Source organism: Triticum aestivum, chromosome 5B (assembly GCF_018294505.1).
Source record: "Triticum aestivum cultivar Chinese Spring chromosome 5B, IWGSC CS RefSeq v2.1, whole genome shotgun sequence".
Taxonomy (NCBI): Eukaryota; Viridiplantae; Streptophyta; class Magnoliopsida; order Poales; family Poaceae; genus Triticum; species Triticum aestivum.
Window position 1 is genome coordinate 96,749,700 of NC_057807.1, and position 72,089 is coordinate 96,821,788.

Genomic DNA, 72,089 nt, shown 5'->3' on the forward strand with positions numbered 1-72,089 from the left:
ACACACACATGCACACATGCACAAGTGGGACCCGTTGAATTATTTCTTTGCTCGTGACAGCTTTTAATTAGGTTCCACTGTAAGCTAACTTTTTTCTTAAGTTATTAACTGAGCTCAGTGACTTCAAAAAGTTGTACAGAAGCCTTGTTTGGGCCTTTCCGGGGTCGCTGAATGTGGGCTGAGTAGCCATGTTAGATTGTATTGTACTACACAGCCCTTTTTTCAACATCAGCAATGCAAGTGGGCCGACAATTGTACACAATATCCGGGTCAACTTGTTATTCTCCGCCCCGCTGGGCTGCAAACTTTCCTAGGAGGTATGCATTAGGTTTAACAAGAAAATGGACTTTAAGAAATAATAAATGGGATGTAATTATAATAACTGGGCAGTAACTATAACAAAATGCACCAAACAGGTAATTCGTTTAAAAAATATATTATTTTTGGAATTTGAAAATTTTATTTCATTACTTGTTGGGCGCGCAATATTTTGTTGGATTTTAACGTAATACAACTTTATTTTGAAATTATATTTTATCTGACTAGAAATTTCGATGTGGGAAAAAAATTTGAATTCTGTTTTGAGCAGTTGGTCAAAATTATTAATCGTTGTCCTAGCTAGAAAATGGGTTGTACTTTTAACAAACTGTAAATGGGCTGTAGTAAATTCCATTAGAATTAAAAAATGGGTTGTGCGTTCTTACAAATCACAAATGGGCTATATGTTCTCTGCCACACGATTGTGGGCCTTCTAACTTGATGCGTCCCCTAAAAAAACTATGTTGACGCATATGCAAGGCTTTGTCAACAATACACGGTTCTAGCAGCTGTGGTCGTTGGATGTCCATCAAACGGATGTCATGCTTCTTCTTCAATCTCGGATATTCTTGCTTCAGCCGCCCAAAAAGTAATTCCTGCCCCTAACATCTGGGGCACGCCTTTTCGGAGGCTGGCCTGTGGGCCTACTAAGTTGACGCATACCAAGGGCTTTGTCAACTTAGTCAATATAAACGATTCTAGCTGCAGTGACCATACGATGTGCATCCAACGACCGTAGTGCTTCTTCAACCTCTGGTCTTCTTGCACCAGCCGCCCAAAGCAGCGCCGATCGTGTCACGTGCTCCTGCCTCCCGTGGCCGGCTGTGATGCCGCGGAGGCCTCACCGCCCCCTACTACTCCCACCGCTGGCCAGGCCATCCCTCTACTCACCCACACCCCCAGTTATTCTACGGCGATGATAGCCTCACACCGTAGCCGAACCAGTGAACCCTTGTACTCCTCTCTGTGCGGGCTTCCACTACCACGTCTTCCCCGGCTCCGTGTCATCCCCTTCCTAGGCCTCGCCGTCGTCCACCGCCCTGGTGCTCTTGGCACAGCGTGGTCAACATGGTCAAGGAACGACTTCCATCGAAAGAGTATTGTACGTGGAGAGGCTGACAGCTCGGTCCACGACAGCCGCAATGAAGTGCCTCCTTATTACACGCAAAATAACTATTCCTCCACCTGACAGCGGGGATCCACCGGACGGGCCACCGTATTTCACGAAAAAAGTTTCACCCCTAACTGCTGGGACCCACCAGCTACATCTTCGCATGCAAGGAAGTGCGTCCATATTACGGGCAAAAAAATCACTTCGTCCCCCTGACTGTTGGGACACATGAGCTACACCTTCGCACGCAAGGAAGTGCCTGACAGTTGGGACCCACCTGGTCGAAGAGTACATAGCGTTGTCATTCTGGTCACGAACGTGTACGTACATACTGGTCGATGTAGAGGCATGCACGTGTTGTAGCATAGGCGTGCACGTAGAATTTACACGTACGTACAGCGGCCAGGGTGCAAGAAAGTAAATACGGCCACGTACATACATATGGGCGGAGTCTCGAATGCCTACTTGTGCATACGTATGGCCAGGGCTCATGTACATGGCTGGGTTAGAAGAGAGAAACTGTGTCGTCATCGTGTTCATGGGGAGGCAACGGAATGTGTTTTGTTCATCGGGAGCCAACGGAACGAGTGGGAGCCAATCGGCTTGGACGGAACAGCCGATGGAAACAAGGCCTGGCGTACCACAAAACGGAGGAAACGGCCTTATGTTCGACCGGCCACGGTCGAAACGGGATCATGTTCATCAGGAGGGGTCTGGCGTATCGCAAAACGGAGGAAACGAACTTCTGTTGGACCTCCTACGGTCGAAACGGGGTCCTGTTGATCGAGAGGGGTGTGGCGTAAGGCAAAATGGAGGAAACAGACTTATGTTGGAGCACTACGGTCGAAACGGGGGTCATGTTCATCGGGAGGGATGTGGCGTACCGCAAAAGAGGACTCCATGTGATATTGTTCATCTCCACCGTCGACCTCCTCTAGCCTCCACGGGCTAGTGTTCATCCACCATCGACCTCCTCTAGCCTCCACCTGCGACTATTCATCCACGGGCTCCTGTTCATCCAGCCTCCACCGTGCACTCCTCCACCGGCGACTGTTCAACCAGCCCTCTCCACGGGGTCCTGTTCAACCACCCCTCCACGGGCTACTGTTCATCCAGCCCTCCATGGGGTCGTCTTGTTCATCCAGCCCTCCACGGGGTCCTGTTCATCCAGCCCCAACCGGCTCGATCGGGGTCCTGTTCATCCAGAGGCAACACCATGGGGTCCTATTCATCCACCCCCACCAGGAACTGTTCATCCAACCCCCCCCCTCCCAGCAACGCTCACTATTCATCCAGAGGCAGCATCGATCGACTTCAGTTAGCAGCAGTAGCAAAGGAATCGCTCGGGTTCAGTAACGTGTAGCCTGCAGTGCAATCACTCGGGTTCAGTTAGGCGAACACCTCGCTCGGGTTCAGTTAGAGCCCAATGCCTCGCACCCACGCGCGTACGTGCATGAGAGAAACGTGCATCGCTCGGCCCCCGACCACCCACCGTAACCGGAAACTCCCTGAAATTTTCCTCGCCCTTGCTTCTACCATGGTTTTTTCCATCATGGATGGCCCAAAGAATGTCATGCAGCTGCGTCTCCGGCCCGCCCAGGACGAAAAGCCCATTTTATGTCATGATTTTTTGTCATAGAAGTAGGAGCTCACCACATCTATGATGATACCGGGTTTTGTCACAATTATCCTCATAGAAGTGTCATAAGTACGACAAAAAAAATTCGTTCAGCCCAAAATGTCATGGATGTGTCTCTTTTTTTGTAGTGTGAGCCACATTTTGCTCAGTCGGAGGCATGGAAGCCAAGGGTTGAGTTAACTTGGGAGCAAATTTTGCAGCCTGTTCTTTTACAGCCGCATGTCTTGGAGCATTTTGCTTGGCAGAAGGAGCTTTGATTTGCTTCGCCTTTTTCTTCTGGAGCTTTTTCTCCAGGCTTAGTTGTGCCTACAGGGGCATCAACTACCAAATCATGCAGATCAATAGCATCAGGATGAGGAGCTGTGATAACTTTATAAACCATAGTGACAGTAGTTGGAGGAGTCTTTCTTTTCAAAGGATTCTTCTTCGGAGTGCAGTTGGGACATCACTTTCTCAAACATAAGGCAGAATAATGGAAGTTGTGACATTCACTTGTTCGGAGAGAGTTGTGTCAATTTCTTCTCCAGTGAGCGGAGGATCATCTTGATCAGAAGAAACACTTTCAGGTTCAACTGGCTTAGTAGGTCTCTTCCTTGGTGCACTCTTTTTCTTCAGAGCAACAGATCTTGCATCATGTTTGTTCTTTGAACGGTGTTCAGCTTTTCCTTCAGCCTTTTTCTTCTCAACATCTGATTTGATGAAACGACGGTTTTCTTCTTCTTTTGCCCCTTCTTTTGCAGCCTTCTTGGCTTGCTTTGCAGCATTCTTGAGGCGCTTGGCCTTTTCTTCAGGATTGGAGTCAGGTGTCTTAAGAGACGAATCACCAGCGTCAGGAGTAGGTGGAGCCCTTTGTTGGGGTTCACCTGCCCCGATGAGTCCAATTTCACGATAGTCACTGAGGGAGTCCTAGACTAAGGGGTCCTTAGGCGTCCGGGCTATGTGATATGGGTCAGACTGATGGGCCATGTAGATACGAGATAGAAGAACCTTCCCCATGTCCGGATGGGACTCTCCTTGGCGTGGATGGCAAGTTTTGGCGTTCGGATCATGTACCTTCCTTTCTCTATAAACGACTCTGTACAACCCTAGATCCCTCTGGTATCTATATAAACCGAAGGGTTTAGTCCATAGAGGCGATCACAATCATATAGGCCAGACATCTAGGGTTTAGCCATTATGATCTCGAGGTAGATCAACTCTTGTAACCCCTATACTCATCATAGTCAACCAAGCAGGAAGTAGGGTATTACCTCCATTAAGAGGGCCCGAACCTGGGTAAACACCGTGTCCCCTGCCTCCCTGTTACCTTCGATCCTTAAACACATAGTTCGGGACCCCCTACCCGTGATTTGCCAGTTTTGACACCGACATTGGTGCTTTCATTGAGAGTTCTACTGTGTTGTCACCAGAAGGCTCGATGGCTTCATCAACCATCCACAACAGCACTGCCCTGAGGGAGACTTTTCTCCCCGGCAAAATCTTCGTATTCAGTGGCTTCGCACTGCGTGCCAATTCGATTGGTCATTTGGAGCAGATTGACAGCTACGCCCCTGGTCATCAGATTAGGTTTGGAAACTTAAAATATGTCGCTGATATCCGGGGATACTTGATCTTCCAAGGGTTCATGGCCTCAACCACGGCTCCGGCCTATCAAGTCCGAAGACGGGAGTTTAGAACCCGCCGGACTCTCCGCAACGATAGAGCTCAACACTGAAGATACGGAGGGGACCGTTTCACCGGCCAGCCCAGAGTCACTCCAGGCTCCCTCTATCCTTATCAAGACAGACTCACCTTCCTACACCAACTCCGAACTCTCGAGGTCTGTATTATACGAGCTCGGCCATGGAACTCATGTCCCACCCCGTCCATGGATTCTCGCTTCCCTGTCCATACCTCACTCTTAAACGAGTCTCTGGATTTAATGCGATCTCTCACCATTACAGAAGGATCGCTGCCGAACTATGCCCAGCCTACACTAGGGGCTGAGAGCGGAGAATTTTACGTCCCACCCACCACCCACTTCATAGCCACTGTCGAGGACTTAACCGACATGCTCGATTACGCTTCCAAAGACATCCACGATGGACGATGATGCCAGAGAAGAGCAAAGCCAGAACCCGCCGCTTACCGGACACTGGACGGCTACTTCCACATATTACATGTATATGGTGGACACACCCAAAGAGGATAACGGCGAAGGTGAGAAGGACCCAGTCGAGAATAATTCTCCTGTGGCGCCACCAAAGCGTTGTCGTCAGCGGGGCTGCTCTAAAACGCACCGAGAAAAAGACAACAATACTGGCACCAGAGACAATAATACTCCAGATAACGCCGAAGACCAAGAAGCCCCTGTCGAGCCAACATCCGAGCAAGATGATTGGGAAGAGGGTCAAGTCAGCCCCGATGATCCTATCGGGGATGATGGCTCGGAGGACAGTAACTACTTACCGACCTCCAAAGATGATGAGAGCCTGGGCGACGAAGACTTCATCGTACCAGAGGACGCCCTCGAACAAGAGCGCTTCAAGCGCCGGCTAATTGCCATAGCAAGAAGCCTGAAAAAGAAGAGGAAGCAACTTCGAGCCAATCAGGATTTACTCAATGACAGGTGGACTAATGTCCTGGCAGCCGAGGAATACGGCCTCGAGTGCCTAACTAAGATCTACCCAAAGCGCAGGTTTCTCTCCCAATTCGACATGGAGGTCCCAGTGCCTATACCGACAGCGTGTAACGCGGCTGACGGACCTGACCGACCACCTCGTGGTCGGGACAGAGCGACAGCCCAAGCAGAACACCAACCCGCGCCACCTCGCCCTAGAGGCAGAGAAACAGCGGCCGCAGGATGCATGCAAGACCTGCGACAAGACCTGGACAATAGGGCCGGTCGTACCAGATCAATTTATGGATCACGAGGGCTTGCACCAGCGCGAGAAGATGGCCATCAAGCCTGGCGCCATAAACACAACCTCACACGGGCCGAAAACCGCATACGGACTCCATCCGAACTGCGTCGTGACGTCGCCCGATACAAAGGAGCCGCACACCCTTTATGCTTCACTGATGAAGTAATGGAGCACCAGTTCCCAGAAGGGTTTAAACCCGTGAACATTGAATCATATGATGGCACCACAGATCCTGCAGTAAGGATCAAAGATTTCCTTCTCCATATCCACATGACCCATGGTGATGATCTACATGCCATCAAGTACCTCCCCCTAAAACTTAAGGGACCAACACGACATTGGTTGAATAGCCTCCCTGAAAACTCTATTGGAAGCTGGGAGGACTTGGAGGACGCCTTCAGAGACAACTTCCAAGGTACCTATGTTCGGCCCCCAGATGCTGATGACCTTAGTCACATAATCCAGCAACCCAGCGAATCAGCCTGGAAGCTCTGGACCAGGTTCTTAATTAAAAAGAACCAGATCATGGATTGTCTAGACGTCAAAGCCCTCACGGCCTTCAAACATAGCATCCGAGATGAGTGGCTCGCCCAACACCTCGGCCAAGAGAAACCGAAGTCCATGGCAGCCCTTACCGCGCTTATGACCCGCTTTTGCGCGGGAGAAGATAGTTGGCTGACTCGTAGAAGCAATGGCACCAGCGACCCAGGCACCTCCGAAGCCAGAGACGGCAATGGCAAGCCACGACGCAACAAACACAAGCGTCGAAACAATACCGAAGACACGGCTGTCAACGCCGGATTCAGTGGCTCAAAATTCGGTCAGTGGAAGAAGCCATTCAAAGGAAACAAAGATGGTCCATCTAGTTTGGACAGAATACTTGATCGACCTTGCCAGATTCATGGCACCCCCGATAAACCTGCCAATCACACCAATAGAAACTGTTGGGTCTTTAAACAGGCCGGCAAGCTCAACACCGAACACAAGGGGAAAAGGCCGCCCAGCGAGGACGACGATGAATAGCCTCGCCCACCAAACACAGGGGGCGGAAGCAATTTCCGCCCGAGGTCAAAACAGTGAATATGATATATTGATGTAATCATGCCTAGTTATGTACCCAATATTATTGCATCATCGAAAAAGGTCACTCCTAAGAAGGAGGTGTGGGAGTCCAGTTCTAGAAAATATGTCATACCAGCACAACATGGAGAAGCAGCTGGCAAGTGGAGAAGAGGTGCAGGTATACTTGGACCTGTGCCGCGTGCAAATCGACAGAAGATACAATGTTCAGTTAAATATCAATCAACAGTGACACCACCAAAGCAAGATATCATGCCAAACTTTTGGACTCCCCCGGGCTGGAATTAATCATCTTCGCGGTGGTAGTAGGAAACCATGCACGTGAAGGTCTCCTAGTTACATGGAAAGTCTACTAGTTTGAATCTAGCCGAGTCCTAGTTTATTTAGTTTTGTCAAGTTCGATTTGTGTTCTCGTGAGTTTTGGTCTTAGTCCAGGTTGCCTGCGTGCGACTATAAATAAAGGCCATATGGCCATGTAAAAGCTAGGTTTTAGTTTGGTCAACAAAATTACTCAGAAAGGCATCTGATGATGAGCGCCCCTTTGTGCTCCTGCGTTCCATGAATTGGATCGGTGATAGCATGTGTTTTGGCGACTTGATCTCCAGGGCATAGCTTTGTTCGGTTCTTGTTCTTCAAGGAGCGATCCAGTCTTTTCTTTTTTTCATCTACTACTACTAGTTCGTGAACTCCATCTGGCTAATTACGCCGCCGCCGCCGCTGATCATCATTAGCATGATCCATCCATCTAATCTAGCTGCAGTACTACTACGCCCTAGCCTAGTACTTCCGCCCGTACACATCTTATCTGGTTTGTTTTAATTCATCTGCTTCCTATCAATTCTAATCTGCTAGCTCTTTGCGCCGGTGAAAGATCAGGGACACCCCATAAAATCGACTCAAAGCTATTTGAGCCGTATCATATATGTCACACACACATCCCCAAACAGGAGTGCAAGCTCACATTAAGGGACGTTTACGCCGTAGAGCTAGTCGCCCCAAAATTCAACCCATGGTCAGCTTGCCCGATCACCTTCGATCGATAAGACCACCCAACCAGTATATGTCATGGAGGATCGGTAGCTTTGGTCCTCGACCCAATCATCGACGGATTCCATATCACGTGAGTCCTCATGGACGGCGGCAACAGCCTTAACCTGCTCTATCAGGACACCGTCCACAATATGGGTATCGATCCGTCAAGAATCAAACCCACTAAAACTACCTTTAAAGTACTAATACTTGGCGTAGAGGCCCGCTGCTCGGGCTCAATAATGTTGGAAGTTGTCTTCGGCTCGCCCGATAACTTCCGCAGTGAAGATTTGATCTTTGATATTGTACCCTTCCGAAGTGGCTATCACGCACTGATCGGACGGACCATTTTTGCTAGATTCAATGCGGTGCCACAGTATGCTTATTTATAGCTAAAAATGCCCGGTCCACGCGGTGTTATAATAGTCAATGGAAACACAAAACGCTCCCTCCGCACAGAGGATCACACCGTAGCTCTCACAGCCGAGGTATAGAAGGGTCCTCTCAAGCCACACACCTCGTCGGCCATCAAGCCACCAGACTTTGTTAAAAGAGTCCGGTCAGTCCCGCAAGCCAGCAGCTCGGTACATCCAAAGCTAGACTAGCAGTTTCGCCTCCGCCGATCGCTGCGCAAACCCGTGGAATTTGTACCACGCATGCATCATTACGCACTCAAAATACCTTGGGCATCGGAGGAGGCACAATACGGGAAGGTCTATAGTACGGCTCGACCCTATATGATCTTCCACCTTTTTTTAGCTTACTTTTTTTACCAGAGGTGCATTCGAGCCCATGTATCCTACGGACTAACAAGGGCTCACTCATGGCCCGGTTCCGTAAGGAAAACAGAAGACTGTTTCCTTCAAGGAACCCCTTCTACAGGACGAAAGCAACGCAGACATGCGGCTGGACATCCAAAGGATTCTTCAGACCAAATCGTATTTAAAAGGATCTGTACTGAGCTTTTCTCCTTGTTATTAGACCCCCGGCATGTAAAATGATTTTGGTGCTTATGGTACCCTCTATAAGATCATGTCTTGACGTATCAATCAGATCTAGTAGTGACAATTTTTTTCGGTATCTACTTTATTTATAAAACTGTAGTCCGTCTCTCCAGTTGTCACACATACGTCGACACACATTGCCAGGGGCTCTATACGGCCACTTATGAGCCACTAAACTAAAGCCCAAACAACTTTGTAGCACACTTCGGCGTCCCGAGCTTGGCATTATATGCATCGGCTCCGAATCATGTCTTTGGTCAATAGTTGGGTTGTCCGGCTCCTGTGTTTGCTACCTTACGTTTCGTTTGTTCGGCTAGGGTAGTAAAGGGAGAACTACTGCGATTGTGTTTCTGGTTCATCCGATCAAGCACCTCAGTAGAGAAAGCCGAAAACTGACTGTCATGATGCGGCGAGAGCTGGTCAGCCATTCAGTGACTTACTAAATCTTTAACAATATTTCCGTTTTAAAATGAAGGACTACTTTTCCAGTCATACACGTAACGCATCCGCATTCGGATAGTCACATACGTACCAGGGGCTATTTTGTAGCCCCATTGTCAAACTCCTATGGCTAAGTGAGAGCGGTAAAGCCGTATAGTCCGATTGCCTGGTTCGACGCACTGACAGCTCCGTCACGGACCAAGACGTTGGGTCAAGAGTGTTAATGCGCCATTCCTAACACCCTGATACGTCTCCAACGTATCTACTTTTCCAAACACTTTTGCCCTTGTTTTGGACTCTAACTTGCATGATTTGAATGAAACTAACCCGGACTGACGTTGTTTTTAGCAGAACTGCCATGGTGTTGTTTATTGTGCAGAAAACAAAAGTTCTTGGAATGACCTGAAAATCCACAGAGATAACTTTTGGAAAATATAAAAAATACTGGCGAAAGAATCAAGGCCAGGGGCCCACACCCTGTCCACGAGGGAGGGAGCGTGCCCCCTCCCCCTGGGCGTGCCCCTGTCTCGTGGGCCCCCTGATGCTCCACTGACCTCAACTCCAACTCTATATATTCCGTTTCACGGAGAAAAAATTAGAGAGAAAGTTTCATCGCGTTTTACGATACGGAGCCGCCGCCAAGCCCTAATATCTCTCGGGAGGGCTGATCTGGAGTCCGTTCCGGGCTCCGAAGAGGGGGATTCGTCGCCGTCGTCATCATAAACCATCCTCCATCACTAATTTCATGATGCTCACCGCCGTGCGTGAGTAATTCCATCATAGGCCTGCTGGACGGTGATGGGTTGGATGAGATTTACCATGTATCAAGTTAGTTTTGTTAGGGTTTGATCCCTAGTATCCACTGTGTTTTGAGATTGATGTTGCTATGAGTTTGCTATGCTTAATGCTTGTCACTTGGGCCCGAGTGTCGTGATTTCAGATCTGAACCTATTATGTTTTCATGAATATATGTGAGTTCTTGATCCTATCTTGCAAGTCTATAGTCACCAATTATGTGTTATGATCCGACAACCCCGAAGTGACAATAATCGGGATACTTCTCGGTGATGACCGTAGTTTGAGGAGTTAATGTATGCACTATGTGTTAATGCTTTGGTCGGGTACTCTATTAGAAGGAGGCCTTAATATCCCCTAGTTTCCACTAGGACCCCGCTGCCACGGGAGGGTAGGACAAAAGATGTCATGCAAGTTCTTTTCCATAAGCAGGTATGACTATATTCAGAATACATGCCTACATTACATTGATGAACTAGAGCTAGTTCTATGTCACCCTATGTTATAGCTATTACATGAGGAATCGCATCCGACATAATTATCCATCACTGATCCAATGCCTATGAGATTTTCACATATTGTGCTTCGCTTATTTACTTTTCCTTTGCTACTGTTACAATCACTACAAAACTGCTATCTTTACTTTTGCCACTGTTACCAATACTATCATACTACTTTGCTACTAAATACCTTGCTGCAGATACTAAGTTATCCAGGTGTGGTTGAATTGACAACTCAACTATTAATACTTAAGAATATTCTTTGGCTCCCCTTGTGTCGAATCAATCAATTTGGGTTGAATACTCTACCCTCGAAAGCTATTGCGATCCCCTATACTTGTGGGTCATCACACCCCCGTAGCATCTATGTGGCGGTTGAAGCCGATGACTGGAAAACTCTCAGGCATTCAAAAAATGGCCGCACAGGAGGAAAGCAATTTTAGATAATGGTGCAAATATATTACAAAGCCTTAATATCTATAATACACACGATCGGGTCATTCGAATACATTCATTCGAATATGATGTCTTTTGAGCATTGACCCTATATCAAACGAGCACCCTCTAGGACGTCGTTTAAATAATGCCCCGGTGTGCGGTGGTCCTTGCCTTCGGGAGGACCCTGCACCGCGTCAACAGCGGCTTTCATCTTGGCCCAGTGCACCTTGACATGGGCGAAGGCCCTTTGTGCACCTTCTATGCACACCGATCATTTGATGGCATCAATACGGGGCATGACATCGATGAGTCGCCGCACTAGGCCAAAATAACTACTAGGAACGGATTCAGCCGGCCACAGCCGGAGTATAACTTCCTTCATGGCCGCTCCGGACATCTTGTGTAGCTTGGCCCACTGCGCCATCTGGTCGTTTAGCAGCGTTGAACACTCCTGCATCGCATATTGCGACCAGAATAGCTTCTCTGTCGCATGCCCCTCCTGGGCCCGGTAGAATTGCGTTGCATCAGTGGCGCTCTTTGGTAGAACCACAAAGGAGTCTGGAGAACTACATAGTTGATTCAGTAAGGCATACCTCTGATCGCCAAACGTAGACTATAAAAGAAAGGGCTTACCAGCTGCTATCTGGTTGGCTGATGACTGATACGTCTCCAACGTATCTATAATTTTTGATTGCTCCATGCTACTTTATCTACTGTGTTAGGCAATATTGGGCTTTATTATCCACTTTTATATTATTTTTGGGACTAACCTATTAACCGGAGGCCCAGCCCAGATTTGCTGTTTTATGCCTATTTCAATGTTTCGAGGAAAAGGAATATCAGACGGAGTCAAAACGGAACGAAATCAACTAGAGAAGTTATTTTTGGAAGGAAAGCCACCCGATGGACTTGGAGTGCACGTCAGGAGATACGGGAGGTGCTCACAAGGGTGGGGGCGCGCCCTCCCCCCTGGGCGCGCCCCCTGCCTCGTGGGACCCCCGTAGCTCCACCGACGTACTTCCTGCACCCATATATACCTACGTACCCAAAAACTTCCAGAACAGAACCTAGATCGGGAGTTCTGCCGCCGCAAGCCTCTGTAGCCACCAAAAACCAGTCAGGACCCTGTTCCGGCACCCTGCCGGAGGGGGGTCCCGTCACCGGAGGCCATCTTCATCATCCCGGCGCTATCCATGACGAGGAGGGAGTAGTTCACCCTCGGGGCTGAGGGTATGTACCAGTAGCTATGTGTTTGATCTCTCTCTCTCTCGTGTTCTCTCTCGTGTTCCCTCTATGGCACGATCTTGATGTATCCCGAGCTTCGCTATTGTAGTTGGATCTTATGATGTTTCTCCCCCTCTACTCTCTTGTGATGAATTGAGTTTCCCCTTTGAAGTTATCTTATTGGATTGAGTCTTTATGAGAACACTTGATGTATGTCTTGCCGTGATTATCTGTGGTGACAATGGGATATCATGTGCCACTTGATGTATGTTTTGGTGATCAACTTGCGGGTTCCACCCATGAACCTATGCATAGGGGTTGGCACACGTTCTTGACTCTCCGGTAGTAGCTTTGGGGTACTCTTTGAAGTACTTTTATGTTGGTTGGATGAATCTGAGATTGTGTGACGCATATCGTATAATAATGCCTATGGATACTTGAGGTGACAATGGATTATCTAGGTGACATTAGGGTTTTTGTTGATTTGTGTCTTAAGGTGTTATTCTAGTACGAACTCTTTTATAGATCGATCCAAAAGAATAACTTTGAGGTGGTTTCGTACCCTACCATAATCTCTACGTTTGTTCTCCGCCATTAGTGTCTTTGGAGTGACTCTTTGTTGCATGTTGAGGGCTTGTCATATGTTCTATCTATGTTATTATTGTTGAGAGAACTTGCACTAGTGAAAGTATGAACCCTAGGCCTTGTTTCCTATCATTGCAATACCGTTTACGCTCACTTTTACCACTTGTTACCTTGCTGTTTTTATTATTTCAGATTACAAATACCTATATCTACTATCTATTTTGAACTTGTATCTTCATCTCTTCGCCAAACTAGTGCACCTATACAATTTACCATTGTATTGGGTGTGTTGGGGACACAAGAGACTCTTTCTTATTTGGTTGCAGGGTTGTTTGAGAGAGACCATCTTCATCCTATGCCTCCTACGTATTGATAAACCTTAGGTCATCCACTTGAGGGAAATTTGCTACTGTCCTACAAACTTGTGCACTTGCAGGCCCAACAACGTCTACAAGAAGAAGGTTGTGTAGTAGACATCAATCTCTTTTCTGGCACCGTTGCCGGGGAGGCTAGGTAAAGGGTACTCACACTCCGTCACTAAGCTCTTTTTTGGCACGGTGAGTGCTTGAAGGTATATCTTTAGATCTTGCAATTGAATCTTTTTGTTTCTTGTTTTAGCACTAGTTTAGTTTATAAAAGAAAACTACAAAAAAATGGAGTTGAGTTTGTCTCATACCCTTCACCTTTTTAATATCTTTCGTGAGTATGATGGAAAGGATAATTGTGTTCAAGTGCTAGAAGAAGAAATCTCTAAAATGTTTGGCACTAAATCTTTGAATGATGACCATGATTGCAATGTTGTTAGTACGAATTCTTTGAATATCCATGATACTAATGATGATTGCACTATTTATGATGAAAATGTCTCCTATAAACATGTCAATTTTTGTGGAGTGCATTGGGTTTGTAAGTACACACCAAATAGGGAATATAGATATTGCAAGAGGCATAAGTACTTAGAAACCAAATTGTTGCAAGAAGAGCTAGATGCGTGTGCTGAAAATTTAAACTTTCTTAAACATACTTGTGAACTTTGCAATGAACGTGATCATTTTAGTACCCAATGCAAATTGTTTCATGATCGTATCGTGTCCAAAAATTGTGATGACTTGATTTCCCTTACACATCATAATGAACTTAGTTTGCTCTAGGGTTATGAAGAAATTAAACGTATAACTAAGATTATTCCAGAATTTTCCCTTGATAGAATTCTTCATTTTGATCTAGAGAAGATTTATATGTATTGTGCGGTGAATTGTATTGAAAATCCTTATATTTCCAACTACATAAAGAAAAGAAAACAAATAGAGGATGAAGAAAATACTAATGAAAGGTAAGAGGCTTCCCAATCTCCTCCTGTTATTTCTTATGATGAATCAGGTAACGAGGAGGAGCTTTCTATTCAGCCAATCTCATCAATAAGGAGGTCAAAGAGGAAGGTTGAACCTACACATAATTTGAAGAAGAAAAAGTAAAGAAGGAGCAACAAAGGTAAAAAGGTATCCCTCCCAAATGATGTTGCTCCTACTACTCATTGTGATGATGATAATTGCTATACCATTGGTGCTATCAATATTTTTAATGATGAGAGTGATTATGCTTATGATATGAAAGGGCCCAAGCTTGGGGAAGCTATGTTTAATGAGGATGAAATATTTGAGAATATATTTGCTGGAATTAATGTTTGTCCCAAGCTTGGGGAAGCTATTTTTGATGAATATGATATTTTTAGCATCCCAAGTTTTGATATGCAAAGTTGTTATGATGATAGCATGCCTCCTACCTATGATGATTATATTGATGAAAGTGAGTTCGGAAGAGTGTCAACTTTAGGAAGTAGTGATCCCACTATTTTTGAGGATGTTGAATCTATTTGTGATGAATATGAAAGTGGATTTAGGAAGAGTGTCAACTTTATTTAGTGATTCCACTATCTTGGGAGAGGTTTCAATCGATTATGATGAGAACGAAGTTGCTACTTATGATGATTATTGTGATGAAACTTATGGTACAAAAATTAGTGATGATTATATTTATAAAACTTGTCATGATTATGATTACCCTTTTTCTGAACATTACTCTTTTAATGTGGAAACAATTTTTAGTGTTCAAGTCTCTTATGATACTCCTACTATTGCGAATGAGAAGAATTTTGCTTATGTGGAGAGTAGTAAATTTTCTATGCTTGTAGATCATGAAAAGAATGATTTAGGTGATGGTTATATTGTTGAATTCATTCATGATGCTACTGAAAATTATTATGAGAGAGGAACATATGCTTGTAGGAATTGCAATAATATCAAGTTTCCTCTCTATGTGCTTAAAGTTTTGAAGTTATGTTTGTTTTACCTTCCTATGCAAGTTGATTCTTGTTCCCATAAGTTGTTTGCTCACAAAATCCCTATGCATAGGAAGTGGGTTAGACTTAAATGTGCTAGTCATATGCTTCATGATGCTCCTGTTATGTTTCAATTCTTATCTTTTATGTGAGCATCATTGTCATCATCATGCCTAGCTAGAAAGGCATTAAAGAAAAGCGCTTGTTGGGAGACAAACCAATATTTATCCTTACTATTTTTGTGTGTACACATGATTATGCTACTGTAGTAATCATGTTTTATAGCTTTTGTTTCAATAAAGTGGCAAGTAGAACCTTTGGGAAGACTTGGGTGAAGTTTATGTGATCTTGCTGTGAAAAACAGAAACTTTAGCGCTCACGAGATTAGCTGCCATTTTTCACTGGAGAGTTATTTTAGGTTGATTCTTTTCGCATATGATTAATAGACAAATTACTCAGGTACAGAAATTTATTTCATAATTGTTGGGGTTCCAGAAGTATATGTTTGATACAGATTACAACAGACTGTTCTGTTCTTGACAGATTCTGTTTTCATTGTGTTGTTTGCTTATTTTGATGCATCTATGGCTAGTATTAAGTGGTATGAACCATAGATAAGTTGGAATACATTAGATATTACACCAATATGAATTCAGAATGAGTTCATTACAGTACCTAAGTGGTGGTTTTATTTTCTTATACTAACGGAGCTTACAAGATTTGTTTTGAGTTTTGTGTGGTTGAAGTTTTCAAGTTTTGGGTAAAGATTCGATGGACTATGGAATAAGGAGTGGCAAGAGACTAAGCTTGGGGATGCCCAAGGTACCCCAAGGTAAAATTCAAGGACAACCAAGCAACTAAGCTTGGGGATGCCCCGGAAGGCATCCCCTCTTTCGTCTTCGTTCATCGGTAACTTTACTTGGAGCTATATTTTTATTCGCCACATGATATGTGTTTTGCTTGGAGCGTCATTTTATTTTGTTTAGTTTTTGCTTTATGTTAGTTAGAATAATGTTTTTAATCTTTAGTTTCAATAAAAAAGTCAAGGATAGCCTTTGCCATGCTTATTTTGCTAGTTTGCATGTTGCTGTTTGAAAACAGAAAGTTTACCGCTGTTGCACAAATTCCCTAGAAAACTCAGAGAATGGTCTAACGTTGAATATTTTTGCATATTGAGCTCTGATAAATTTTTTACAGTGGGAATTTTAGTTCATAATTTTTGGAGTCAGGGAAGTATTGATACTCTTGCATTCTTTACAGACTGTACTGTTTTGACAGATTGCTGTTATGTTTGCGTTGTTTGCATATGTTTGCTTGTTTAATGATTCTATTTGATGATAGGAGTATTAAATATTCAGAGTCATTTAGTATTCAATGTTGAATAATTATTTAAGTGATTTGTTATAGTAGAAAATGATAGGGTTTTGCATTGGTTTATACAAACCTATCTCACGAGTTCTTGTTGAGTTTGTTGTGAATGAAGCTTTTGATAAAAAGAAAAACCATGATATGAGAGGAATTAAGGAGACACAAAAGTTCAAGATTGGGGATGCCCAAGGCACCCCAAGATAATATTTCAAGAAGTCTCAAGCATCTAAGCTTGGGGATGCCCCGGTAGGCATCCCACCTTTCTTCTTCAACAACTATCGGTTACTATCGGTTGAGCCTAAGTTTTTGCTTCTTCACATGAGTTGTGCTATCCTTGCAAGGTAGTTTTCTTTAGCTTTGCCTGCTGTTTGAATAATGTACCAAGATCTGAATTCTTTATTGAGAGAGAGCCATACATGAATTGGAATTTGCTAGAATACTCTATGTGCTTCACTTATATCTTTTGAGCGTGATAATTTTTGCTCTAGTGCTTCACTTATATCTTTTAGAGCATGGTGGTAGTTTTATTTTAAAGAAACTTTTGATCTATCATGCTTAACTTAGATTATTTTGAGAGTCTTTAATAGCATGGTAATTTGCTTAATGTTAATATACTTGCTGTTCAAGATATGTGAAACTTTCTTTTGAGTGAATTGAATACTAAGATAAGTTTGATGCTTGATAATTGTTTTGAGATATGCAGGTGATAATATCAAAGTCATGCTAGTTGGGTGATTATGAATTTGAGAAATGCTTGTGTTGAAGTTTGCAAGTCCCGTAGCATGCACGTATGGTTAAAGTTGTGTAACAAATTTGAAACATGAAGTGTACCTGGCTTGTGCATCCTTATGAGTGGCGGTCGGGGACGAGCGATGGTCTTTTCCTACCAATCTATCCCCCTAGGAGCATGCATGTAGTACTTGATTTTTGATGACTTCTAAATTTTTACAATAAGTATATGAGTTCTTTTGACTAATGTTGAGTCCATGTATTATACGCACTCTCACCTTTCCGCTTTTGCTAGCCTCTTCGGTACCGTGCATTGCCCTTTCTCACCTTGAGAGTTGGTGCAAACTTCGCCGGTGCATCCAAACCCCGTGATACGATACGCTCTATCACACATAAACCTCCTTATATCTTCCTCAAAACAGCCACCATACCTACCTATTATGGCATTTCCATTGCCATTCCGAGATATATTGCCATGCAACTTCCATCATCATCATGACATACATTACCTTTGTCACATTGCCATTGCATGATCATGTAGTTGACATCGTATTTGTGGCAAAGCCACCATGCATTATGTTTCATACATGTCACTCTTGATTCATTGCACCATCCCGGTACACCACCGGAGGCATTCATATAGAGTCATATCTTGTTCTAAGTTTCCAGTTGTAATCCTTGTGTTGTAATCAATAGAAGTGTGATGATCACCATTATTAGAGCATTGCCCAAATAAAAAAGAGAGAAAGGCCAAAAATAAAAAAATAAAGGCCCAAAAAAATAAAAAAAATAAAAAGGGCAATGCTACTATCTCTTTTTCCACACTTGTGCTTCAAAGTAGCACCTTGTTCTTCATGTAGTGAGTTTCATGTATTGTGCTTCAAAGTAGCACCTTGTTCTTCATGTAGTGAGTCTCGTAAGTTGTCCTTTTTATACTAGTGGGAATTTTTCATTATAGAACTTGGCTTGTATATTCCTACGATGGGCTTCCTCAAATGCCCTAGGTCTTCGTGAGCAAGCAAGCTGGATGTATACCCACTAGTTTTCTTTTGTTGAGCATTCATAGCTCTAGTGCATCCGTTGCATGGCAATCCCTACTCCTCATGTTGACATCAATTGATGGGCATCTCCATAGCCCATTGATTAGCCTCGCCAACGTGAGACTTTCTCCTTTTTTTCTCCACACAATCCCCATCATCATATTCTATTCCACCCATAATGTTATATCCATGGCTCACGCTCATGTATTGCGTGAAGGTTGAAAAAGTTTGAGATTATTTAAGTATGAAACAATTGCTTGGCTTGTCATCAGGGTTATAGAAGTTGGGAACATCTTTGTGTGACGAAAATGAAGCATAGCCTAACTATATGATTTTGTAGGGATGAACTTTCTTTTGCCATGTTATTTTGAGAAGACATGATTGCTTTGATTAGTATGCTTGAAGTATTATTATTTTTGTGTCAATATGACTTTTGTCTTGAATCTTTCGGATCTGAATATTCATATCACAATTAAGAAGATTTACATTGAAATTATGCCAAAGTATCACTCTGCATCAAAAATTCTTTTTTTATCATTTACCTACTCGAGGACGAGCAGGAATTAAGCTTGGGGATGCTTGATACGTCTCCAACGTATCTATAATTTTTTATTGCTCCATGCTACTTTATCTACTGTTTTAGGCAATATTGGGCTTTATTATCCACTTTTATATTATTTTTTGGACTAACCTATTAACCGGAGGTCCAGCCCAGATTTGTTGTTTTATGCCTATTTTAGTGTTTCGAGGAAAAGGAATATCACACGGAGTCAAAACGGAATGAAATCAACTGGAGAAGTTATTTTCGGAAGGAAAGCCACCCGATGGACTTGGAGTGCACGTCAGGAGATACGGGAGGTGTTCACGAGGGTGGGGGGCACCCTCCCCCCTGGGCGCGCCCCCTTGCCTCATGGGACCCCCGTAGTTCCACCGACGTACTTCCTGCACCCATATATACCTACGTACCCAAAAACTTCCAGAACAGAACCTAGATCGGGAGTTCCGCCGCCGCAAGCCTCTGTAGCCACCAAAAACCAATCGGGACCCTGTTCCGGCACCCTGCCGGAGGGGGATCCCATCACCGGAGGCCATCTTCATCATCCCGGCGCTATCCATGACGAGGAGGGAGTAGTTCACCCTCGGGGCTGAGGGTATGTACCAGTAGCTATGTGTTTGATCTCTCTCTCTCTCTCGTGTTCTCTCTCGTGTTCCCTCTATGGCACGATCTTGATGTATCCCGAGCTTTGCTATTGTAGTTGGATCTTATGATGTTTCTCCCCCTCTACTCTCTTGTGATGAATTGAGTTTCCCCTTTGAAGTTATCTTATTGGATTGAATCTTTATGAGAACACTTGATGTATGTCTTGCCTGATTATCTGTGGTGACAATGGGATATCATGTGCCACTTGATGTATGTTTTGGTGATCAACTTGCGGGTTCCACCCATGAACCTATGCATAGGGGTTGGCACACGTTCTTGACTCTCCGGTAGTAGCTTTGGGCACTCTTTGAAGTACTTTTATGTTGGTTGGATGAATCTGAGATTGTGTGACGCATATCGTATAATCATGCCCACGGATACTTGAGGTGACAATGGAGTATCTAGGTGACATTAGGGTTTTGGTTGATTTCTGTCTTAAGGTGTTATTCTAGTACGAACTCTTTTATAGATCGATCCGAAAGAATAACTTTGAGGTGGTTTCGTACCCTACCATAATCTCTATGTTTGTTCTCCGCCATTAGTCTTTGGAGTGACTCTTTGTTGCATGTTGAGGGCTTGTCATATGTTCTATCTATGTTATTATTGTTGAGAGAACTTGCACTAGTGAAAGTATGGACCCTAGGCCTTGTTTCCTATCATTGCAATACCGTTTACGCTCACTTTTACCACTTGTTACCTTGCTGTTTTTATTATTTCAGATTACAAATACCTATATCTACTATCTATTTTGCACTTGTATCTTCATCTCTTCGCCGAACTAGTGCACCTATACAATTTACCATTGTATTGGGTGTGTTGGGGACACAAGAGACTCTTTGTTATTTGGTTGCAGGGTTGTTTGAGAGAGACCATCTTCATCCTATGCCTCCTACGGATTGATAAACCTTAGGTCATCCACTTGAGGGAAATTTGCTACTGTCCTACAAACCTGTGCACTTGCAGGCCCAACAACGTCTACAAGAAGAAGGTTGTGTAGTAGACATCAAGCTCTTTTCTGGCGCCATTGCCGGGGAGGCTAGGTAAAGGGTACTCACACTCCGTCACTAAGCTCTTTTTTGGCACGGTGAGTGCTTGAAGGTATATCTTTAGATCTTGCAATTGAATCTTTTTGTTTCTTGTTTTAGCACTAGTTTAGTTTATAAAAGAAAACTACAAAAAAATGGAGTTGAGTTTGTCTCATATGCTTCTCCTTTTTAATATCTTTCGTGAGTATGATGGAAAGGATAATTGTGCTCAAGCGGTAGAAGAAGAAATCTCTAAAATGTTTGGCACTAAATCTTTGAATGATGACCATGATTGCAATGTTGTTAGTACGAATTCTTTGAATATCCATGATGCTAATGATGATTGCACTATTATGATGAAAATGTCTCCTATAAACATGTCAATTTTTGTGGAGTGCATTGGGTTTGTAAGTACACACCAAATAGGGAAGATAGATATTGCAAGAGGCATAAGTACTTAGAAACCAAATTGTTGCAAGAAGAACTAGATGCGTGCGCTGAAAATTTAAACTTTCTTAAACATACTTGTGAACTTTGCAATGAACGTGATCATTTTAGTACCCAATGCAAATTGTCTCATGATCGTATCGTGTCCAAAAATTGTGATGACTTGATTTCCCTTGCACATCATAATGAACTTAGTTTGCTCTAGGGTTATGAAGAAATTAAACGTATAACTAAGATTATTCCCGAATTTGCCCTTGATAGAATTCTTCATTTTGATCTAGAGAAGATTTATATGTATTGTGCGGTGAATTGTATTGAAAATCCTTATATTGCCAACTACATAAAGAAAACAAAACAAATAGAGGATGAAGAAAATACTAATGAAAGGGAAGAGGCTTCCCAATCTCCTCCTATTATTTCTTATGATGAATCAGGTAACGAGGAGGAGCTTTCTATTCAGCCAATCTCATCAATAAGGAGCTCAAAGAGGAAGGTTGAACCAACACATAATGTGAATAAGAAAAAGAAAAGAAGGAGCAACAAAGGTAAAAAGGTATCCCTCCCAAATGATGGATCTCCTACTACTCATTGTGATGATGATAATTGCTATACTATTGGTGCTATCAATATTTTTAATGATGAGAGTGATTATGCTTATGATATGAAAGGGCCCAAGCTTGGTGAAGATATGTTTGATGAGGATGAAATATTTGAGAATATATTTGCTGGAATTAATGTTTGTCCCAAGCTTGGGGAAGCTATTTTTGATGAATATGATATTTTTAGCATCCCATGTTTTGATATGCAAAGTTGTTATGATGATAACATGCCTCCTACCTATGATGATTATATTGACGAAAGTGGGTTCGGAAGAGTGTCAACTTTAGGAAGTAGTGATCCCACTATTTTGGAGGATGTTGAATCTATTTGTGATGAATATGAAAGTGGATTTGGAAGAGTGTCAACTTTATTTAGTGATTCCACTATCTTGGGAGAGGTTTCAATCGATTATGATGAGAACGAAGTTGCTACTTATGATGATTATTGTGATGAAACTTATGCTATAAAAAGTAGTGATGATTATATTTATAAAACTTGTCATGATTATGATTACCCTTTTTCTGAACATTACTCTTTTAATGTGGAAACAATTTTTAGTGTTCAAGTCTCTTATGATACTCCTACTATTCCGAATGAGAAGAATTTTGCTTATGTGGAGAGTAGTAAATTTTCTATGCTTGTAGATCATGAAAAGAATGATTTAGGTGCTGGTTATATTGTTGAATTCATTCATGATGCTACTGAAAATTATTATGAGAGAGGAACATATGCTTGTAGGAATTGCAATAATATCAAGTTTCCTCTCTATGTGCTTAAAGTTTTGAAGTTATGCTTGTTTTACCTTCCTATGCTAGTTGATTATTGTTCCCATAAGTTGTTTGCTCACAAAATCCCTATGCATAGGAAGTGGGTTAGACTTAAATGTGATAGTCATATGCTTCATGATGCTCCCGTTATGTTTCAATTCTTATCTTTTATGTGAGCATCATTGTCATCATCATGCCTAGCTAGAAAGGCATTAAAGAAAAGCGCTTGTTGGGAGACAAACCAATATTTATCCTTACTATTTTTGTGTGTACACATGATTATGCTACTGTAGTAATCATGTTTTATAGCTTTTGTTTCAATAAAGTGGCAAGTAGAACCTTCGGGAAGACTTGGGTGAAGTTTATGTGATCTTGCTGTGAAAAACAGAAACTTTAGCGCTCACGAGATTAGCTTCCATTTTTCACTGGAGAGTTATTTTAGGTTGATTCTTTTCGCATATTATTAATAGACAAATTACTCAGGTACATAAATTTATTTCATAATTTTTGGGGTTCCAGAAGTATATGTTTGATACAGATTACTACAGACTGTTCTGTTTTTGACAGATTCTGTTTTCATTGTGCTGTTTGCTTATCTTGATGCATCTATGGCTAGTATTAAGTGGTATGAACCATAGATAAGTTTGAATACAGTATATATTACATGAATATGAATTCAGAATGAGTTCATTACAGCACCTAAGTGGTGGTTTTATTTTCTTATACTAACGGAGCTTACGAGGTTTGTTTTGAGTTTTGTGTGGTTGAAGTTTTCAAGTTTTGGGTAAAGATTCGATGGACTATGGAATAAGGAGTGGAAAGAGACTAAGCTTGGGGATTCCCATGGTACCCCAAGGTAAAATTCAAGGACAACCAAGCAACTAAGCTTGGGGATGCCCCGGAAGGCATCCCCTCTTTCGTGTTCGTTCATCGGTAACTTTACTTGGAGCTATATTTTTATTCACCACATGATATGTGTTTTGCTTGGAGCGTCATTTTCTTTTGTTTAGTTTTTGCTTTATGTTAGTTATAATAATGTTTTTAATCTTTAGTTTCAATAAAAAAGTCAAGGATAGCCTTTGCCATGCTTATTTTGCTAGTTTGCATGTTGCTGTTTGAAAACAGAAAGTTTACCGCTGTTGCAAAAATTCCCTAGAAAAGTCAGAGAGTGGTCTAACGTAGAATCTTTTTGCATATTGAGCTCTGATAAATTTGTTACAGTGGGAATTTTAGTTCATAATTTTTGGATTCAGGGAAGTATTGATACTCTTGCATTCTTTACGGACTGTACTGTTTTGACAGATTGCTGTTATGTTTGCATTGTTTGCATATGTTTGCTTGTTTAATGATTGTATTTGATGATAGGAGTATTATATATGCAGAGGCATTTCGTATTCAATGTTGAATAATAATTTAAGTGATTTGTTACAGTAGAAAATGATAGGGTTTTGTATTGCTTTATACTAACCTATCTCACGAGTTCTTGTTGAGTTTGTTGTGAATGAAGCTTTTGATAAAAAGAAAAAACATGATATGAGAGGAATTAAGGAGACACAAAAGTTCAAGATTGGGGATGCCCAAGGCACCCCAAGATAATATTTCAAGAAGTATCAAGCATCTAAGCTTGGGGATGCCCTGGTAGGCATCCCACCTTTCTTCTTCAACAACTATCGCTTAGTATCGGTTGAGCCTAAGTTTTTGCTTCTTCACATGAGTTGTGCTATCCTTGCAAGGTAGTTTTCTTTAGCTTTGCCTGCTGTTTGAATAATGTACCAAGATCTGAATTCTTTATGAGTGAGAGCCATACATGAATTGGAATTTGCTAGAATACTCTATGTTCTTCACTTATATCTTTTGAGCGTGATAATTTTTGCTCTAGTGCTTCACTTATATCTTTTAGAGCATGGTGGTAGTTTTATTTTAAAGAAACTTTTGATCTCTCATGCTTCACTTAGATTATTTTGAGAGTCTTTAATAGCATGGTAATTTGCTTAATGTTAATATACTTGGTGTTCAAGATATGTGAAACTTTCTTTTGAGTGAATTGTATACTAAGATAAGTTTGATGCTTGATAATTGTTTTGAGATATGGAGGTGATAATATCAAAGTCGTGCTAGTTGGGTGATTATGAATTTGAGAAATGCTTGTGTTGAAGTTTGCAAGTCCCGTAGCATGCACGTATGGTTAAAGTTGTGTAACAAATTTGAAACATGAAGTGTACCTGGCTTGTGCATCCTTATGAGTGGCGGTCGGGGACGAGCGATGGTCTTTTCCTACCAATCTATCCCCCTAGGAGCATGCGCGTAGTACTTGATTTTTGATGACTTCTAAATTTTTGCAATAAGTATATGAGTTCTTTTGACTAATGTTGAGTCCATGGATTATACGCACTCCCACCTTTCCGCCTTTGCTAGCCTCTTCGGTACCGTGCATTGCCCTTTCTCACCTTGAGAGTTGGTGCAAACTTCGCCGGTGCATCCAAACCCCATGATACGATACGCTCTATCAAACATAAACCTCCTTATATCTTCCTCAAAACAGCCACCGTACCTACCTATTATGGCATTTCCATAGCCATTCCGAGATATATTGCCATGCAACTTCCATCATCATCATGACATACATTACCTTTGTCATATTGCCATTGCATGATCATGTAGTTGACATCGTATTTGTGGCAAAGCCACCATGCATTATGTTTCATACATGTCACTCTTGATTCATTGCACCATCCCGGTACACCGCCGGAGGCATTCATATAGAGTCATATCTTGTTCTAAGTTTCGCGTTGTAATCCTTGTGTTGTAATCAATAGAAGTGTGATGATCATAATTATTAGAGCATTGCCCAAATAAAAAAATGAAAAAAAGAGAAAGGCCAAAAATAAAAAGAGAAAGGCCCAAAAAAATAAAAAAATAAAAAGGGCAATGCTACTATCTCTTTTTCCACACTTGTGCTTCAAAGTAGCACGTTGTTCATCATGTAGTGAGTTTCATATATTGTGCTTCAAAGTAGCACCTTGTTCTTCATGTAGTGAGTCTCGTAAGTTGTCCTTTTTATACTAGTGGGAATTTTTCATTATAGAACTTGGCTTGTATATTCCTATGATGGGCTTCCTCAAATGCCCTAGGTCTTCATGAGCAAGCAAGTTGGATGCACACCCACTAGTTTTCTTTTGTTGAGCATTCATAGCTCTAGTGCATCCGTTGCATGGCAATCCCTACTCCTCATGTTGACATCAATTGATGGGCATATCCATAGCCCGTTGATTAGCCTCGTGAACGTGAGACTTTCTCCTTTTTTGTCTTCTCCACACAATCCCCATCATCATATTCTATTCCACCCATAGTGCTATATCCATGGCTCACGCTCATGTATTGCGTGAAGGTTGAAAAAGTTTGAGATTATTTAAGTATAAAACAATTGCTTGGCTTGTCATCGGGGGTATAGAAGTTGGGAACATCTTTGTGTGACGAAAATGAAGCATAGCCTAACTATATGATTTTGTAGGGATGAACTTTCTTTTGCCATGTTATTTTGAGAAGACATGATTGCTTTGATTAGTATGCTTGAAGTATTATTATTTTTGTGTCAATATGACTTTTGTCTTGAATCTTTCGGATCTGAATATTCATATCACAATTAAGAAGATTTAGATTGAAATTATGCCAAAGTATCACTCTGCATCAAAAATTCTTTTTTATATCATTTACCTACTCGAGGACGAGCAGGAATTAAGCTTGGGGATGCTTGATACGTCTCCAACGTATCTATAATTTTTGATTGCTCCATGCTACTTTATCTACTGTTTTAGGCAATATTGGGCTTTATTATCCACTTTTATATTATTTTTGGGACTAACCTATTAACCGGAGGCCCGGCCCAGATTTGCTGTTTTATGGCTATTTCAGTGTTTCGAGGAAAAGGAATATCAGACGGAGTCAAAACGGAACGAAATCAACTGGAGAAGTTATTTTTGGAAGGAAAGCCACCCGATGGACTTGGAGTGCATGTCAGGAGATACAGGAGGTGCTCACGAGGGTGGGGGGCGCGCCCTCGCCCCTGGGCGCGCCCCCTGCCTCGTGGGACCCCCGTAGCTCCACCGACATACTTCCTGCACCCATATATACCTACGTACCCAAAAACTTCCAGAACAGAACCTAGATCGGGAGTTCCGCCGCCGCAAGCCTCTGTAGCCACCAAAAACCAATCGGGACCTTGTTCCGGCACCCTGCCGGAGGGGGATCCCATCACCGGAGGCCATCTTCATCATCCCGGTGCTATCCATGACGAGGAGGGAGTAGTTGACCCTCAGGGATGAGGGTATGTACCAGTAGCTATGTGTTTGATCTCTCTCTCTCTCTCTCGTGTTCTCTCTCGTGTTCCCTCTATGGCACGATCTTGATGTATCCCAAGCTTTGTTATTGTAGTTGGATCTTATGATGTTTCTCCCCCTCTACTCTCTTGTGATGAATTGAGTTTCCCCTTTGAAGTTATCTTATTGGATTGAGTCTTTATGAGAACACTTGATGTATGTCTTGTCGTGATTATCTGTGGTGACAATGGGATATCATGTGCCACTTGATGTATGTTTTGGTGACCAACTTGCGGGTTCCACCCATGAACCTATGCATAGGGGTTGGCACACGTTCTTGACTCTCCTGTAGTAGCTTTGGGGCACTCTTTGAACTACTTTTATGTTGGTTGGATGAATCTGAGATTGTGTGACGCATATCGTATAATCATGCCCACGGATACTTGAGGTGACAATGGAGTATCTTGGTGACATTAGGGTTTTTGTTGATTTGTGTCTTAAGGTGTTATTCTAGTACGAACTCTTTTATAGATCGATCCGAAAGAATAACTTTGAGGTGGTTTCGTACCCTACCATAATCTCTACGTTTGTTCTCCGCTATTAGTGTCTTTGGAGTGACTCTTTGTTGTATGTTGAGGGCTTCTCATATGTTCTATCTATGTTATTATTCTTGAGAGAACTTGCACTAGTGAAAGTATGAACCCTAGGCCTTGTTCCCTATCATTGCAATACCGTTTACGCTCACTTTTACCACTTGTTACCTTGCTGTTTTTATTATTTCAGATTACAAATACCTATATCTACTATCTATTTTGCACTTGTATCTTCATCTCTTCGCCAAACTAGTGCACCTATACAATTTACCATTGTATTGGGTGTGTTGGGGACACAAGAGACTCTTTGTTATTTGGTTCCACGGTTGTTTGAGAGAGACCATCTTCATCCTACGCCTCCTACGGATTGTTAAACCTTAGGTCATCCACTTGAGGGAAATTTGCTACTGTCCTACAAACATGTGCACTTGCAGGCCCAACAACGTCTACAAGATGAAGGTTGTGTAGTAGACATCAATGACCCACAAGTATAGGGGATCTATTGTAGTCCTTTTGATAAGTAAGAGTGTCGAACCCAACGAGGAGCAGAAGGAAATGACAAGCGGTTTTCAGTAAGGTATTCTCTGCAAGCACTGAAATTGAAGGTAAGAGATAGTTTTGTGATAAGATAATTTGTAACGGGTAACAAGCAATGAAATTAAATAAGGTGAAGCAAGGTGGCCCAATCCTTTTTGTAGCAAAGGACAAGCCTGGACAATTTCTTATAATGAGAAAAGCACTCCCGAGGACACATGGGAATTATCGTCAAGCTAGTTTTCATCACGCTCATATGATTCACGTTTGGTACTTTGATAATTTGATATGTGGGTGGACTCGTGCTTGGGTTCTGCCCTTTCTTGGACAAGCATACCACTTATGATTAACCCCTATTGCAAGCATCCATAACTACAAAAGAAGTATTAAGGTAAACATAACCATAGCATGAAACTAGTGGATCCAAATCAGCCCCTTACGAAGCAACGCATAAACTAGGGTTTAAGCTTCTGTCACTCTAGCAACCCATCATCTACTTATTTCTTCCCAATGCCTTCCTCTAGGCCCAAATAATGGTGAAGTGTCATGTAGTCGACGTTCACATAACACCACTAGAGGAGAGACAACATACATCTCATCAAAATACCAAACGAATACCAAATTCACATGACTACTAATAGCAAGACTTCACCCGTGTCCTCAGCAACAAACGTAACTACTCACAAAGCATATTCATGTTCATCATCAGAGGAGTATTAATATGCATTAAGGATCTGAACATATGATCTTCCACCAAGTAAACCAATTAGCATCAACTACAAGGAGTAATCAACACTACTAGCAACCCATAGGTACCAATTTGTGGTTTTGATACAAGATTGGATACAAGAGATGAACTAGGGTTTTGAGAGGAGATGGTGCTGGTGAAGATGTTGATGGAGATTGACCCCCTCCTGATGAGAAGGTCATTGGTGATGACGATGGTGATGATTTCCCCCTCCCGAAGGGAAGTTTCCCCAGCAGAACAGCTCCGCTGGAGCCCTAGATTGGTTCCGCCAAGGTTCCGCCTCGTGGCAGCGGAGTTTCGTCCCGTAAGATTGCTTATCATTTTTTTCCAGGGTAAGAGACTTCATATAGCAGAAGATGGGCACCGGAGGGCCAACAGAGGGCCCACGAGACAGGGGGCGCGCCCAGTAGGGGGAGTGCGCCCCCACCCTTGTGGCCAGGGTGTGGGCCCTTTTGGTACTTTCTTTGCTCAATAATTCTTATTAATTCCAAAAATGACTTTCGTGGAGTTTCAGGAGTTTTGGAGCTGTGCAGAATAGGTTTTCAATATTTGCTCCTTTTCCAGCCAAAATCCCAGCTGCTGGCATTCTCCCTCTTCATGATAAACCTTGTAAAATAAGAGAGAATAGCCATAAGTATTGTGACATAACGTATAATAACCGCCCATAATGCAATAAATATCGATATAAAAGCATGATGCAAAATGGACGTATCAACTCCCCCAAGCTTAGACCTCGTTTGTCCTCAAGCGGAAGCCGATATCGAAAAATATGTCCACGTGTTTAGAGATAGAGGTGTCGACAAAAATAAAATACGGACATGAGTGCATCATGGTCATTCTTATAATAGCACATATATAGATTTTGTCATATGATTTCTTATGCTCAAGTAACAATCCCTTCACAATATCAAGTATGGTTCATAAACTTCATTGAGAACTAATAAACTATAATCTCAGTCATTGAAGCAATTGCAATTTATCATAACATCGGAAAGAGTCAAGAATGGAGCTTTTCAACAAGTCCACATACTCAACTATCATATAGTCTTCTACAATTGCTAACACTCATGCAATACTTATGGTTATGGAGTTTTAATCAGACACTGAGAAAGATAGGGGCTTATAATTTCGCCTCCCAACGTATTCACCTTTGGGTGGCGGCAACAATAATAGTTCATGCTAACTTACATCCAATTGGATATATATATCAGGATCTTTCCAACACGAGGTGCTTGCCAAAAGATAAAATGAAAATGGGAAAGGTGAAGATCACCTTGACTCTTGCATAAAGTAAAGGACATAAAGTAAAAGATAGGCCCTTCGCAGAGGGAAGCAGAGTTGTCATGTGCTTTTAGGGTTGGATGCACAAAATCTTAATGCAAAAGAACATCACTTTATATTGCCACTTGTGATATGAACCTTTATTATGCAGTTTGTCGCTTTTATTACTATCATATCACACGATCGTATAAAGCTTATTTTCTCCGCACTAATAAGTCATACATATTTAGAGAGAAATTTTTATTGCTTGCCACATGACAACTTGCTTGAAGGATCTTACTCAATCCATAGGTAGGTATGGTGGACTCTCATGGCAAAACTAGGTTTAAGGATATTTGGAAGCACAAGTAGTATCTCTACTTGGTGCAAGGAATTTGGCTAGCAGGAGGGGGAAAAGCAAGCTCAACATGTTGGACGATCCATGACAATATACTTAACTGAGATGTGAGAAAACATAACTCATTACATTGTCTTCCTTGTCCAACATCAACTCTTTAGCATGTCATACTTAATGAGTGCTCACAATCATAAAAGATGTCCAAGATAGTATATTTATATGTGAAAACCTCTCTTTCGTTATTACTTCCTATTAATTGCAACGATGACAAAAACTATGTTTGTCAACTCTCAACAACTTCTATGCCTCATACTCTTTATATGTGAAGTCATTACTATCCATAAGATCAATATGAACTCTTTTATTCCTTTTTTATTCTTTCTATTTTCTCAAGATCATAGCAGGATAGCGAAGCCCTTGACTCAACAATAATCCTTATTATATAGCTCACGGACTCGATTGTATAGAGGGATCACAAAGCAAAACTCAAAACTAATTCATACCAAAAATTTATTCTACTAGATCTAAATATTACTAAAAGGATTGAACTAAGTAAAATGGTAAAGATAGGAGTGTGATGGTGATACGATACCGGGCAACTCCCCCAAGCTTGGCAGTTCCAAGGGGAGTGCCCATACCCATGTGATTATGTCCTCGGAGGTGGTGAAGAAGGAGTTGTTGATGATGTAGGCTTGTCGTCCATCTTCCAAGGCATAGGCTCACCATCATAGAAGGATGATCGAGTCTCCGGGATCCTCAAATCTGCAGCCAAACTCATCCTCTTGAATCTATATTCATACTCACAGTTTTGGTTTTGCGGGTCATAGATCTGGGCTTGGAGGTGCTCGATTTTCTCATGAAGCTTCAAGATGGTATCCCCAATGTTCTTGGCGTCTAGCTTGTGGTTGTTGGTGAATTCCGCGATCATCATCTGGTTGGCGTTGAGTCCACGCTCCACCATCCCTTGGCACTTGAAAACTTTTTGCTCCATAGCTTCAAGCTTTGTCTCCACGCTTCCGGTACGCCTTGGTCCCTCCTCATCGCGGATGTGCAGCACCCCCTCACGCACCTCAATGGTTTGAGGGTATTGCAGCACCTCCGCGAGATAGGGGTTGATAACTGTCGGGGAGGCTGATTCCACCAACACCTATGGGGACAGGGCCCCTTTCGGTTCGGTGAGGGGCGGAGAGCGCACAAAGAGCGGAACGAGGCGGTACACGCGAGCGGTTTTTACCCAGCTTCGGGCTGCACGGATGCGTAAAACCCTACTGCTGCTTGTTTGTGTGTATTGAATTCTTGCTCAGGAGCGACGGACGCTACCAGACTGAGCGTGAGAGTGTTCCTGGTGTTTCGAGTCAGCCGAACTGGCCGAACCTCCGAACCCCTTCTATGTTGCGCCTGGGCCTCCTTTTATACTTTCAAGGGGTCACTGACAGGGGGCAACGTAGACAAGAAGGGTAAAAATGGAAAAGGATGCGGTAGGTGCAGCTACCGCTACTGTGGATACAGTGCACCCTACCTAACTCTGACGAAAGGGGACAAGGGCATTAAATGTCTGTCTGAGCTGCCTAAACAGTGCAAAAAAGTGACCGTTAGGAGCGCCACCGTTTGCCACGATGGCCTTCTCTTCATCTCCGCTTGCCACCTCGCACCCCTAGCTGCACAGCCTCCTGCCACGTATGCTTGGGAGAGTCCTAGAGCGACACGTTAGCAGGTGTGCTGGAGCGCGGGCACAAAGTGGGGGTTTCCCGCGGCAAGCTCCTTGCCGCGGTCGTCGTCTTGTCGTGTTTGGGAGCTTGTCGCTCACCGGGCCTTGCCGGGACGCAGGGCGCGTCACGGCAAGCTTTCTTGGTATGCCTTGAGTGGCCTTCCCGGCAAGCTCCTCTTGCCGGGGTCTTGTCTCTTCCTGGCAAGATCCTCTTGCCGGGGCCTGGGTTTGAGTACTTTGTTCTTGAATGGTCTTCGAGGGAGCCACGGAGGGTCTTGGCGGTCACCCGGCAAGCCTTGCCGCGGGGCGCTGCAACTGCCCGTGCACGAGTTCGAGATACTAGGGTACCCCTACTCTAGTACACCGACAGGAGCCCCCGGGCCTGGGCCATACACGGTGCCGAGCGCTGTTGGACCAGGCCCAAAACAGTGCACGGGCACGCGCGGCCTAGGTCATGCCGCATATGTCTCTGCCTAGCTTGAGCACGAGAAGGACGCCCTTGCCCACGGTGAGCTGCAGGGCCGACTCGCCGAGAGGGGCAAGGAACTGAGCGCCGCCAAGGATTCCAACGCAGATCTGACGCTGAAGCTGGCCACCTTGACGGAGACGTTGGACAGCACCAGGAAACGGGAGGCAGACTTGAAGAAGGACATCGAGGCCAACGAGGCGCTGCTAGCGAGGGCCGCCGAAACCCAGAATCTTCTCAGAGATACTGTGGAGCTCTGGACGGAGGGCCTCGTGAACATTGCTGCGGTCATTGAAGAGGAGCTGGTGCAATTGGGGGTGGAAGGCTTCGGGTACTCCTCCGACGAGAACCTCCAACCCAGCGCCAAGCTCACTTTGTTCTTCGAAGGCGTGGCGGCGGCGCTCCAGCAACTCCGGGAACGGATCTCGAAGCAGTTGGCCGACGAATCACGCTCGATTTGCACCGGAGTTCTGGAGAAGGTGCTGGTGAAGGTGGCCTTCCGCAATCCGGGCCTCAACCTCACCAACGTCCTCAAGAATCTGCCGACGGACGTTGATCTTGACGCACTTAAGGCCCTCGTCGCACCCATTGTGGACAGGGTGAACGAGGTCAAAAGGGTTGACGGCAGCCGCGTAGATTAGGCCGTCCGTTTTCTTCTTCTCTTGTCGCTGCCAGTCATGTCATGGGAACACTTTATTAGAGGCGCGACAAGTTATTTTTGTAATATAACTCTATCTTAGGCGACAAATAGTTGTGTTACTTCCTTTACTCGACTCTTGGCTTTGTATGTTCTGCCCTACGCTTTCTAGGGAAACTTGCCAGCGCGGGTACCCTTGCCGCGAGCGCCGAGTGCAGAACTTCAGCAGCCTGCTGGCGGGGTCGCTACCGACAAGCAACCTTGTCGCAACTAGTTGCAGCTCACTTAAGTTGTTGAGCGGACTCGAAACAAGGTAAGGGCGCTAGCGGCTCACTTAAGTTGCTGAGTGGACTCGAAGCAAAGTAAGGGCGCTAGCAGCTCACTTAAGTTGTTGAGCGGACTCGAAACAAGGTAAGGGCGCTAGCGGCTCACTTAAGTTGCTGAGCAGACTCGAAGCAAAGTAAGGGCGCTAGCAGCTCACTTAAGTTGTTGAGCGGACTCGAAACAAAGTAAAGGCGCAACTAGCTACGACTTGGTTCCTCCGCGCACAGGTTTTCCATACAAAGCACGGTCATTCAAGGAGAATAACTCAAAAACTTAAAAAACTGATTGCTCAATCATTAGCAACTTAGCTTTTTTTGTCGTTTGCTTCCCGGCAAGGAGAAACTTTCTTGAACGGCCTGGTCCACACCATTATCTTCTCCTTCCCCCCCCCCCCCGGTAAACCTTGTGGGCGAGGGAATCTTCCTTCTTTTGAGAAAGAAACAGAGAAATAAAGTAATGATATGGAGCCTTGGGCTCGTTGTTGCTTACCGGGGTCTAGTGCTGCACAAAGTATCAGATAACATATGCGAAAAAGGATTATAGCATAAAAAAACTGACAAGATGTGCGGGGCACATGAGCTTTACTGGTGCACGGGGTCTGCGCCCGGCTTTGTACAAAGGATTACATGCAACAGCGGCAAGACTTGTACAAAAGGTGGTTGCCGGAAAAGCTTCCGGCAACCGCGCCTTATGGGTAAAACTTACGAAGATGTTCGATGTTCCAGGAGTTGCTCACCGGAGTGCCATCTTCAGTCTCAAGGCGGACAGCGCCGGGCCTAGTGACTCGTTTCACCCGATAAGGGTCTTCCCACTTCGGCGTCAACTTGTTGGAATTCTTGGCGGACTGAACGCGCCGAAGAACAAGGTCGCCTTCCTCGAAGCTCCTGGCTTTAACTTTGCGGCTATGGTAGCGACGCAAAGCTTGCTGGTAGCGAGCGGCTCGCACAGCAGCCTGGAGACGGTCTTCCTCAAGGAGCAGCACGTCATCTTGCCGCAGCTGCTCTTGCTCGAGCTCATCATAAGCGAGCACTCGAGGTGACCCGTAAACGAGTTCCGTGGGGAGAACTGCCTCTGCTCCATAGACTAGAGCAAAGGGTGTCTGGCCAGTGGCTCGATTTGGCATCATCCTGATCGACCAAAGAACCACCGGCAGCTCCTCGATCCAGTTTCTTCTGCACTTGTGCAGCCTGTCGAAAGTTCTGGTCTTGAGGCCTCGCAGCACTTCAGCATTTGCCCTCTCCGCTTGACCGTTGCTTCTCGGGTGAGCAACAGAAGCGAAGCAGAGCTTGGCGCCAAGATCTTGGACATACTGTATGAAGGTGCGGCTCGTAAATTGCGTGCCGTTGTCGGTGATGATCCTGTTAGGAACCCCGAAACGGCAAACAATCGACCTGAAGAACTTGACTGCTGACTGTGTTGTCACCTTCCTCACTGGTTCCACTTCCGGCCACTTTGTGAACTTGTCGATTGTAACGTACAAGAACTCAAAGCCCCCGACAGCTCGGGGGAAGGGGCCGAGGATGTCGAGCCCCCAGACCGAAAATGGCCAGGATAAAGGGATCATCTGGAGAGTTTGAGCTGGCTGGTGTATCTGCTTGGAATGGAACTGGCACGCTTCACACTTGGTTACTTGTGCAGTTGCATCCTGGAGGGCTGTCGGCCAGAAGAAGCCCTGTCGGAATGCTTTGCCGACAAGCGCTCTTGCGCTAATGTGGTGACCACATATGCCTCCATGTATCTCTGCCAACAGCTGTTGTCCATCTTCCCGGCGAATGCACTTCAATTTCACACCGTTGAGTCTTATTCTGTACAGTGTGTTGTCGACAAACTTGTACATACTTGACTGTCGGGCTACTCTTTCAGCTTCTTCTTGCTCTTCGGGAAGCTCTCCTGTCTGGAGGAAATGGACAATCTGCTGCGCCCATGCCGGAGCTTGTGGCTCAACAACAAGGACTAAAGGCGAATCTGCCGCTGCGGGAACATCCGCTTCTACGGCAAGAACCTGCGGCTCTGCCGGAGCTTGACGTTCCCCGACAAGCTTGCCGGAGCAAAACTCATCGGGAACTTCTGCTTCGACGGAACAAACCCTGGGGCTTGCCTGAGCATCTTGCTCCTCAGCGTTCTCGGTGTTGCTCTCAGCTGCTGCGGGAACGTCCGCTTCTACGGCGAGGAACTGCACCTCTGCCGGAGCTTGACGTTCCCCGACAAGCTTGCCGGAGCAAAACTTGTCGGGAGCGTTTGCTTCAACGGAACAAACCAAAAGGTTCACCGGAGCAGACTGCTCCTCAGCACTCTTGGCGTCGATCTTGGGGACCTTCTTGGCGGCGGCTTCCGGAAGCTCTGCCGGAAAGTAGTCACCAGAAACCAACTTCCTCTTCTTATTCTGTCCAGCTGATGGCGTCACGGATGGTTGAGTCAGCTTGAGCACAAAGATCCCTGGTTCCATAGGTAGCTTTAGTGCTGCGCACTTTGACAGGTCGTCAGCAATGTCATTCTGAGCTCGTGGAACATGTTCCATTTGCAGGTCGTCAAAGTGTTCTTCTAGCTTTCTCACTTCATCTACATAAGCTTCCATCAATGGACTCTGGTAGTTCTTGTTCACTTGGCGGACGACAAGCTGCGAGTCACCCCTTACAATGAGTTTCTTGATCCCAAGGTCGGCTACGATTCTGAGGCCGGCAAGCAAACCCTCATACTCTGCAGTATTGTTCGTTGCTTGCTCCTTGGGAAAGTGCATCTGGACTACGTACTTGAGGTGCTCTCCGGTGGGTGCGATAAGCAGCACGCCAGCACCGGCGCCTTGCAGCGAGAAGGCACCATCAAAGTACATCAACCACTCTTTGCTTGTCTCCTTGACGGGGATGCTCGTCTCTGGAATTTCTTCATCTGGAGTTGGCGTCCACTCTGCTATGAACTCTGCCAATGCCCTGCTTTGGATCGTTGCAGTGCTCTCAAACTTGAGGCCAAAGCTTGACAGTTCCAATGCCCACTCGACAATCCTGCCTATTGCTTCTGGATTCTGCAGTATCCTCTTCAGCGGAAAGCGAGTGACAACTGTGATCTTGTGTGCCTGGAAGTAATGGCGCAGCTTTCTCGAGGCCATGAGAAGGCCGAAAAGCAATTTTTGCACACCAGAGTACCTCGACCTAGCCCCCTGGAGAAGGGAGCTGACAAAGTAAACTGGGCGCTGCACCATCTTCTTCTGCACCTCCTTGCACGTCTGCGCAGATTCAACTTTGTCGGGACCAGAGCTTGTCGGAGAAGCCCCCTGCTTGTCGCTGGATTCACTTGTCGCGGTCGTTGGCTCATCATCCGCCTCCCTCTCCGCTACTAACGCAGCACTAACCACTTGATTGGTTGCCGCTAGGTACAGCAGCAACTTCTCTTGTGGCTTAGGTGCGACAAGTATTGGAGTGGAGGACAGGTACCTCTTCAAGTCCTGTAGCGCGGCCTCCACTTCTGGAGTCCATTTCATTGGACCTGTCTTTTTCAATATTTTGAAAAACGGCAGGGCGCGCTCAGCAGACTTAGAGATGAACCTGCTGAGAGCAGCCACGCAACCGGCAAGCCTTCGCACATCCTTGACGCGCTTCGATGCTTCAATCTGCTCGATGGCCTTGATCTTGTCGGGGTTGGCTTCAATTCCCCGCTGAGACACAAAGAACCCGAGAAGCTTTCCGGAAGGGACTCCAAACACGCACTTCTCGGGGTTGAGCTTGAGGTTGATCTTGCGCAGATTTGCAAAAGTTTCTTCTAAATCTTGGATCAGGGTATCCTTGTCCGTGCTCTTGACCACTATATCATCCATGTAGGCTTCCACATTTCTGTGTATCTGTGTCTCAAAAGCGACATGGACTACCCTTGCAAATGTTGAACCAGCATTCTTCAACCCAAAGGGCATCCGTATAAAATAGTATGTGCCGCAAGGGGTGATAAATGCGGTTTTTTCCTCATCTTCTTCTGCCATGAAGATTTGATGGTATCCTGAGTATGCATCAAGAAATGAAAGCAAATCAAATCCAGCTGTGGAGTCAACAATCTGGTCAATGCGCGGCAAGGGAAATGGATCTTTGGGACAAGCTTTATTGACATCAGTGAAGTCTATACAAAGCCTCCATTTCCCGTTCGCCTTGCGCACGACTACAGGATTGGCCAACCATGTGGGATGGAGTACTCCTCTGACAAGGCCTGCTGCTTCCAATTTCCGGATCTCTTCTGCAATGAACTCTCCGCTTGCTTCCTGACTCTCTGCTTGACGGGCCGCGCGTGAGGACAGACGGCAAGGTGGTGCTTGATTACTTTCCTGGGAACACCGGGGATATCAGACGGTTGCCATGCAAATACGTTGACATTCGCCCGCAGGAAAGCAACGAGCACGCTTTCCTATTTGGGGTCAAGCGTGGCACTGATGGTGAAGGTACCACCAGTGCCGTCCTTCTTGGCGGGCACCTTCTTGGTCTCGGGTGGAGCTGCCATCGTCTTCTTGCACTTGCCGGTGGAGCTCGATGGTGCGTCCTCGACGGTAGCGCAGCACTCCGAAGAGGTGCGCTTGCCGGAGTGGGCGCCAGAGCTCTTGCCGGACTTTGTCTTCTTCTTCCCCCCCGGGAGCTTCAGCGGCAGGTATGTTGTGATCAGCTGCGGCTGCTGCTTCCCGGTAGATTTTGTCGGCGCAGTTAAGGGCATCCTTCTTGTCGCCGGGGACAGAGATGACACTTATCGGTCCTGGCATCTTGAGCATGTTGTATGCATAGTGAGAGGTTGCCATAAACTTGGCGAGCGTTGGACGGCCAAGGATCCCATTGTAGGGTAATGGAAAATCGGCAACATCAAATGTGACCCTCTCAGTTCTGAAATTCAGCTCGCTGCCAAACGTGGCCGGCAGCGTGATCTTCCCCTTCGGCTTGCTTCTTCCCGGGCTGATTCCTTGGAATGTGCCGGTCTCCTCGAGCTCACTGTCAGGGATCTGGAGTTTCTGAAGGACCGCGGAGGAGATCAGATTCAAGCTGGCCCCGCCGTCAACTAGCATCTTCGTGACCTTGAGGTTGCGGATAGTTGGGGAAACCAACATCGGCAAGCACCCGACCGCAGTTACGCGATCAGGGTGATCCTCAATGTCGAAGCTGATAGGCATGCTGGACCATTTCAGAGGCTTGCGTGACTCTATGGATGGCTCTGCTGCATTCACTTCCCCGCATCCACTATTTGAGTTGGCGGTGCGAAGTATACAGTGAAGCACCACCGTCAACACACAGGACCTCTGTGGCTTTCTGAAATTCCTGCTCATCGGCCTCGTCATCATCCATGTCTTCGTCATCGTCGTCATCTTCATCCTTGTCGCGGCCGCGGGGAGGTCTGTCTCCTTGCCGCTGCTTGATCTTGCCGCGGCGTCCTCCCCGACCGGGACGTTTCTTGCCGGATCCACCAGCTCCTTCCTGGGCCTTCTCCTTGTCGCGCCGCTCGTACTCAGCTTTCTGTAGCTCAACGAGCTGTTCGACTTTCTTGCAATTCTGGAGATCGTGACCCTTGGTGCGGTGAATCTTACAATACTGCTTGCCGGAGCCGTCCTGCTTGTTAGCGGCCGCCACAGGCTGGGCCTCCTTGTCGGAGCCACCACCCTTAGCTTCCTTGGCGCCACCTCTGTTGCCGAACTGCTCGACAGCTAGCACTTCCATGCCCTTCCTCCTTCTGTTGTTCCGCCCTCGGCCTTTCTTTGCCGGGGCGGCATCCTCACTGTCAGATCCTCCTGCTCCTATATCCTCTCCGGGGAGCCTCCTCCCCTCTTCGGCGCGTGCACACTTGTCGGCCAGGGCGTAAAGCTCGCTGACGTCTCTGATCTTACACATCGCCATCTCCTCCCTCATCCTTCGGTTTCGCACGTTCTGATGATCGCGGCGGGGTGGACGTCTGGGATGTTGTGCTGTACACGGCTGAATCTCTGAATGTACTTGCGCAGTGGCTCTCCTTCCTTCTGGGCGAGCAGATGGAGATCGATTTCTTGGCCATGTGGCTTGTGGCCGCCTGTAAAGGCGCCGACAAACTGATGGCATTGATCAGCCCAGGAGGATATGGAGTTGTCCGGCAAGTGCATGAGCCAGGATCTGACATTGGGCTTGAGTACCAGCGGGAAGTAGTTGGCAAGGATCTTGTCGTCCCGTCCCCCAGCAGCCTGCACCATGATGGTGTAGATGCTGAGAAACTACGACGGATGCGTCTTGCCGTCGTACTTCTCTGGTACGTCTGGTTTGAAATTCTTTGTGCTGGGCCACTGGACTTGCCGCAGCTCACGGGTGAACGCAGGACATCCTACCGCGTACGGCAGATCGCCTGGTTCCCCTGGCGCATGCATGTCAACAGAGGGCCCAGCGCGCTTGTCGGATTGACGTCGCGCTTCTCTTCGGCGCTTGATGCGGGTTCGAGCGTCTTCTTGTTGTCGTTCATGAAGAACTTGGCGCTGGTCGCGACGAGCTCATGGGTCCGACGACGCGGTGGAGCCGCTGTCGGGATGGACCCGGCGAGTCGGCGACTTTGGCCTTCATAGTGGAGAGTGCATGGAAGTCGCACCTCCCCCGGTCTTGTTGCCATCGGCTCGCGTCCGGCTGTCCTGCCTTGGCAGCGAGGTGCTTGGTTGCCGCACAGTGTTGCCGTTGGCGAAGCCGATGAGGCTCTGGATAGTGACCCTCCATTCGTCGGTCTTGTCCGCCGTCGGAGGGTAATTCAGGAGTAGCTGGGCCCGCGCCAAAGCTTCCGCCGGCGTGGTGGGTGGCAGAGGTGAACGGTGCGAGGAGCGGGACATGCTCGGACTCCTAACCAAGTTAGAAGGAGCAGTGTTCCGTCCAGGCGACCGCACCTCACTGGGGCCAGCATGCTGGCGTGCATGCTGGTCTTGAACGCCACGCGAACCACCAGCTTGATCTTGGGCCAGCGGACGCATGGTGCTGCGAACACTATGACGCTGCTGGTCCCGCGCCTCCTGAGATGGGCGCGGTGGGCGTATGGACGCCGAGGTCTGCGCGGCCTTGTCCTTGGACTTGGCAGCGCTGAGGGCACCTTCGTCGATGTCCATTCTTCCGCCGGCATCCACTCCACCGTCCGCCTGCTCCGGAGGTGTTGGAAGCAACGCAGACGGGGCTGTTGCCCCCGAAGCCTTCTTCTTCGGTGGCATGTCGGTGAAGACGATGAAGATTTAGCTCGCGTGCATGCCAGATCGGGTTCGCACGATCTCGACGCCCCCTACCTGGCGCGCCAGAGATGTCGGGGAGGCTGATTCCACCAACACCTATGGGGACAGGGCCCCTTTCGGTTCGGTGAGGGGCGGAGAGCGCACAAAGAGCGGATCGAGGCGGTACACGCGAGCGGTTTTTACCCAGCTTCGGGCTGCACGGATGCGTAAAACCCTACTGCTGCTTTTTGTGTGTATTGAATTCTTGCTCAGGAGCGACGGACGCTACCAGACTGAGCGTGAGAGTGTTCCTGGTGTTTCGAGTCAGCCGAACTGGCCGAACCTCCGAACCCCTTCTACGTTGCGCCTGGGCCTCCTTCTATACTTTCAAGGGGTCACCGACAGGGGGCAACGTAGACAAGAAGGGTAAAAATGGAAAAGGATGCGGTAGGTGCAGCTACCGCTACTGTGGATACAGTGCACCCTACCTAACTCTAACGGCAGGGGACAAGGGCATTAAATGCCTGTCTGAGCTGCCTAAACAGTGCAAAAAAGTGACTGTTAGGAGCGCCACCGTTTGCCACGATGGCCTTCTCTTCATCTCCGCTTGCCACCTCGCACCCCTAGCTGCACAGCCTCCTGCCACGTGTGCTTGGGAGAGTCCTAGAGCGACACGTTAGCAGGTGTGCTGGAGCGCGGGCACGAAGTGGGGGTTTCCCGTGGCAAGCTCCTTGCCGCGGTCGTCGTCTTGTCGTGTTTGGGAGCTTGTCGCTCACCGGGCCTTGCCGGGACGCAGGGCGCGTCACGGCAAGCTTTCTTGGTATGCCTTGAGTGGCCTTCCCGGCAAGCTCCTCTTGCCGGGGTCTTGTCTCTTCCCGGCAAGATCCTCTTGCCGGGGCCTGGGTTTGAGTACTTTGTTCTTGAATGGTCTTCGAGGGAGCCACGGAGGGTCTTGGCCGTCACCCGGCAAGCTTTGCCGCGGGGCGCTGCAACTGCCCGTGCACGAGTTCGGGATACTAGGGTACCCCTACTCTAGTACACCGACAATAACCCTCTCGAAAAACTTGCCCTTGGGAGCGCTTGGAGACGTCATGGTGCTCTAGATCTGTCAGAAAAACAGCTCGAAACGAAAACAGGAGATAATTGCGTGATACGGTGGTCAAAACCTTCGGGAGATTATATAATGAATTTTTACCGACCAAAAGAAGTAACGTGCAAAAAGCGGAGTCCGGGAGGCACACGAGGTTCCCACGAGACAGGGGGTGCGCCCTCCACCCTCGTGGAGGCCTCGTGTCCTTCCCGGAGTACTTCTTGCTTTCCAAAATTCTTAAATATTCCAAAACGGAGAAAAATTGTCACTAGAATTGTTTTGGAGTCGGTTTATTTACCGTACCACATACCTATTCCTTTTCGGAGTCTGAAACGTTCTGGAAAGTGTCCCTTATGTATTCCTCCAGGGTTACGGTTTCAATAATATTAGTTTCAACATTTATAGGATTACCTGAGATATAATGTTTGATTCTTTGACCGTTCACCACCTTCGGATTTGCGCCTTCGAAGTTGTTGATTTTTATGGCACCGGAACGATAGACCTCCTCGATAACGTAAGGACCTTCCCACTTAGAGAGAAGTTTTCCTGCAAAAAATCTTAAACGAGAGTTGAATAGCAACACATAATCACCTACGTTAAACTCACGCTTTTGTATTCTTTTGTCATGCCATCTTTTAACTTTTTCTTTGAACAGCTTGGCATTCTCATAGGCTTGGGTTCTCCATTCATCAAGTGAGCTAATATCAAATAACCTCTTCTCACCGGCAAGTTTGAATTCATAGTTGAGCTCTTTAATAGCCCAATATGCCTTATGTTCAAGTTCGAGAGGTAAGTGACATGCTTTTCCATAAACCATCTTATACGGAGACATACCCATAGGATTTTTATATGCAGTTCTACAGGCCCATAATGCATCATCAAGTTTCTTGAACCAATTCTTTCTAGATCTATTGACAGTCTTTTGCAAAATTAATTTGAGCTCTCTATTACTCAACTCCACTTGACCGCTAGACTGTGGGTGATAAGGAGATGCAATTCTATGATTAACATCATACTTAGCAAGCATTTTACAAAAAGCACCATGAATAGAATGTGAACCAACATCAGTCATGAGATATCTAGGGACTCCAAACCTCGGAAAAATAACTTCTTTAAACATCTTAATACAGGTTTTATGATCAGCGCTACTTGTTGTAATAGTTTCTACCCACTTAGTAACGTAATCAACATCAACTAAAATATGTGTGTATCCATTAGAGGCAGGAAAAGGTCCCATATAATCAAAGCCCCAAACATCAAATGGTTAAATAACAAGAGAATAATTTATAGGAATTTCTTGATGTCTACTAATATTACCAATTCTTTGGCATTCATCACAAGACAAGACATACTTACGAGCATCTTTGAAGAGAGTAGGCCAATAAAAACCGGATTGCAATAACTTATGTGCAGTTCTATCTCCAGCGTGGTGTCTTCCATATGGTTCGGAGTGACACTTGCGTAGGATCTGTTACTGTTCATGCTCAGGTACACAACATCTAATAACACCATCTACTCCTTCTTTATAAAGGTGTGGGTCATCCCAGAAGTAATGTCTTAAATCATAAAAGAACTTTTTCTTTTCCTGGTATGTGAAACTAGGTGGTATAAATTTAGCAACAATGTAATTAGTATAATCAGCATACCATGGAGCAGTACGAGAAGCATTAATGACCGCTAATTGTTCATCAGGAAAGCTATCATCAATAGGGAGTGGGTCATCAAGAACATTCTCTAACCTAGACAAGTTGTCTGCAACGGGGTTCTCATCTCCCTTTCTATCAATAATATGCAAATAAAATTCTTGGAGCAAGAGAACCCATCTAATAAGTCTAGGCTTAGCATCTTTCTTTTCCATAAGATATTTAATAGCAGCATGATCAGTGTGAATAGTTACTTTAGAATCAACAATATAAGGTCTGAACTTATCACATGCAAATACAACCGCTAAAAATTCTTTTTCAATAGTAGCATAATTTCTCTGGGCAGTATCAAGATTTTTACTAGCATACTGGATAACATTTAATTTCTTATCAACTCTTTGCCCTAGAACAGCACCTACAGCATAATCACTAGCATCACACCTAATTTCAAAGGGTAAATTCCAATCAGGTGGTTGAACAATAGGTGCAGTGATCAAAGCTTTGTAAAGTATTTCAAATGCTTCTACACAATCATCATCAAAGACAAAAGGAATATCCTTTTGCAATAAATTAGTCAGAGGCCTAGAGATTTTAGAGAAGTCCTTAATGAACCTCCTATAAAAACCAGCATGACCAAGGAAACTTCTTATACCTTTAATGTCCTTGGGACATGGCATCTTTCAATAGCACCAACTTTAGCTTTATCAACTTCAATACCTCTTTCAGAAATTTTATGCCCCAAGACAATGCTTTCATTAACCATAAAGTGGCACTTTTCCCAATTCAAGACGAGACTAGTGTCTTCACATCTCTGCAAAACTCGATCAAGGTTGCTCAAGCAATCATCAAAATAGGATCCATAAACGAAGAAATCGTCCATGAACACCTCACAAATCTTTTCACAAAAGTCAGAGAATATAGCCATCATGCATCTTTGAAAGGTAGCAGGCGCATTACATAAACCAAAAGGCATACATCTATAAGCAAAAGTATCGAAAGGGCAAGTAAAAGTAGTTTTTGATTGATCCTCCGCTGACACAGGTATTTGAGAGAAATCAGAATAACCATCTAGAAAGCAGAAATGTGTATATTTGGATAGTCTTTCTAGCATTTGATCAATAAAAGGTAAAGGGTAATGATCTTTCTTAGTAGCTTTGTTTAATTTATGGAAATAAATTACCATCCTATAACCTGTAATAATTCTTTGCAGAATAAATTCATCTTTATCATTAGGAATGACAATAATACCTACCTTCTTAGGGACGCAATGGACAGGACTTACCCAATCACTATCAGCAAAGGGATAAATTATACCTGCCTCAAGGAGCTTTAGTATCTCCTTTCTTACCACTTCTTTCATCTTAGGATTCAACCATCATTGATGATCTATAACTTGTTTGGAGCCTTCATCCAATTTAATTTTGTGTTGGCATAGAGTGGGACTAATGCCCCTAAGATCATCCAGAGTATATCCAATAGCAGCACGGTGCTTCTTCAGAGTTTTCAATAATCTTTCCTCTTCTTGCTCTGAAAGGTTAGCACTAATAATAACAGGATATATCTTCTTTTCATCAAGATAAGCATATTTAAGATTATCAGGTAAAGGTTTGAGCTCAAACACTGGATCACCCTTGGGTGGAGGGGATCCCCTAAGATTTCAACAGGCAAGTTGTGTTTCAGAATAGGACCCTGTTGAAGGAATACTTCATCTATTTCCCTTCTTTCATTCATAAACATATCATTTTCATGGTCGAGGAAATATTGTTCTAACGGATCAGTAGGAGGCACGGCAATAGAAGCAAGACCAATAATCTCATCCTTACTAGGAAATTCTTTATCATGGGGTTGTCTACGAAACTTAGCAAAATTAAACTCATGAGACATATCTCCTAAGCCAATTGTAACAACATCCTTTTTGCAATCAATCCTAGCATTAACAGTATTCAAGAAGGGTCTGCCAAATATAATTGAAGTAAATATGCCCTAGAGGCAATAATAAAGTTATTATTTATTTCCTTATTTCATGATAAATGTTTATTATTCATGCTAGAATTGTATTAACCGGAAACATAATACATGTGTGAATACATAGACAAACATAGTGTCACTAGTATGCCTCTACTTGACTAGCTCGTGAATCAAAGATGGTTAAGTTTCCTAGCCATGGACAAAGGAGTTGTCATTTGATTAACGGGATCACATCATTAGGAGAATGATGTGATTGACTTGACCCATTCTGTTAGCTTAGCACACGATCGTTTAGTATGTTGCTACTGCTTTCTTCATGACTTATACATGTTCCTATAACTATGAGATTATGCAACTCCCGTTTACCGGAGGAACACTTTGGGTGCTACCAAACATCACAATGTAACTGGGTGATTATAAAGGAGTACTACAGGTGTCTCCAAAGGTACATGTTGGGTTGGCGTATTTCGAGATTAGGTTTTGTCACTCCGATTGTCGGAGAAGTATCTCTGGGCCCTCTCGGTAATGCACATCACTATAAGCCTTGCAAGCAATGTATCTAATGAGTTAGTTGCGGGATGATGCATTATGTAACGAGAAAAGAGACTTGCCGGTAACGAGATTGAACTAGGTATTGGATACCGACGATCGAATCTCGGGCAAGTAACATACCGATGACAAAGGGAACAACGTATGTTGTTATGCGGTTTGACCGATAAAGATCTTCGAAGAATATGTAGGAGCCAATATGAGTATCCAGGTTCCGCTATTGGTTATTGACCGAGAATAGTTCTAGGTCATGTCTACATAGTTCTCGAACCCGTAGGGTCCGCACGCTTAAGGTTTCGATGACAGTTTTATTATGAGTTTATGAGTTTTGATGTACCGAAGGAGTTCGGAGTCCCGGATGAGACCGGGGACATGACGAGGAGTCTCGAAATGGTCGAGACGTAAAGATCGATATATTGGACGACTATATTCGGGGTTCGGAAAGGTTCCGAGTGATTCGGGTATTTTTCGGAGTACCGGGGAGTTACGGGAATACGGGGAAGAGTATTGGGCCTTAATGGGCCTTAGTGAGAAGGAGCCAGGATGTGGCGCGCGCCCCTCCCAAGCCCAGTCCGAATTGGACAAAGGGTTTGGGGCGCGGCCCCCCTCTCCCTTCCTTCTCCACTTCCCTCCTTTCCCCCCTTCTCCTAGTTGGACTAGGAAAGAAGGAGTCCTACTCCCGGTGGGAGTAGGAATCCCCTTGGTGCGCCCTCCTCCTAGGGCCGGCCTCCTCCTCCCTTGCTCCTTTATATACGGGGGCGGGGGGACACCCCATGACACACAAGTTGATCTACGGATCGTTCCTTAGCCGTGTGCGGTGCCCCCCTCCACCATATTCCACCTCGGTCATATCGTCGCGGAGTTTAGGCGAAGCCCTGCGCCGGTAGAGCATCATCATCGTTACCACGCCGTCGTGCTGACGGAACTCATCCCCGAGACTTTGCTGGATCGGAGTCCGGGGATCGTCATCGAGCTGAACGTGTGCTGAACTCGGAGGTGCCGTACGTTCGGTACTTGGATCGGTCGGATCGTGAAGACGTACGACTACATCAACTGCGTTGTCATAATGCTTCCGCTTACGATCTACGAGGGTACGTGGACAACACTCTCCCCTCTCGTTGCTATGCCATCACCATGATCTTGCGTGTACGTAGGAGTTTTTTTTTTTGAAATTACTACGTTCCCCAACAGTGGTATCAGAGCCTAGGTTTTATGCGTTGATGTTATATGCACGAGTAGAACACAAGTGAGTTGTGGGTGATACAAGTCATACTGCTTACCAGCATGTCATACTTTGGTTCAGCGGTATTGTTGGATGAAGCGGCCCGGACCGACATTACGCGTACGCCTACGCGAGACTGGTTTTACTGCCGTGCTTTGCACACAGGTGACTAGCGGGTGTCTGTTTCTCCAACTTTAGTTGAACCGAGTGTGGCTACGCCCGGTCCTTGCGAAGGTTAAAACAGCACCAACTTGACGAACTATCATTGTGGTTTTGATGCGTAGGTAAGAATGGTTCTTGCTCAGCCTGTAGCAGCCACGTAAAACTTGCAACAACAAAGTAGAGGACGTCTAACTTGTTTTTGCAGGGCATGTTGTGATGTGATATGGTCAAGACGTGATGAGATATAAGTTGTTGTATGAGATGATCATGTTTTGTTGAAGTTATCGGCAACTGGCAGAAGCTCTATGGTTGTCTCTTTGTTGCATAAGATGCAACTGCCAAATAATTGCTTTACTTTATCGCTATGCGATAGCAATAGTTGCAAGAGCAATAGTTGGCGAGACGACCATGTGACGACACATTGATATAGATCAAGATGATGAAGATCATGGTGTCGTGCCGGTGACGATAGAGATCATGACAGTACTTTGGAGATGGAGATCAAAGGCGCAAGATGATCATGGCCATATCATGTCACATATTTTGATTGCATATGATGTTTATCTGTTATACATCTTATTCTGTTTTGTTTGACGGTAGCATTATAAAATGATCTCTCACTAATTATCAAGAAGTGTTCTCCCTGAGTATGCACCATTGCCAAAGTTCGTCGTGCCCAGACACCACGTGATGATCGGGTGTGATAAGCTCTACGTCCATCTACAACGGGTGCAAGCCAGTTTTGCACACACGGAATACTCAGGTTAAACTTGACGAGCCTAGCATATGCAGATATGGCCTCGGAACACGGAGACCGAAAGGTCGAGCGTGAATCATATAGTAGATATGATCAACATAATGATGTTCACCATTGAAAGCTACTCCATTTCACGTGATGATCGGTTATGGTTTAGTTGATTTGGATCACGTGATCACTTAGAGGATTAGAGGGATGTCTTTCTAAGTGGGAGTTCTTAAGTAATATGATTAATTAAACTTAAATTTATCATGAACTTAGTCCTGGTAGTATTTTGCAAATTATGTTGTAGATCAATAGCTTGCGTTGTTGCTTTCATATGTTTATTTTGATATGTTCCTAGAGAAAATTGTGTTGAAAAATGTTAGTAGCAATGATGCGGATTGGATCCGTGATCTGAGGTTTATCCTCATTGCTACGCAGAAGAATTATGTCCTTGATGCACCGCTAGGTGACAAACCTATTGCAGGAGCAGATGCAGACGTTATGAACGTTTGGCTAGCTCAATATGATGACTACTTGATAGTTTAGTGCACCATGCTTAACGGCTTAGAATCGGGACTTCAAAGACGTTTTGAACGTCATGGACCATATGAGATGTTCCAGGAATTGAAGTTAATATTTCAAGCAAATACCCGAGTTGAGAGATATGAAGTCTCCAACAAGTTCTATTGCTAAAAGATGGAGGAGAATCGCTCAACTAGTGAGCATGTGCTCAGATTGTCTGGGTACTACAATCGCTTGAATCAAGTGGGAGTTAATCTTCCAGATAAGATAGTGATTGACAGAGTTCTCTAGTCACCATCACTAAGTTAGTAGAACTTTGTGATGAACTATAGTATGCAAGGGATGACGAAAACAATTCCCGAGCTCTTCGTGATGTTGAAATCGACGAAGGTAGAAATCAAGAAAGAGCATCAAGTGTTGATGATTGACAAGACCACTAGTTTCAAGAAAAGGGCAAAGGGATAGAAAGGGAACTTCAAGTAGAATGACAAGCAAGTTGTCACTCCCGCAAAGAAGCTCACAGCTAGACCAAAGCCTGAAACTGAGTGTTTACACTGCAAAGGAAATGGTCACTGGAAGCGGAAATGCCCTGGATATTTGGTGGATAAGAAGGATGGCGAAGTGAACAAGGGTATATTTGATATACAGGTTATTGATGTGTGCCTTACTAGTGTTTATAGTAGCCCCTGAGTATTTGATACTTGTTCAGTTGCTAAGATTAGTAACTCGAAATAGGAGTTATATAAACAGAGACTGGTTGAAGGGGAAGTGACGATGAGTGTTGGAAGTGGTTCCAAGATTGATATGATCATCATCGCACACTCCCTATACTTTCGGGATTAGTGTTGAACCTAAATAAATGTTATTTGGCGTTTGCGTTGAGCATGAATATGATTTGATCATGTTTATTGCAATACGGTTATTCATTTAAAATCAGAGAATAATTGTTGTTCTGTTTAAATGAATAAAACCTTTGATGGTCATACACCCAATGAAAATAGTTTGTTGGAACTCGATCGTAGTGATACACATATTCATAATATTGATGCCAAAAGATGCAAAGTTGATAATGATAGTGCGACTTATTTGTGGCACTGCCGTTTGGGTCATATCGGTGTAAAGCGCATGAAAAAACTCCATGAAGATGGATTTTCGGAATCACTTGGTTATGAATCATTTGATGCTTGCGAACCATGCCTTTTGGGCAAGATGACTAAAACTCCGTTCCCTGGAACAATGGAACGAGCTACTGACTTATTGGAAACAATACATACCGATGTATGCGGTCCAATGAGTGTTGATGCTCGTGGCGGGTATCATTATTTTCTGACCTTCACAAGATGAATTGAGCGAATATGAGTATATCTACTTGATGAAACATAAGTCTGAAATAATTGAAAGGTTCAAAGAATTTCAGAGTGAAGTGGAAAAATCATCGTAACAAGAAAATAAAGTTTCTACGATCTGATCGCAGAGACGAATGTTTGAGTTACGAGTTTGGTCTTCAATTAAAACAATGTGGAATAGTTTCACAGCTCACGCCACATGGAACACCACAACGTTATGGTGTGTCTGAACGTCGTAACTGCACTTTATTGGATATGGTGCAATCTATGATGTCTCTTATCGGTTTTACCACTATCGTTTTGGGGCTGTGCATTAGAGACAGCTGAATTCATGTTTAAAAGGGCACCATCTAAATCCGTTGAGACGACATCGTATGAACTATGGTTTAGCAGTAAACCTAAGCTGTCGTTTCTTAAAGTTTGGAGTTGTGATGCTTATATGAAAAAGTTTCAACCTGATAAGCTCGAACCCAAATCGAAGAAGTGCGTCTTCATAGAATACCCAAAGGAAACTGTTAGGTACTCCTTCTATCACAAATCCAAAGGCAAAACATTTGTTGCTAAGAATGGATCCTTTCTAGAGAAGAAGTTTCTCTCGAAAGAAGTGAGTGGGAGGAAAGTAGAACTTGATGAGGTAATTGTACCTGCTCCCTTATTTGAAAGTAGTTCATCACAGAAATCTGTTCCTGTGACTACTACACCAATTAGTGAGGAAGTTAATGATGATGATCATGAAACTTCAGATTAAGTTACTACAGAACCTCGTAGGTCTTCCAGAGTAAGATCCGCACCAGAGTGGTACGGTAATCCTGTTCTGGAAGTTATGTTACTAGACCATGACGAACCTACAAACTATGAAGAAGAGATGGTGAGCCCAGATTCCGCAAAATGGCTTGAGGCCATGAGATCTAAGATAAGATCCATGTATGAAAACAAAGTATGGACTTTGATTGACTTGCCCAATGATCGGCGAGACATTGAGATTAAATGGATCTTCAAGAGGAAGACGGACGCTGATAGTGTTACTATCTACAAAGCTAGAATTGTCGCAAAAGGTTTTCGACAAGTTCAAGGTGTTGACTACGATGAGAGTTTTTCACTCGTATCTATGCTTAAGTCTGTCTGAATCATGTTAGCAATTGCCACATTTTATGAAATCTGGCAAATGGATGTCAAAACTGCATTCCTTAACAGATTTTTTTAAAGAAGAGTTGTATATGATGCAACTAGAAGGTTTTGTCGATCCGAAAGGTGCTAACAAAATGTGCAAGCTCCAGCGATCCATCAATGGACTGGTGCAAGCATCTCGGAGTTGGAATATACGCTTTGATAAGTTGATCAAAGCATATAGTTTTAATACAGACTTGCGGTGAAGCCTGTATTTACAAGAAAGTGAGTGGGAGCACTACAACATTTCTGATAAGTATATGTGAATGACATATTTTTGATCGGAAATAATGTAGAATTTTTCTGGAAAGCATAAAGGAGTGTCTGAAAGGAGTTTTTCAAAGAAAGACCTTGGTGAAGCTGCTTACACATTGAGCATCAAGATCTATAGAGATAGATCAAGACGCTTGATAAGATTTTTCAATGAGTACATACCTTGACAAGATTTTGAAGTAGTTCAAAATGGAACAGTCAAAGAAAGAGTTCTTGCCTGTGTTGCAAGGTGTGAAGTTGAGTAAGACTCAAAACCCGACCATGGCAAAAAAATAGAAAAGAATGAACAGTCATTCCCTATGCCTCAGTCATAGGTTCTATAAAGTATGCTATGTTGTGTACTAGACCTATTGTATACCTTGCTCTGAGTTTGGCAAAGGAATACAATTTTGATCTAAAAGTAGATCACTAGAACAGCACTCAAGAATATCCTTAGTGAGGACTAAGGAGATGTTTCTCGATTATGGAGGTGATAAAAGAGCCAGTCGTAAAAGGTTACAATGATGCAAGCTTTTACACCAATCCAGATGACTCTAAGTCTCAATCTAGATACATATTGAAAGTGGGAGCAATTAGCTAGAGTAGCTCCGTGCAGAGAATTGTGGACATAGAATATTTGCAAAATACATACGGCTCTGAATGTGACAGACCCGTTGACTAAACTTCTCTCATTTGCAAAACATGATCATACCTTAGTACTCTTTGGGTGTTAATCACATAGCCATGTGAACTAGATTATTGACTCTAGTAAACCCTTTGGGCGTTGATCACATGACGATGTGAACTATGGGTATTAATCACATACAGATGTGAATATTGGTGTTAAATCACATGGTGATGTGAACTAGATTATTGACTCTAGTGCAAGTGGGAGACTGAAGGAAATATGCCCTAGACGCAATAATAAAGTTATTATTTATTTCCTTATTTCATGATAAATGTTTATTATTCATGCTAGAATTGTATTAACCGGAAACATAATACATGTGTGAATACATAGACAAACATAGTGTCACTAGTATGCCTCTACTTGACTAGCTCGTGAATTAAAGATGGTTAAGTTTCCTAGCCATGGACAAAGGAGTTGTCATTTGATTAACGGGATCACATCATTAGGAGAATGATGTGATTGAATTGACCCATTCCGTTAGCTTAGCACACGATCGTTTAGTATGTTGCTACTGCTTTCTTCATGACTTATACATGTTCCTGTAACTATGAGATTATGCAACTCCCGTTTACCGGAGGAACACTTTGGGTGCTACCTCTGGGTGATTATAAAGGAGTACTACAGGTGTCTCCAAAGGTACATGTTGGGTTGGCGTATTTTGAGATTAGGTTTTGTCACTCCGATTGTCGGAGAAGTATCTCTGGGCCCTCTCGGTAATGCACATCACTATAAGCCTTGCAAGCAATGTAGCTAATGAGTTAGTTGCGGGATGATGCATTATGTAACGAGAAAAAAGACTTGCCGGTAACGAGATTGAACTAGGTATTGGATACCGACGATCGAATCTCGGGCAAGTAACATACCGATGACAAAGGGAACAACGTATGTTGTTATGCGGTTTGACCGATAAAGATCTTCGTAGAATATGTAGGAGCCAATATGAGAATCCAGGTTCCGCTATTGGTTATTGGCCGAGAATAGTTCTAGGTCATGTCTACATAGTTCTCGAACCCGTAGGGTCCGCACGCTTAAGGTTTCAATGACAGTTTTATTATGAGTTTATGAGTTTTGATGTACCGAAGGAGTTTGGAGTCCCGGATGAGATCGGGGACATGACGAGGAGTCTCGAAATGGTCGAGACGTAAAGATCGATATATTGGACGACTATATTCGGAGTTCGGAAAGGTTCCGAGTGATTCGGGTATTTTTCGGAGTACCGGGGAGTTACGGGAATACGGGGAAGAGTATTGGGCCTTAATGGGCCTTAGTGGGAAAGAGCGAGGAGGTGGCGCGCGCCCCTCCCAAGGCCAGTCCGAATTGGACAAAGGGTTTGGGGCGCGGCCCCCCTCTCCCTTCCTTCTCCACTTCCCTCCTTTCCCCCCTTCTCCATTTGGACTAGGAAAGAAGGAGTCCTACTCCCGGTGGGAGTAGGACTCCCCTTGGTGCGCCCTCCTCCTAGGGCCGGCCTCCTCCTCCCTTGCTCCTTTATATACGGGGGCGGGGGGACACCCCATGACACACAAGTTGATCTACAGATCGTTCCTTAGCCGTGTGCGGTGCCCCCCTCCACCATATTCCACCTCGGTCATATCGTCGCGGAGTTTAGGTGAAGCCCTGCGCCGGTAGAGCATCATCATCGTCACCACGCCGTCGTGCTGACGGAACTCATCCCCGACACTTTGCTGGATCGGAGTCCGGGGATCGTCATCGAGCTGAACGTGTGCTGAACTCAAAGGTGACGTACGTTCGGTACTTGGATCGGTCGGATCGTGAAGACGTACGACTACATCAACCGCGTTGTCATAACGCTTCCGCTTACGGTCTACGAGGGTACGTGGACAACACTCTCCCCTCTTGTTGCTATGCCATCACCATGATCTTGCGTGTACGTAGGAATTATTTTTTTTGAAATTACTACATTCCCCAATAATAATGGGACAAAAGTCATCTTGTGGGGAACCAAGAATAAGAAAATCAGCAGGATATTTAACTTTCCCACACATGACTTCAACATCTCTAACAATCCCAATTGGTGAAATAGTATCTCTATTGGCAAGCTTAATAGTAACATCAATACCTTCCAACTCAGCGAGTGCAATATCATGCATAATTTCTTCATATAAGGAATGAGGTATTGCACTAGCACTAGCACCCATATCACATAAGCCATGATAACAATGATCTCCTATTTTAACAGAAATAACAGGCATGCCTACAATAGGTCTATGTATCTTAGAATCGGGTCTAGCAATATTAGCAGCCTGTTCACAGAAGTAAATAACATGCCCATCTATATTATCATCCAAGAGATCCTTAACCATGGCAATACTAGGTTCAACTTTAATTTGCTCAGGAGGTGTATATGTTCTAGTATTACTCTTATGAACCACATTTGAAGCTTTAGCATGATCCTTTATTCTAACAGCAAAAGGTGGTTTCTCAACATAAGTAGTAGGAACAATCGGATCATTATAAGTGATAGTCTTTTCTTCAACTGTAACAGGTACAACTACTTTTACTTCAATGGAATGATTATATTTAAACCACTTCTCCTTAGGGAGATCAATGTGAGCAGCAAAAGATTCACAAAAAAAGCTACTATCTCAGAGTCAAGTCCATATTTAACGCTAAATCTACGAAAAGCATCGGTATCCATAAAAGATTTAACACAATCAAACTTAGGTGTCATACCTGACTCCTTCCCATCGTGGGAACCCCAATCTTCAGAGTTGCATTTAATTCTTTCCAATAAATCCCACTTGAATTCAATAGTCTTCAGCATATAAGAACCAGCATAGGAAGTATCGAGCATGGTGCGATCATTCAGAGAAAGCCGAGCATAGAAATTTTGAATAATCATATCCCTTGAGAGCTCATGATTGGGGCACGAATATAACATTGACTCAAGCCTCCCCCAAGCTTGAGTGATGCTTTCTCCTTCGTGAGGCCAAAAATTCTATATATAATTACGATCACGATGAACAAGATGCATAGGATAGAACTTCTGGTGAAACTCCAATTTCAATCGTTTATAGTTCCAAGATCCCGTATTATCACATAGCCTATACCATGTCAATGCATCTCCCTTCAAAGATAAAGGGAAGACCTTCCTCTTAACAACATCATCGGGAATACCTGCAAGCTTAAATAATCCACAAACTTCATCCACATAGATAAGGTGTAAATCAGGATGCAATGTTCCATCTCCTGCAAAGGGATTAGCTAGCAGTTTCTCTATCATACCCGAAGGAATCTCAAAGTAAACATTTTCAGTGGGTTCAGTAGGTTGAGGATCAACTCTTTGCTCTACTGGTCAGGGCGAAGATGCCCCGAACAAACCCCTCAAAGGATTAGTTTCCATAGTAACAAGTGACAGAAAATTCCAGCACACTATATAAAGTTTTCCTTACCAAGTTCCACTCACCAAAGGCGCTTCACTCCCCAGCAACGGCGCCAGAAAAGAGTCTTGATAACCCACAAGTATAGGGGATCTATCGTAGTCCTTTCGATAAGTAAGAGTGTCGAACCCAACGAGGAGCAGAAGCAAATGACAAGCGGTTTTCAGTAAGGTATTCTCTGCAAGCACTGAAATTGTAGATAACCGATAGTTTTGTGATAAGATAATTTGTATCGGGTAACAAGCAATGAAAGTAAATAAGGTGCAGCAAGGTGGCCCAATCCTTTTTGTAGAAAAGGACAAGCCTGGACAATTTCTTATAATGAGAAAAACGCTCCCGAGGACACATGGGAATTATCGTCAAGCTAGTTTCCATCACGCTCATATGATTCGCGTTCGGTACTTTGATAATTTGATATGTGGGTGTACTAGTGCTTGGGTACTGCCCTTTCTTTGACAAGCATCCCACTTATGATTAACCCATATTGCAAGCATCCGCAACTACAAAAGAAGTATTAAGGTTAATCTAACCGATGACCCGCAAGTATACGTGATAGTTGTAGCCTCTTTCGATAAGTAAGAGTGTCGAACCCAACGAGGAGCTAAAGGTAGAAGAAATACTCTCTCAAGTCCTATCGGCCGCTGATACGACTCTACGCATGCTTGATGTTCGCTTTACCTAGAACAAGTATGAAACTAGAAGTACTTTGTAGGTGTGATAGGATAGGTTTGCAAGAAAGTAAAGAACACGTAAATAAAAGCTAGGGGCTGTTTACATAAATATGCAAGAAAGTAAATATAGCGAGTGTGGAAAAGTGATGGTAGGAGTTGTGAAATTGCCCCTAAGCAATTGACTATGTTACTAGACCGGTAATCACTATTGCAATTTTATTTGAGGGAGAGGCATAAGCTAACATACTTTCTCTACTTGGATCATATGCACTTATGATTGGAACTCTACCAAGCATCCGCAAATACTAAAGATTCATTAAGGTAAAACCTAACCATAGCATTAAAGTATCAATTCCCCTTTATCCCATACGCAAACAACCTACTTACTCGGGTCTGTGCTTCTGTCACTCAGGCCATCCACCATAAGCAAGTCACAAACATATTGCAAACCCTACAGCGGGAATCCCTCACACTTGCGCGACACGGAGGGCACAATTGGACAACACCAATAATAAAACATGCAACTCAAACCAATCATAGCAATTCATCAATCACCGATAGGACAACGAAAATCTACTCAGACATCATAGGATGGCAACACATCATTGGATAATAATGTGAAGCATAAAGCACCATGTTCAAGTAGAGGGTACAGCGGGATGCGGGAGAGTGGACCGCTGAATATAGATGGGGGAAGGTGATGGAGATGTTGGTGAAGATGACGGCGGTGTTGGTGAAGATCGCGGTGATGATGATGGCCCCCGGCGGCGTTCCGGCGCCACCGGAAGCAAGGGGGAGAGGGCCTTCCTTCTTCTTCTTCTTCCTTGACCTCCTCCCTAGATGGGAGAAGGGTTTCCCCTCTGGTACTTGGCTCCCATGGCGTGGGAGGGGCGAGAGCCCCTCTGAGATTGGATCTATCTCTTTGTTTCTGCGTTCTCAGATTCTACCCCTTGACCGTTTCATTTATATCTGGAGATCCGTAACTCCGATTGGGGTGAATCTTTCGCCCAGATCTTTCTCATAAAATTAACTTTCCTACGCCAAAAGAAGAGCGTCAACCGCCTTACGCGTGGCCCACAAGAGCCCAGGGCGCGCCTGCCTCCCTGGGGCACGCCCCCCTGTCTCGTGGCCACCCCGGACATTGTTTTGCATTGATTTTACTTCCCAAAAATCATAAATACTCCAAAAAAAATCTCCAGACATTTTTATCCCGTTTGGACTCCGTTTGATATTGGGTTTTTGCGAAACAAAAAACATGCAACAGACAAGAACTGGCACTGGGCACTGGATCAATATGTTAGTCCCAAAAAATAGTATAAAAAGTTGCCAAAAGTATATGAAAGTTGAAGAATATTGGCATGGAACAATCAAAAATTATAGATACGATGGAGACGTATTAGCATCCCCAAGCTTAATTCCTGCTCGTCCTCGAGTAGGTAAATGATAAAAATAATAATTTTTGATGTGGAATGCTACCTAGCATAATCTTGATCATATGTCTAATCATGGCATGAATATTAAGACACGAGTGATTCAAAGCAATAGTCTATCATTTGACATAAAAGCAATAATACTTAGGGAATCCCAACAAACAATCATGTCTTTCAAAACATCAATGCTTCAGAAAGTTATCCCTACAAAATCATATAGTCTTGTATGCTCCCTTTTCTTAACACAAGGTACCCCTCATGCCTATCCCGGTGTCAGCCAAGCAATTATTTCATACTTTAGTATTCTCAAACTTTTTCAACCTTCAAGCAATACATGAGCGTGAGCCATGGATATAGCACTATGGGTGGAATAGAATATGATGATGGAGGTTATGTGGAGAAGACGAAAAGGGAGAAAGTCTCACATCAACGCGGCTAATCAATGGGCTATGGAGATGTCCATCAATTGATGTCAATGTGAGGAGTGGGGATTGCCATGCAACGGATGCACTAAGACCTATAAGTGCATGAAATCTCAAACTGAAAACTAAGTGGGTGTGCATCCAACTTGCTTGCTCATGAAGACCTAGGGCATTTGAGGAAGCCCATCGTTGGAATATACAAGCCAAGTTCTATAATGAAAATTCCCACTAGTATATGAAAGTGACAGCATAGGAGACAATCTATATGAAGAACATGGTGCTACTCTGAAGCACAAGTGTGGAAAAAGGATAGTAACATTGCCCCTTTTCTTTTTCTTTATTTTTTTCTTTTTTTTCTTTTTATTTATTTTTGGGTGGGATTCTTTGGCCCCCTTTTTTATTTAGGCTTCTTTGGCCTTTCCTTTTTTTTCCTTTTTTTGGGCAATGTTCTATAATGATGATCATCACACTTTTATTTACTTACAACCCAATATTACAACTCGATACTAGAACAAAGATATGACTCTATATGCATGCTTCCGGCGGTGTACCGGGATGTGCAATGATCTAGCGTAGCAATGACATCACATCATGCTAGCTATCTTACGATCATGCAAAGCAATATGAAAATGAATGCTCAAGTCATGTATATGATGATGATGGAAGTTGCATGGCAATATATCTCGGAATGGCTATGGAAATGCCATAATAGGTAGGTATGGTGGTTGTTTTGAGGAAGATATAATGAGGCTTATGTGTGATAGAGCGTATCGTATCACGGGGTTTGGATGCACCGGCGAAGTTTGCACCAACTCTCGAGGTGAGAAAGGGCAATGCACGGTACCGAAAAGGCTAGCAATGATGGAAAGGTAAAAGTGCGTATAATCCATGGACTCAGCATTAGTCATAAAGAAATCACATACTTACTGCAAAAATTTAAAAGCCCTTGAAACAAAGTACTACACGCATACTCCTAGGGGGGAGGCTGGTAGGAGTTAACCATCACGCGCCCCCGACCTTCACGCAAAGATAAACAATCAAAATACAATGTGGACCAATTAGGTTACATAGTTAGTAGACCATACGTGCATGCTTCGGGAATCACAAACCTTAACACCAACATCTTTACAAACCACAACCATCTACTAGTACCTCCCACATATTATCACTTCTATATCGCAAAACTATTCCAAAGAATCAAACATATCATATTGAGCGATCTACAAGTTTATGTAGGATTTTATGACTAACCATGTGAATGACCAATTCCTGTCATCACTCTAAATAGATATAAGTGAAGCAAGAGAGTTTAATTCTTTATACGAAAGATATGCCCACGCTCTAACAAATATAAGTGAAGAAAAAGAGCATTCTACAAATGGTGGTTTTCTATGTGAAGAAAAACAGGCAATCCAAACTTCAAATGATATAAGTGAAGCACATGAAGCATTCTATAAAGCCATACTCAAAAGATTTAAGTGAAGTGCAATGAGTATTCTATAAATCAACCAAGGACTATCTCATACCAGCATGGTGCATAAAAGAAAAGTGAAAACTAAATGCAAAAGGCGCTCCAAGACTTGCACATAATGCATAAACGAAACGAATATGAAAACATACCGATACTTGTTGAAGAAAGAGGGGATGCCTTCCAGGGCATCCCCAAGTTTAGACGCTTGAGTCTCCTTTAATATTTACTTGGGGTGCCTCGGGCATCCCCAAGATTGAGCTCTTGCCTCTCTTCCTTTTCCTCATATCGAGACCTCCTCGTTTAGACACTTCATCCACACAAAACTTCAACAGAAAACTCGGTAAGATCCGTTAGTATAATAAAGCAAATCACCACTCTAAGTACTGTTGCAAACCAATTCATATTTTGTTTTTGCATTTTGTCTACTGTAACATAACTTTTTCATGGCTTAATCCACTCATATAAATTGATAGATTCATCAAAACAAGCAAACTGTGCATCAAAAACAGAATCTGTCAAGAATAGAACAGTCTGTAGCAATATTAATATCCACCATACTTCTGGTACTCCAACAATTCTATAAAAATTAGGAAAAATAAAAAATTTGTACAGAAAGACAGTTCAAAAGGAATCAGAACCGTTTGACGTTTCAGTTAAGAATTTAAAATCGCGCACTACAGCCAAAGTTTCTGTCCCGCACCGTACAAACCAACAAGCATTGTAAACATCCTAAAGGCAAACCTTAGCACATTATTTTTATAATACAATGGAATTGTACAAGGGGATAATTATTTTTGATCAAAAGTTTCTGTAATCAAGATTCACAAAGTTTCCATGAGCATGAACAAAGTTCAAGGAGCTCTCCCACTTCAACAATGCTTGTCTCTCTCACTTTCACTTTCCTTTTTGAAAAGTTTTTAGGTTCCCCTCTTTATTTTTTATTTTTAAACTATATAAAAGCACTCAACAGAAATAAATGACTCTCTAAAACTTCCGGGTTGTCTCCCTGACAGCGCTTTCTTTAAAGCCATTAAGCTAGGGATATAGTGCTCAAGTAATGAATCCACCCGGATCCCAAGGTATATCAAAGCCAATATTAATTAACAATGGTTTGTAATTTAGTAGTGAGAACAAAGTAACATATATCATGCAACAACGAAGTCTAACTCTCTTCCTATGCATCGGCATGTCATAAGAGAACAATTCATGCACACATAGTAAAGGTCAATGCATAGTATAAGCAGTTTCTTGCAATTTCATCGTGTTGGAAACATAAAGAGGCGGAGATGTAGTTGCTCTCTCATAATAATTGCAAGTAGGAGCAGCAAGCACATGCATATTATATTCATCAAAATCATCATGTGCAATGGTAAAAGGCAACCCATCAATATAATCCTTAATAAGCACAAACTTCTCCGATAAAGTGTAGTTTGGAGAATTCAAAAAGATAATAGGACTATCATGCGTGGGTGCAATAGCAACAATTTCATGTTTAACATAAGGAACTATAGCAAGTTCATCTGCATAAGCATAATTCATATTGGCATCTTGGCCACAAGCATAGCAAGCATCATCAAAAAGGGATATTTCAAGAGAATCAACGGGATCATAGCAATCATCATAGCAATCATCCTTCGGTAAGCACGAAGGGGAATTAAATAATGTATGAGTTGGAGGGTTACTCTCATTAGAAGGTGGGCACGGGTAGCTAATCCGCTCTTCCTCCTTTTGTTCTTCGCTCTCCTCATCATCTTTTTCATCCAATGAGATCACAGTTTCATCAATTTCTTCTTCCATAGCTTCCTACAAAATATTAATCTCTTCTTGGACAGTGGAGACTTTCTCAATAAATGCATTAATATAGTAATTGTATTCATAATTTTCATAGAAATATCTAACTATAGCAAGATTGTCAGGCCTATAAGCATCATCATCTAAAGCTTCATACTTTTCAAACAAAGATTCAATTTCACAAGCAGCCTTAAAAGCAACAAATTCTTCTATTTGTTCCACATCATAGTAATCATATATACCATTAGCACAAGAAGCTAAGGTTTCATTATCATTAAATTTGCATGAAAAGGGAAGGTGTGGAGCCTCCATCCTAGAGCAACAAGTAATATCATAACTCAAGCATAGATTCCAGGCATACCAACGCAACATAATAAATTGATCCCATAATAGTTTCCCTTTTTGTGTCCAGCGATAATCCCTAAAGTATTCACGTTGATCCAACGTGTCTCCCATTATAAAGTTGAATGGGGCTTTCTCAAGATTATCAAAGTAGTACATAATATCTTTCGCATAATGAGAATCGAGGGTTTTAGGAGTTACCCCATCTTCATGAGTAGCAAGTACAGCTAATTTTTTTGGTATTTTGCGTTCCATATCCATAACTAAAGATAGAGAACAACTAAGAACAGCAAATAAAAATTACTTAGTGATAAAGTAAACAAGCACACACGAGAATATTCACCCCACGCTATGACTCCCCGGCAACGGCGCCAAAAAAGGTCTTGATGACCCGCAAGTATACGGGATAGTTGTAGCCTCTTTCGATAAGTAAGAGTGTCGAACCCAACGAGGAGCTAAAGGTAGAACAAATACTCTCTCAAGTCCTATCGGCCACTGATACGACTCTACGCACGCTTGACGTTCGCTTTACCTAGAACAAGTATGAAACTAGAAGTACTTTGTAGGTGTGATAGGATAGGTTTGCAAGAAAGTAAAGAACGCGTAAATAAAAGCTAGGGGTTGTTTATATAAAGATGCAAGAAAGTAAATATAGCGAGTGTGGAAAAGTGGTGGTAGGAGTTGTGAAATTGCCCCTAAGCAATTGACTACGTTACTAGACTGGTAATCACTATTGCAATTCTATTTGAGGGAGAGGCATAAGCTAACATACTTTCTCTACTTGGATCATATGCACTTATGATTGGAACTCTAGCAAGCATCCGCAAATACTAAAGATTCATTAAGGTAAAACCCAACCATAGCATTAAAGTATCAAGTCCCCTTTATCCCATACGCAAACAACCTACTTACTCGGGTATGTGCTTCTGTCACTCGCGCCACCCATCATAAGCAAATCATAAACATATTGCAAACCCTACAGCGGGAATCCCTCACGCTTGCGCGACATGGAGGGCACAATAGACAGCACCAATAATAAAACATGCAACTCAAACCAATCATAGAAATTCATCAATCACTGATAGGACAACGAAAATCTACTCAGACATTATAGGATAGCAACACATCATTGGATAATAATATGAAGCATAAAGCACCATGTTCAAGTAGAGGGTACAGCGGGATGCGGGAGAGTGGGCCGCTGAATATAGATGGGGGAAGGTGATGGAGATGTTGGTGAAGATGACGGCGGTGTTGGTGAAGATCACGGTGATGACGATGGCCGTCGGCGGCGTTCCGGCGCCACCGGAAGCAAGGGGGAGAGGGGCCCCTTCTTCTTCTTCTTCCTTGACCTCCTCCCTAGATCTGGCCATTGCTGGAGCTCGGGGGATTGAAAGGCGGGAGAAGGAGAAGGCGTGAGGTGAACAGATGGGTCTTTGTCCTCTTATAGAGGCAGCGAATATAAAGCGCCCCCTCATAAGCCTTAAATCTCGCCTATTCCCAAGGGGACGTGTGAATGACACGGTTGGATTACCCAAAACCCCTATTGATGAGAATCCCATCATAAGGGGACACGATCTCTGCTTTGACAAGACGTGTCATTAGCCATACCTCGAAATGTGAAACGAGGCTGTAAAACGGTTTAGAATAATAATAAGGCTAGAACTATATGTCTCGCCGGAAAAGTGGCCCGTAGACGTGACTTATTTTAAGTATTGTTGCTCTAGCTTAGGGTTGTACGTGTTAAGCAAAGCTGGACACAGCTCTTTGTATGCGGAAAACTACTTTGGAGTATTCAAAAAGGGGAACCCGCCTTGCAATTCCGAAGACAATCAGCGCGCCGGATACATCATCATTAAAGCCTGGTTCAGGGGCTACTGAGGGAGTCCTGGACTAAGGGCCCCTCGGGCATTCGGGCTATGTGATATGGGTCGGACTGATGGGCCATGAAGATATGAGATGGAAGAACCTTCCCCGTGTCCGGATGGGACTCTCCTTAGCGCGGATGGCAAGTTTGGCGTTCGGATCATGTACCTTCCTTTCTCTGTAACCGACTCTGTACAACTCTAGATCCCTCCGGTATCTATATAAACCGGAGGGTTTAGTCCATAGAGGCAATCACAATCATATAGGCTAGTCATCTAGGGTTTAGCCATTACGATCTCGAGGTAGATCAACTCTTGTAACCCCTATACTCATCAAAGTCAATCAAGCAAGAAGTAGGGTATTACCTCCATTAAGAGGGCCCGAACCTGGGTAAACATCGTGTCCCTTGCCTCCCTGTTACCTTCGATCCTTAGACACATAGTTCAGGACCCCCTAACCGAGATCTGCCGGTTTTGACATCAATAGTCACCCCATGGGGGATGGAAAGCAAAATTCTTGGCATACCAAGGATGAACCATCTTGTAGTGGAACCACTTCTGTACCCCGTGACACCGAATCTTTTGGACACGCCTTTTCTCTGAGTTGAATCTTCTGCAGGAACTGTGTTGTAGTCATCATGAGAGATATAGTGTGCTGAGTTTGTGAGAGGTTGCCTGCCACCTTTCCTTTTCTTTGGAGCATTTGCTTTTTGCTCATTTGCATTTGGTTCATCTCTCTTTATTTTGCTGGTAGATGGGCCTACCATTGGGCCCTTTGCATTTGGTTCTTTGGAATCATCAACTGTTCCCATGAATGCCTCTTCTTCGTCAGCCATACTGTGCGGTCTGGCAGAATCTTCAACAGAATGTATATGCTTGTGAAATAGAATAGGTACAAGGGAAAATGGCGACAGGGTTACAAATGCTCACAACGAATGCTTTCTCGAACAAATAGCATTTTGAGGAAGAATCAAATACAGACTTTGAGAAATGTATCGAATGAATGAAACAAATAGATCGAGCTAGTAGGTCTGAAGAAAATACTAGACATTGAGCTAGGCATATCATTTGAGCGAAACATAACACAAACCCCAGATCTGAGACATTCAGATGCGAGGAACAACTACAAACCACATCCACACTAGAAGGGTAAAAACCTAGATCTAAGATATGCGGTATAATCGGAGATAAACCCTAGCTTGGTGGCATGCAGCAACTACGGCGACGCAGGGAAGAAGATGTCCCGCGTCAGCGTGGAATGACTCCGGTGACCTCTTTCCAGTAGTTAAGCGGCGAAGGGGTCATCGGTATTGAGCTCAAGGAGGAGCGCTACTAAGAGGGTTTCGGCGGAGTGGAGGCAAGGATAAAGATAGTAAAGTGGAAGAAGGAGCGGTGCAGTTTATTTATAGGCGAATGGAAATAACCGCACACAGAGGATTTTGATCGGACGGTCTCTAAGAAGAGATGATTGCGATTCAATGGATAGGATGGACTGACAATTGGTGTGTTGCACGTGGCAACCGTCAAAGATTGTGGTCCTGACTTGGGCGGGAAACCCCACATTTTGGACAGCTTTCGCCAAAACAGATTAAAGTTTGGACCATATCTTAATCGTGGTCAAGGACACCAGATAAAGTTTCTTTCCAGATAAAATTTGAGTATTTGCAACGGAACAGCATAGACTCAAAGAGATAGAATAGAGGGAAAATAGTGTCCTAGGCATTTCACTCAGGCAGAAACACAAGCACACGAGCAAATAGCTATAAGAGAAATGCATTCGGACAAAAACAAAATCTATCAATCGAAGAGAAATCCAATGAAAGAAAATTGTGGTGGCGTAACCCACCGTATAAGAACTGTATGACCCCGAGCGTCGCAAAATTATCATGGCACCCAGTTAGTCTAGTTCTTCGTTAATGTATTCACTCCCAGAAAGAAAATTTCACTTTGTCGAAATTTTCAAACTCTTCGAGTGTTATGCACCCATTCCTTCAAAGATGTGGAAGTGTTAGCACAAGTGCCGAGTCCAACTTACTACACGTTTGCGAAGTCCAGGATATTTAGCTCACACCGCAACGCACAAAATCATTTCTCATCTAGAGGCTTGGTGAAAATATCAGCGAGATTGTCTTCGGTCTTGACGTGATTGATAATGATATCCTCTCGAGCAACATGATCGCAAATAAAATGATGTCTGATGGCAACATGCTTCGTGCGAGAATGATGCATAGGATTGTGTACAATTTTATGGCACTCTCATTATCACAATACAGAGCGATATGCTTGGCCTTGATGCCATAATCTTTAGTGTTTGCTTCATCCACAATAACCGAGTACAACAGCGCCAACAGCAATATATTCGGCTTCAGCCATAGAGAGAGATACACAATTCTGCTTCCTTGATGACCAATAGACCAATGATCTATCGAGAAAATGACATGTCCCGAAGTAGATTTCCTATCAACCAAGTCACCAGCCCAATCTGAGTCTGAATAACCAACAAGATCAAATTGTGCTCCCTTAGAATACCATAAACCTAAGGTGGGGGTGTGAGCCAAATATCTCAGAATGCACATGACAGCTTGGTGATGTGATTCTTTTGGTGTAGCTTGATAGCGGGCACACGTAATGTCAGGTCTGGATGCACATGGATAAAGAAGAGATCCAATCATCGAACAATAGGCTTTCTGATCGTAATACTTACCATACACATCTGCATCTAGCTTACCATTCGTGGGCATTTGAGTTTTATAGCCCTTCATTTTGGAATCTTGCATTTTGAATTTATTCAGGCACTCTTTTAGATATTTCTCCTGAGAGATGAATATGACATTTGCTTGTTAACGAATTTGCAGTCTGAGAAAGAATTTGAGTTCACCCATTGGACATTTGATTTTTACCGGACATCATTTTCTCGAATTCTAAGCTGCAAGCATTATTAGTACAACCGAAGATAATATCATCCACATAGATTGGACAAATGAATAAATCATTATCAACAGCACGAGTGAAAAGTGTGGCATCTGTGGATCCTGGCTTGAACCCTCTGTCGAGCAAAAATTTCTTCAGGGTGTCATACCATGCTCGAGGAGCTTGCTTTAGGCCATATAAAGCTTTCTTCAACCTGAAAACTTTGTTAGGAAACTCGGGGTGTTCAAAGCCAGGCGGCTGTCTAATCTAAACTTCCTCATCAATTTCACCACTGAGGAAAGCACTTTTCACGTCCATTTGGTAAAGCAGGATATCATTGTAATTTGTATATGCAAGTAGAATGTGAATTGCCTCAAGGCGGCAACATGAGCATATGTTTCACCGAAATCAATACCTTCTACGTGAGTGTACCCTTGAGCAACAAGTCGTGCTTTGTTTCTCACCATAATGCCATTTTCATCTTGCTTATTGCGGAAGATCCATTTTGTGTCGATGATATTGTGCTTCTTGGGATTTGGTTTATCAACCAGTTCCCATACATCATTCAATTCGAATTGCACCAACTCCTCTTGCATGGCATTCAAACAATCCAGATCATTCATGGCTTCTTCATACATGGTAGGTTCTACCAAGGAAACAAAGGAGAAACTGTTGTTCGCACACGAACACGTTACCGTGTACCCTCGACGCCGGGGGTGATGCACCGCATCTCACGTCGAAGAAGACCTGCCGGAAGCGCGGTATGCAAGACAATCTGGCAGGCGCTTTTGTAGACCCGAAACCCCACACGCCCGGGAGGGACCCCGTCAGGGAGCGTGGCGGCTATGGGCTGCCCTAAGTCGACCTGGTCACCCCTAGGGCCTCGTGGATCGCCGCCCTGCAACTAGAAGAACGAATGAAGAACGAGGAAGAAGAAGAATGAGGGAGAGAGATAAAGGTAAAGGTAAAAGATGATAGATTGATTGTTCGATTGTGTGTTGTTTAATCGGCCGTCACCCCTTAGATATATAAGAGACGGCTGGACTTCTCGTGCAAGGAAAAGGCTTGGATTCACGTCCAAAACCCTAGTCAAATTCGGATTGGTTTTGTCCGAACTTTACAAAACTGTTCGGTAAAATCTGGCTGCACCTTGTGGGCCATGTTTGGGTGAGTAAACAGTGTCGGATGGGAACGAGCCCAAAAGCAATCTTGACTGTTTCGACGAGACGAACAACTTCCACGTTGAACATTTTTTGATCTGAGGCCATCTTGAGGGGGGTTTCGACTGTTTTACGAAGTCTGCAGCAGCGAAATTCAAAACCCAGACGAACATGCCCGGAGTGTCCGGCCATCCACACAGAAAATCAAAACCCGGATGGTTTTCCCGGAGTGTCCGGCCATCCAGTATAGCAGCGTCTTGTATTGGCTGTAACTATTGCATACGACCTCGGATTAAGACAACTTTTATATCAAAATCAACCGTTTCGACGAGACGAAGAACTTTGCAGTTGAAGACTTTCTCATCCGAGGCCATCTTAATAAGATTTCATGCCATTTTCTATACTGATGTCAACACGGGTATCTCCAAAATTGTCATATCTTTTGCACCTGAGCTCCGTTTTGCACCATCTTCATATCTATCTTGATCTTCTCGAAGAGAGCCATCTCATGGTGACTTTCAATAATAAGTTTGAATTAATCTTGACATAGCTTCAAGCTACTTTTTATAACCGTGCCACTTTTGAGCGTCAACACATGCCCCCCTGTTTTTCGGCAAAGCTAGTGTGCCGAAAAATAACATGCACCGTGTTAGTTCTAAGGACGATGTCAACACTCCATCGGCCATTTATATTCTTAGGGCGATAATTATATATCGGCCATCATTTTTTTGAATCCTTGATGAAAGCTTGGGCGAAACCTTCTCAACTTCCGATGATAAGGTCCCATAGATATGTATCTCAAGGTCATCCTCCAAACCATATTGCTCGCCCTTTTGCTAGGATTTTGCAAATAGTCAACAATAAACTTTCTTCAATCCTACTTTTTGCCTGCATAAAAAATCATTAGTGGCTGAAGCGATGGACTTCGGTTCAGCCTTACCTATGTTGACGAGACTAAGCATCGGCTATTGATAGAAATACAATACACCATGATTAACATAGTAGCCGGATGCTTGCTGTGTGAACTCTTTTGAATTGTCATGCCTAGAAATATGAACAATTTTAAAGCAACGAAGGTAAATTTTGCATCTAGACATACCTCAAGATAAACTACAAGTGATTCTCAAAACATTCATAGCCCTTGGATATTTGTTGCACTACTCATAACGAAACACCGAAAGCCTCAATGTGTATAGCACCTATGGCAACCAAAAGCTCCAAACCAAATAAAATTTTATATTCGGCTTTGATCATTGTGAAAAAATATTTTAAGCAACATGAGGCTTGTTTTGGTCTCCAATTGAACTAAGGACGATGTTAGGATAGTACATCGGCCATGCTTTGACATATTCTTAGGGCGATAGATAAATATCGGCCATTAACATGAGGTCCATGTAGAATTCACCCACCAAACTATGTATAGCCGAAATAAACAAATAAAATAGGAATAAAATATTTCAGCCCCTTTGTATTAGCAACAATGTAACTAACCAAATGTATGGTAATTTGGTAATACCCTCTCATGATATAGAAAATTATGTTGCATCAATGGATCAAAATAAATCCATGGAGGGTAATTGATCATACCTAGGGATGAATTCCATGGCAAAGGCATCAACGACATGGTTGAAGAAAATGGATGATGTGCTAACCGAAGATTTTGATGTTGTGATGCGCACCTTCGGCTTAATTGTTTGTTGCTTTCATTATTTCCCTTCTTCCCTTTTATTGTACTTGTTGCAACAGAAGCATGCACATCATTTTTGTCTTGATTGATCTTCTTGGGAACCCATGTCATGTTCTTCTTTTTCAGCTCTTGTGCACTAAGATTTTGTAATTTCTTTTTTTGCCAATATGATAAACCGAGTGGGCATCTCGGCTGTGATTTTGTTTCAACCAATGGAAACTCTTTTTGGGCCTTATGCACCCTCAACTTCTTTTCTTCAGATTTGGCACTCTGATTTTTATCAATTGATTGCTTCACTTCTTTGCCTTTTGTAGCCAATGTCAACACTTTAATTGGCTCTTTGTTATTTGAGATCAAATCTGAAGCAGCACACTTACGACCATCTCTTTTCACGCGGTAAACTTGCTTTACCACCTCTTTCTTCTTCCTTGAGCTCTGGACCGATTCCTTATGATTGAAACGGTCTTTGACGCGTGATTGTTCAAATGTTGATCTCCTTGGAGCTACATAGTATTGGTGAGATGGTCTAGAATAAGATGGAGAATGTGCCCTTATATCATACATGTCCCATGATGAATATGTATTTATATGAGCATAGGGAGGCATCCACGGTATTGGCATTGGCAGCCCAAAATAAGGATATGAATATGTTGCATTAAAATTATCACTTTGCCAATACCAATCCTCATATTTGCGCCTTGGGGTCATCTTGGTTTCTTTGCATGATTTGGACGATAAGCATTCTTCTCTTCACTCTTCTTTTGATATTTAACCAATAGTTCAGCGAAGGTGATTTTTGATCTCTTACACTAGCGCTTGTTTCGGCCTTTGTTTTCTTTTGGTTTGCTTTCATCGATCATTGGATTTGCTTGCTTCCCCCCAGTCCTTGGCATCTCCATTGTAGCTTCGATGGAATTCTCACCCTCAAGATTATGTTCGTTATGCTCTTCAACAACTTCACTTCTTGAAAGCTTGATCCCATCACCTGCAGTTTTTACCTTCTCTTTAAATGAATCGGCTTGAAGCAGCATAAACTTTTTGCCATCAGGACCAATCGGAATAGACTGTTCATCTCTTGGTGTCTCAACAAATTTCAATCGTCCTTTTTCAATGGCCGATTTAACTATTTGATGAAACATATTGCAATTCTCAAAATTATGTTTGAATGAATGATGCAACCTGCAATACATTCGTCCTTGGTTTGATGGCTTGATACAGTGATCAAGAATTCTAATGTAATTATTTTTCAACAACAAATCAAAAATTTGATCACATATGTTTGAATTGAAGGTATACTTTTTGTTTTCTAGCCGAACTTGGTGTGCGTACGACTTTGGAGGTAAGCAACGAATGGTTCAGATTTGGAATCTCCTCGTTCGGCTATGCAATGTGTTTTACACTCTATATCCGATGTCTTTTGATAAGATACCATAATAGCGTTGGTTTTCTCGAAAGAATTTAACCTTGGCTTTAAATTTCTGAAATAATAATAGTTAGAGCATACATGTCTCAATTGAGACCAAATTAAAGCCAAGTAATAAACAAGCAAAGCCACCCAATTAGATATGATCTCTAGATAAAGCAATGGGGAAAGCCCTGGCTGCAACAACAAGTCATTATCGGTCTTTATAAATGGTGCAATGGATTGACCGATATGCTCAATAAAAATTTTATTGCTAACAAGTAAATTACCCTTCTTCATTGGTCTTTCAAAATTACTTGTGAGGATTTGTCTAATAGATGAATCAACAACAAAGTTCTGACCAAATCTGAAAATAGGTAAATTACTCGCTATGCATACCTCTTCAAATATGTTGGGAGAGCATGATGGTGGTGCCACTTGAAGAACATCTTGCTCCGTCTTTGGATGGCTCCCCAACACCTTGTCATCATCTTTTTCTTGATTCCATGCATCGCTGCTTTGAAGATCCATGTTAGCCGAACTTTGTTCGGCTACTTGTTCTTGTCCTTGAGGCTTGTCAATGGCACGGAACTCATAGGGTAGAAAATAGGTTCCATTAACTTCAGAAAAATCAAGCATGGTTGTTTTGCTATGCTTGCCATGCCCTTTCTCAATAATGCTTGCCTCTTTGTATTTGATGGATTCGAAATATATACTACTTGATTCGGCTTTTTCAACCGAAGCACTTTCAAGTTCCGAATCATCCTTCTTTTCATTGATACTACCAATTGGCAATGCTTCTTTTATCTGAGCCAATTCTTTTTCTATTTGTTTCTGGCGGCGAGCGGCAAAGTTGGCTTTAAGCTTTTTCTCAATTTCAGCCCACTCCGGATATGATTGCCCCCCAATGCTTTTAGATTCTTTCGGCAATGATACACGGGTGTTGCCAAAATTTTGCAATTGTGTAGGGGGTGTATAATATGATGTAGTACTAGGTGAAGGCATATGCATTGTTGTAAGACCATACTTTTGCTCGCCAATTTTATCAATTGGCAAAGATTCATCTTCTTGCAAAACTCTAGCTTTTATTGCAGCATAATCAGGAAATAGCCCTTTTTCATGTTGTTCAAGGCAAATAGCACTAATCCTCTTATTCTGGGCTAAACTCTTTAATGCAGCCACCACTACCTCATCTTCTATAATATTTGGCACAATGGCTCCTGTAAAATTTACATTTATTCGGCTATGACCAAAAAGGTGTGAAGCCGAATTATGAGCATCTACAGTTGTGTATGGTGCTGAAAAATTACTAACATGAGGTGTACCATATGATGGTTGAGAGTAACTGGCCGAATAGCTAGTAGTAGCCAATTCTCTCATTCATCGGCATGGTTGGATTCACATATTGCAAATTAGTTGCCGATGAATAAAAAGGTGAAACACTTTCTTGTATGCTATTGGAAATTTTAACATGAGGTGTTTCAAATTGATTAACCAAACC